The sequence below is a fragment of the Magnolia sinica genome, chromosome 1 (genome assembly GCF_029962835.1).
Source record: "Magnolia sinica isolate HGM2019 chromosome 1, MsV1, whole genome shotgun sequence".
Classification (NCBI taxonomy): Eukaryota; Viridiplantae; Streptophyta; class Magnoliopsida; order Magnoliales; family Magnoliaceae; genus Magnolia; species Magnolia sinica.
In genome coordinates this window covers 39,109,669-39,181,757 of record NC_080573.1, presented here as the reverse complement: position 1 = coordinate 39,181,757, position 72,089 = coordinate 39,109,669, and the positions used below count along the sequence as shown (strand labels likewise).

At 40.3% G+C, this 72,089-nt stretch overlaps 2 protein-coding genes and 1 long non-coding RNA gene across 4 annotated transcripts; all 3 read left to right on the top strand.

Annotated features, from left to right (window-relative positions):
- The first annotated feature begins 28,100 nt into the window (after positions 1-28,100).
- On the top strand, positions 28,101-30,925 carry LOC131246373 (ATP-dependent DNA helicase Q-like 2). 2 transcript variants are annotated; one of them, XR_009171333.1, is made up of 4 exons: positions 28,101-28,288; positions 28,772-28,869; positions 29,013-29,779; positions 29,939-30,286. XR_009171333.1 is itself a non-coding variant. In XM_058246448.1 (2 exons), the coding sequence occupies exons 1-2, from the start codon at positions 28,845-28,847 to the stop codon at positions 30,852-30,854; spliced, it is 366 nt and encodes a 121-aa protein (XP_058102431.1). In that variant the 5' UTR covers positions 28,330-28,844; the 3' UTR covers positions 30,855-30,925. The 2 variants fall into 2 exon arrangements, 1 of the variants encoding a protein (XP_058102431.1); XM_058246448.1 differs by lacking the exons at positions 28,101-28,288; positions 29,013-29,779; positions 29,939-30,286 and adding an exon at positions 30,514-30,925 and having other exon boundaries at positions 28,330-28,869.
- A 7,342-nt stretch (positions 30,926-38,267) lies between these two features.
- LOC131246370 (uncharacterized) lies at positions 38,268-48,375 on the top strand. The gene is made up of 3 exons (XR_009171332.1): positions 38,268-38,421; positions 47,742-48,134; positions 48,273-48,375. It is a non-coding gene; the product is annotated as an uncharacterized LOC131246370 (long non-coding RNA).
- Positions 43,706-45,152, top strand: LOC131246365 (uncharacterized). The gene is made up of 5 exons (XM_058246424.1): positions 43,706-43,788; positions 43,864-44,432; positions 44,542-44,646; positions 44,740-44,811; positions 44,895-45,152. Exons 1-5 carry the CDS (start codon positions 43,716-43,718, stop codon positions 44,895-44,897), a joined length of 822 nt encoding a protein of 273 aa, XP_058102407.1. The 5' UTR covers positions 43,706-43,715; the 3' UTR covers positions 44,898-45,152.
- Positions 48,376-72,089: the final 23,714 nt, after the last annotated feature.

The window sequence follows — 72,089 nt, the reverse complement described above, 5'->3', positions numbered from 1 at the left end:
TTAAATTGTATCTGCATGGCTCTAAACTTGTAGATTAGTTAGCGCTATGTTACTCTGAAATCTGGGATCCATCGCTAAATCCAGTTGTTCTGGGGAATTTTTAGAAGATCTGGATCGGACCTGGACCTCGCGTCGAAAGTCCGATGGCGATGATCTTAGGCTGTTGCGGTCACCGAGTTAGGCTTGACCATCACCTCGAAAATCAAGTCCATGTGATGTTCTGGGTCGATTTGCTTAAGTTCGGAGTGAAGAGTGTGAGAACGGTTGGAAATTTAATAAGCTTTTATGAAATCTAAGTCGTGTCGCTTGTGCGATGATTTTAAGCTATCTGACCGTTGGATTCTGACCCAATTTCACCCTCTGATCAGGATAGGTGGCCCAGGCATATCCTTGTGCTTGTGAACCTGATCGAGATTCCATGACCATTGAATTGAGTGTGGTCCGCCACGGCTGATCTGAAGAGCCGGTCGGTACGAAAACTCAGCCTGACCTAGATCCATAGTCAGTGAGCTTAAGTCCGACCTTTCGTGGTTATAAGCCCACCAGAAGTGCTTCGTTGGATCGAGAGAGGCTTACTTTGGTTATAACCTAAGTATACCTTATCCCTGGGGTTATTTTCATCAATATAGGCCTATTTATAGTCCTTAAACCCTAGCTCTCTTTTCCATACGAATTTTCTCTAACCCTAGCTTGGAAAGAGAGTGGAAAAGAGAGAGATAGTGAGAGAGAAGTTGGTGAATCATCTTGGATTCTTTCCTATTCTTCTGCATCCTTGAACCTTCACTTTGAATCGTTATTCTGACGATTCTGAGTTCATCTTGGGGTAAGTTAACCTAACCCTAATCTGTGTTAGAGCTTAGATTAGTCTTGGAGTTGTTGTATCTCATTTCTATTCTTGCTTTAGGGTATTCCATCGCCGTTGACGAAGACAACTCGTCTAAATCAGTTCGGTGTTTCTTTCCTTGCTTAAGGTGCGGACTTTAAGTGTATAGGTTATGGTTTTCAAGGCTTTCAATGCCAGTTAATGATTTATTCTTGTTATGAATGAGATTTCACATGTCAAATGTTGTGTTTACGTTGCTTTCCTGATATGCATGTGTTATATTGAGATTTGTGTATTCTATGTGTATGTATAAAGTACCGTATACGTATAAAATATGCACCTGTGTTTGCCATGATTATTTGTCCTGTATGTATGCTCGATATGTGTATGACAACTCCTTGGTAAAAGGAATTGTCCAAATACATGTATTTCAACATGCGTCATGTATGTTGTACCATGTATTCTAAGTGTTTGTAGAAATGCATGAATGATCTAAAGTGTAATTTATTACACTAATTGCGGGCGTTGAGAAGTGATTCTCAACACTCCTATTGATGTGCATGATTTCCTTTATGCAAGTTACATTCCATATTATTTAATTTCAAGCATTACTATGCTTATATTTATGTTAAGTTGATATTCTTCAGATGCTTGAGTACCACATGATTTGAGTTGTTGTCCCATTACTGTTTTACATTTAATATGAATATCTGTCATAGTGTAATGTGTTTGGGACTATGCATTAGTCCAGGAAATCAGTAATCTGCTTCATGATCATGGCTGAGGTTGCTTTCGCCACGTAGGACGTATCAGACGAACCTGAGTCGTATTAGAGTTGTCGGCAGTGGTTTGGCCACGCGGAGTGTTTGCGCACTCTATGTCGCTCAACTCAACGTGTGCTCGTGCTAGTCGAGTTCGTCAAGTAACCCGATTGTCCGATGTATGTTCACCATGTATGGACGCTACTGCTTGAATCTAGGGTACCGAACTTACCAGTGAAATCCTATTAACCATGGTACCTCGATCCGCTAAGACTCATGAGCCGGACATGGTGGTATGGGACACCGTGATCGAGCTGTCGGCCTACGCTGGGGTGACGAGCCTCCCCGTAGTGACCAGTGAGCAACTAAACTCGTGAGCCGATTATGGTGGTATGGGACACTATATTCGTGCTGTCGGCCTACATTGATTGGTGACGAGCCCTTTGTAGTGACCTCGAGCATACCTGGATACCGCAATGAGGTGACGAGCCGAACTGTGAAAATAAAGGTATGAAAAGCGTGCATTGATTGGTGACGAGCCCTTTGCTACGACCTTAAATATATGGTCGTATGAGACGACTAGGATTGACGACCCTAGAATGGATCACTGTTTGGATGGTGACATGAGGAAGGTATCTTAGCTTCCCAATCCTGCTGTGTGAAATGGACTAATAACAACTTGGTAATCATATCCATGCACCGCATTTGCATGTGCTTTGTAGATGTGGCGCACTTTGAGGTGGTGTCATGCGTAACGTAAGATGAAGACGCTGAGGGTGTACGCGTGAGGGCACGCATTATTTTGCATACATCCCTACATTAACAAGAGTACTTAGGATTTATTTAATTATTCTGCTTTATCATTACTGTTTTATTGAACTGATAACATGTTAACCAGTGCTTTATTGTTCCACTGAGTTGATCACTCACTCCCACGTTCTGCGGCGGTGTTAAACACCCACCAGACTCTGTCTTAGGTTCTGATGTTGCAGATGTGGATGCGACTTCTGAGGCAGAGCGGGAGATGGATGATGATGAGGCTGCTTTCTCGTATATGCAGTTTTTAGACGGGTTCTAGCGAGCCTTGGTCTGATGCGCGGGATTATGGGATTATTTTTGAGAATTTAAATGATGTAACTTGATACTTATAATTTTGTTAAGTAACACTTTAATACGACCTAGTTTGTATATGTACTTCAGGGATTTACACTTGTACACATATTTTTCTATAAGTTTTCCGCTTGCTTTATTCACTTATCCCTGAATCATATCTGTGTTTTGGCTTAATCTATTCCATGTTTTATGCACTAATACAGTCAACATACATCCATCATTAAATATGTTGCATAAGTGATGTTTTGGAACTCGGGAGCTGAGTTATGCTCGACCCCCGAATTTCAGGGCGTTACAATTTCTCACCATGGTTGATGTTCCTTACCCAAAATAATCTGCTGGTCCATTAATCAAGTGGGCCACCATGTGTGAAGCAATGGACAATGACAACGAACAGTCCACATTTGATGTACAGACACATGCACCCTGAGGAGCGTCGTACAGACAAGTGGTCCATAAGATCATGTTTCTCATTATCCTCACTACAAGAAATGCTGGAATTACCGGCGCTTTTTTAGGCTGACACCCGTAAATGACCCACGGTCACAAATATGTTGTAAAAGTTCCGGAACCCTAAATCATCTCACCTCTGCCTCTCTCTCTCGTCTCCTCCCTAAAAAGCCCACCGACTAACCCTTTCTCCCTAAAATTTTTAAAAAAAAAAAAAAACACCCAATCTCTCATCTTCTCCACAAAATACCCTTATCTCTCCATCAACTTCTCCTCAATGTGCCTCATACATGGGTCTCGTATATATATATATATATATATACATAGATATATATATATATATATATATATATATATATATATATATATATCTTTCGTTGAAGATGGTCGGTTTGCCGTCCACGCTGACATCGACGCTGATAGAGGTGAGTTTGGGGATGATCAGATCTCTGAGTTCAATGAGGCATTTGCCATGTTTAATAAGGACGGAGACAGTCAGATTCCTTTGATCTTCACTTTTTCCCCCTTTTCTGTTGGAAATCTATTGATTTTTTATGGTTGAGGAATTTTTTTCCTTTTTTTAATTCAATTTGATGTTGATTTCATCAGATTCGATGGTTCACTTCCGAAATTCTCTGTTGCCGAGTTCTATTCAAAATGACAGATGTGCAGGACATCTGATCTGTTGATCAAAAGGTGGAGACCATCACGAAAGATCAACTGAGGTAAAACTCAGGCTGACTTATCACTCCCTGAACTCGGAAACTAGGCTCACAAAATTTTCGATCGCCGAATCCGGCGTCGACAACCTCCATAGAACCCCATTCTCGGCTCCTGGCACCCATTTACCAGGTTCCGATCCTGGGATCCTATAAGGAGGATTTCTAATATCGATGTAATTCATAATTAGTATAACCCACGAACAATAACCACAAGACCACCATCACAAAATCCACTATGATTAAAAAAACTTCTAAGTACAATGCGTATAAAAGGAAAATATAAGATGATGATAATAACAGAAACTCCAAAAGCTCGACTACACGCTCCAACTCTGACAAGGCTACGGCTGCGTCCTAGCGTCACTTGCACGCATCAATCGTGCATAAGCTTATAAAAAGTTTAGAGGGTGGTGTAAGTGTGTGCGTAATATAAGCCTGCTCAGAATGCAAGGTCAGAGTAATGCAGAATCATAGTGATGAGTACATGAATGCAATTAGCCGTACCAAGGTTATGCGGTGCAAGATATAAATGCTATCGGCCATAACACGGCCATGCGATGAGAGATGCAACTCAAACATGTCAATCCTCATCATAAATCAGTACAGTTCTCATTCTGGATAATCACCAAGGTTTAGTACACTCCAAGTGGTACTGCAACTCTCCTAGCCGCACAGTCCAAGTGAGGGTAAGAAACCTCACTATCCACCTGACCAATAGTCTGCTAATACCTATCCGGCATGTCGATAGTGGACCCATTCACGAGCTGGTCAAACTCAGCCTAGTATTGCCCCCTACCCTCGGGCGAGTAAGGCCACACCCCTTTCTAACAGACCACGACATAGTGGGAGACGTGGCCTCCTGGTATTCAGCCCTCGTGCGCTCTATATCCATTCGGTCTCGACGTTGGAGTCATCCTCTAGTACCATCGGGTTTAGAGATTTTCACCCAAGGACATCTATGGCACCCTGATACTTAGTAATAATATTTCCGGTATCCAATCCAGTCACCCACGATATGTCTGTGGAGGCTAGGGCCTTGATGTTGATAGGGCATATAATAATCACAATCACACAAATGCGAGTACATGAATCACCCTACCAGACATGCAACAATCTTGTGCATACCGCGCTCATGTGGGGCAACTCCGTCTATCAGGGAGCCCATAAACAATCCGCCTGAAGGCATATACTATGATCAGTCACTCCTCATATCAGGCATACATATGATGCGTATGGTCATGAATCACGGATCTATACTAAACATGTTATATGATGATGAACTCTGCTCATAAATGAAGACAGGCCTAGACGGCCTACACACTACAAGTATGGGCCTATCAATGGGCCTTAGGGAGACTGACAATGCGGACATTTAACCGACATCATCCATACAATGTGGGCATCTAACCAACATTGCTCCCAAGGCACTCCCGCTATAAGGGTCAACACATAAATCATGGTGGAATCACGTTATAATGGGCCTCCTGTACATCCCATTGGGCCTCGACCCATGGGCCTCCAATACATCAAATGGGCCTCATGTACATGGGTCTTGTATATATCAAGATGGGCCATAACTACATTAAGATGGGCTTAATCATATGGGCCTCATATATGGGCCATATGTACATTGCAATGGGCCATAACCCATGGGCCTTGCATACATCACAATGGGCCTTATACAATTTTAAGGTGGGCCTCAATGAACGGCCCACAAATACACCAAGATGGGCCTTATCGCACGACCTTAAAAATAATTTCCAAAATGATTGGACGGTTGGATGAAACACATGCATCATGGTGGGGCCCACACTAATGGAGGGTGTGGATTACAATACATACATAAGTGGGTCCCATGTGGGGCCTACCATAATGTTTATTTTCCATCCAACCCATTGATAAGGTCACTCAGACCTAGGGCCCACAGTAATGTTTATTTTCCACCCAACCAGGGGCCTACTGTAATATTTATTTTCCATCCAACCCTTTGATAAGGTCACACATGACCTGGGCCCACCGTGATATTTATCTGACATCCAACCTATTTAAAAGGTCACGTGGACCTAGGAAAAATTGGGGCCTACTAGAATGTTTATCTGCCACCTAAACTGTTCATAGGGTCACAGTCAGGGGCCCACCGTAATGTGGTTCGCAAATCCAGCCCACCCATTATGTGTGTCCCACTTAGCTGAGGGTTCAGACCAAGTTTCATCCGCATCCAAATTTCAGGTAGGCCCCACCAAGTGATTTTATATGTTTTAGGCATGTCTTCACATGATTTTAGATGGTGTGGCCCACTTGAGTTCCGTATACGGCTGATTTTTGGGATATCCCATAATTTAAAGGGGACTCCTTAAATGCACGATGTTAATGTTTGAAACGCATCACGGTGGAGCCCACAGCTGGGGCCGTCAGGGCCAGCCCGTCCGTCCACCCGCCAGCGCAGGACGCTGCTGCGTCCTTAGCAGCTGCTTCTTTTAAAAAAAAGAAAAAAACGTTTTCTCACACTTTTTCCATGGTAAGACCCACATCAGATTGATCCGACCTAGCCATTAGATTTTACGACCCATGATCGACGAAATGAGACCAATATGCAATGTATTTTTGGCAAATAGAAGGATCAAAGTGGGTTTCAATGGTAATACCACTATTTCCTATGGTATGGCCCACCAGAAAATGGGATCAACTTCATTTTTCGACTCAACGCCTAAAATAGGCTGAGCAATGAAATGGACGGCGTGGATTATATACATACATCAAGGTGGGGCCTACATGAGCAGCCCACCTCAAAAGTAAAATTTTTTTTGTTAGTACAAACCCACGTCAGTGCATGCACTCCATGTTAGCCAACCCATGTCCAGCGTCCAGGGACGTTGGACGGTGCAAACACAGGCGCCATGGTGGGGCTCCACATGCACGTGGCCCACCTACACGTATACATATATAATATATATCTTATATTATATACATACAATATATATTATATTATATATATCATATATATAATATAAAATATAATATATAGAAAGAAGGGTGTATTGGGTCCATCTAAACAGTGGATGGTGTGGATCATCACTTGCAATAGGGTGGGCCACACCGTCTGATGTTGATGGACGGGGTAGATATAACACATATTGGTGGGATCCACACCATCACAATGAAAGGAGAGAGAGAGAGAGAGAGAGAGAGAGAGAGAGAGAGAGAAATAGAGAGAGATTGGTGGAGTGGAGAGACCCCGCCACTATGGGCCCCTCTTTAATCACAAACACATACATCAAGTGGGTCCCATCATAAGTGTCCCCTTAAAGAGAGAATTAACGGTGGATCACCCACCTATCAGTCTTCTTCTTGGTCCCTTAGCCTCCTTAGCTCCTTGCCTTTACTTTTAATGGTGGTTGATGTTGAATGGATGATTAAGATGGGAGATGAGATGGTGGGAAAAGTAGGCCATACTTGGAGTTGGGAGAGAATGTTTGGACGTTGAAATTTTGGGTTGCTTTGGGAGATTTGAGAAATGAGAGAGAGAGGGAGTGAGGTGATGGGAATGATATGGATGGGGTGATGTAAGGTAGGGTATGGGTTGGGTTGAAAATTTGTAAAAGAGGTATGGTTGTGGTTGAAATTTTGTAAAGGGGAATGGTGAGGTGGAGAGAGAGTGGACTTTTGAAAAGGTAGGGATGGGTTGGTTGTACTTGAGGTATGGTTGTACTTGACATTGATTGATTGATCGATTGATGGGACATATCATAGAGATTCCCTCGAAATTCGTAACGCGCGGCGTTTCTTCGGAACGAACGCAGGCCCACATCTTCTAGCCTAGGTATCAGTTCGGTGCGCGAGTCGTGGCGTTGGAACAGCAGTGACGGCGCGGTCACTAGGGTACAAGTTTCGGATCGATCCGACTTTGGTATATGAGACCCAGCTTAGAATCGCGCGCAAATGTCAAATACGGGTCGAGGGTTGCTGGAATTCGACCGGAAGGGCTGCGGAAGGCTACAGAACGGTACAGAGTAGGATACAGGTCTTACATGACTAATTTATTAGGTGGGCCAATCTAGTAAAATGATACAAATCATAGGTCTTCCATTGATTTCAAACATAGGGCCTACCTGAAGAATGAATGGCCTGGATTTTTCTCTTGGTGATCTCCACCGTAGGTCCACATTTTGTATTGCTCAGATGTATACGCTAGGGGCTAAAAGGCATACCATGCTAAAGTAAGTATGAACGGTTGTATGGGAGCATTCCTTGTTAAAACAATTAAATACCGAATTTCTCTCCATCCCTCTCTCGCTCTCTCGTATATATGAGGTAGTCGTTCATATTAATCTCTCCAAGAAGCAATCTCTTTAGTCCAGACAAAGGAGTTTCTGGGTTTTCTTCCCATCATTTGGTTTCTTCAAGGTAAAGGTAAAAAGAAATAATCCTTAAAAAAAAAATGGGATTGATTTGGAAGAGAGGTGTAATTCATAAGCTTCTGTTTTTGGGTTTTATTCCTTTGTGGGGTTTCTTTCATCTATGTGGATGAAGATGCCTTCTTTTCATTGAGAGAAACCTTCCCTTCCCCTGTTTGTCTAAGATTATGGATGACTGTTGATTGAGTTGAATGGTGGAATGGGATTCATGTAGCCGACCCTATAGTTCTTGTTAGTTTAGTTTGTCTATTCTAATATCTTCTTTCACCCTTGATTGAGCTGTTCATTCTATTTCAACATTGACTAGATCTTTTGGATCTTTTGGGTTCCGATTGTCCATGAACAAGGGGCAAAAATTTCCCATTGTTGAACTGGAATATTATATTATTGATATTTAACTGGACGACATGCATGTTATACTCACCTCTTCAATTTATAAAGGTGGGAACCATGATTCTCTTGTCCAGGCTATTAGTTTATTTGAGCTGGTTTCTAGCAAAATTCTTATAAAAATGGGTTGTAGGTGATCAGTTCTCTTTCATTGACTACTGCAGCATTTTCCTTTGCAGGAACTCACACTACAACAAGACGGGGGATTGCCGACGCTCTTTAAACGTATTTTTACTGGCGTCTAGAACATAGCGCTAGTAAACGTCTATACTATATATATATATATATATATATATATATATATATATATATATATATATATATATATATATATATATAAAATTAATCCCTAACCACGACTCTTTTCCATTCGTGGCTTGTTTTTGCATGAGAGTAGGACATGAAAATGAAAGAGAGGCTCATTATGGAGAAGGAAACAGTCATTCAAGAGCATGCTCCTCTAGAATATGACCAGGCCCAATCTGAGCTCAATTTGAGTCATTTGTAAATGCAATAGATAACCTTATAAGGTTCTTAAACTTACTATCTAACCCTTTTTTGCTCAACACAAAATGCACGTGTCTTTATTGCATTTTCTATTGCACGTTAGTTTCATATGGGATATGATCATGGCCAATCTAAGCTAAGTTTGAGTCATTCAGAGATGAAAGAATGTGACATTGAGATCAGTGTTGTTGTCAAGGAGCAACATAAAATTAGTGATGCAAATGTTAAGAGGAAAAAATTGGAAAATGAGGTACTTATGGTGGTTGTTTTGTCCCTATTTTAACTTTCTTGATCTACGAAATTGTGGATGTGTTCTTGATAGAAATTTAATCCCTCCCATTTCACACAAATTAAATGGATGGAGATGGAATAGAAAGATTGCACCCTAAAGGTAGATAAACTACCTGAAAGGCATAGTTAGATTGCAGCCGAGAAATAATGATATAGAAAAAGTGGGAAGATTATGAATTCTCATCTCATGATCCTCATAAATCAAGGGAGAAGCTTGAGAAACTTCAAGCTGAAAAATCTAGATGTATGATGCATGATATGATTTAAGAGTTACAAAACATTGATAAAACAATGAAGAATGGCTATTGAGGACAGTCCCAACCATCAAGTAGATTATTGAGATAAGTTAGTTGCTTGTGTTCCCTAATTTAACAATGAAACCCAAGTCACAGTTTAGATGGCATCATATCCTATATTGTTAGAAAATTAGCCTATTAAGTAAAAAGCTTGATTTTACATGCCTAATTGCCTAATTGAAAAGGGGAGCAAGGTTGGTTTTAGATTTCTTACAAAACAACCAGTGCCAAGAATCCATTTTGTGTATACATGTGTTGGAAAATGTTCTTACTGTGATATTCTTCAAATTGAAAAAAAAAAAAAAAACCCAAAAAGGAAGAGGAGCAGAAAGTTTTCTTTATGGTGATATGTTGATGATTACTTCTGCTATCATGGACTGTTCTTGTGATTTCATTTATTAATTAATAGAGGTTTGCTACCCCATGCACGCTCTCCACACCTTAAGCTGCAAAATGGATGAGGAAAGCAGGTTGTCACAGACATGGAGGCTAATGCAGGGAAGCACTAACCATCGGAGATAAGATCAAGCACTTGAGCTAAGGCCAACTACAAGTTGTACCCTCAATCTGAAAATATCCCATACATTAACTAAATCTTATCAGATATTTGCTGCTTCTTGTTCAATAACAGAAGATTAGTTGGGTCCATGGGTTCTCTAATGGCTGGATGGGATTCTAAATGGAATTTTAAAAATCTTTACAAGATTCTATTTTATTTTTTTTTGAATTCTTTATATATTGAGTATTAGTTGTTGATAAGCTCTGTTTTTATTCAAATCAGTAAGTTCTTTCATTTGATTTTCCTTTTTATTTGCTCTTTTAAATTCATTGCAGACTATTTATTTCATTTCTTTTTTGTAATCTCTGGGGTATATCATGCTTTTGATTGATCTCTCTTGATTTATGTCTATCTTCTTACAAACTGGTGTTTCTATTTTCAGGCAAACATACATACATATCTCGTATCAATGGCCAAATAGCACATTATGTTGCTTCTCTTTGTATTTGTATTTCTATTCTAGACAGTACTGTTTTTTAAAACATCTACAATCACCGATCCTTTGCATGGTAATTTGAATATGTTTATTGCTTCTCCTTTTATTGTTTGTATTTTTTTATTTTCTTTTGGGTGAAGTTTTGATAGATCATTTGGGATAATATACTAACTTGGAAGGGTGAAAGACTTTAACACCTTCACTTAGATGAATATGTGGGCTGTTTTTGTATTTGTTCTCGACAGTCTATTTTTAGGCCATAAATGAAGGTCAGGAACTTAGGATTGTTCCATTTAGGAGATTGAGGAAAGTGATGTGAGACCCGACCCGAGTTCGCATGTGTGCATGTGTGTGTAAGTATGCATTCCGTCCACCTTGGTCCCGCAGTCCTACCGGTCGATTCTCGGCAACCCGTGACCCTTGGATAGTATTTACGGTCCGTAAGTCCAGTCATGAAGACCCGAATCGGATCGAGTTGAGACCTATGACATTGCGACCGCTTCATTGTTGCAGTTTCGATGCCATGTCTCATGCGTCCATCCGGCTTGTAGATCATAAGTTGTGTGCATTTCATTTTCTTAGCCCTTGATCATGATCATGTGACCCACCTAGGGGTGGTGTGCATGAATTTCTAGGTAGGTCCCATCTCTTGGCACTATCTCCAACACACACTACACACACACTACCTAGGCCCTATCCCTACACCACCCATCCTCAAAACACCACCCACTAACCTAAAAAGCCTACTAACCCTACAACATTGTTTCTAACTCCCTATTGTTATGATTGCTCTTCTCTATCCAAGGCAAGAGAGAGATGATTGTTGCCTTGAAATCCCCTTTTTCTCTTTTTACCTCTCATTTTCTCTCTCTTCCTCCCTCTCTCTTCTCTTCTTCTCTAGCAATTTTTCACACATTTTTCAGCCCTTCATCCTCCCTTCTACCCCATAATCCAGCCCTTAGTCTAGCATCTTTACCATTAAACCTCTTTCCTTGGAGGTTAAAGACCATCTTGGAGGTGTTTGCTTGAAGACTTTGTAGATGGGTGTGCATGTAATTGCAAATTCAGATTTCTTCCATTTTTTTTTACTTGTTCGCCCCTTCTCTTTCATGTTGAAGCTTGTGGGGCCCATCAAATGATGGTTGTGGCCCCCAAGATTTCATGGATGGGGCTCATAGCCCATCTTACTTACATGCATGTTCCATGCAAGGGGCCATTCTTCATGGACCCCTACACGGCCTTTTTTCTCTTTGATCAGGGATCTTTGGGTCATCTAGACCCTTGATCCTTGGTGGAGATTGCATCTCCACCATAGATCTCAAGTAGAAATCCTATGATCATGTAGATCTTGTATATCTTGTGATAGTGGAATGTGTGTGCATGAGTAATGAGGGGAGGGCCTTAATGTGGCAGAGACCCTTTCCTTGTGGCTGAATCCTTATTTTCCTTTATTGATAAACTTCTTATGATGAGTGTGTGGCCCACCTTGTGGACCACAAATATCTAGACCATCCATGGAGGGTGGACGTCCATGACAATCCACCCTTGGACGTTAGAGCCCCCTAATCCACTTATATGAGGCACATGCAAGGGGTATTGTGTAATGGGAAAGGTCTGGATGTTTGTCAGGCCCATTAGGGTGGTCCATACCATGATTTTCTTGGATTAAATTCCCTTTTAAATAGTGTTTATATTTATTATTTTCAGTTATATGTTGCTGTCCAAAACTGTCTGGACAGATTTTTGGGTCATCTTGAGGCCAGATTTTTAGACATTTTCAGTGGTGTTTGGTCCCATGTAATATATGTTTCTTGAAGTTGTGGACCCCACCTATAAGCAACAAAAGATTTCAAGTTGTTGTATAATGTTGAAATGGATAGAATAGAAAAGGAACTGCCAATTCGTTCTTTTTTTTTCACATGGTTTTATTGTTAGACAACAACTTGAAATCTGATGTCGTTGTAATCACTGCAGCCCATCAAAATTGTTTTCACCATGATTTTTATTTTGCTTAATGATCAAAGAGAAACCAATTTTGCATGTAGAAAAGCTAAAGTCCGCATCAGTCCAAAACATTCAATCAGTTCGAAAGGTAAATCTCCACTTGCAATAGGTCCAACGAAGTTAGTGCTATATCTAGAGAACACAAGATGATACATGACTTTCTTCTCCAAATTGGTTTTTTAAAAATGGTTATAAAAGGTTTTCTATTTCAATATTACATATTGTGTTTCAAAGCATACATCAGTACCACATTCATCCCTCAAGAACCCAATTTCCCAATTTCCGATTTATAACCACTCAACAATGCTCTGAATCCCAAAGAATACCCAAGTCAGTTACAGCAGACAGCTCATCCTTTCATCTTTCATTCGTCTAGTAAAAAACTATTTTCCCGGGTGGAGAAAAGAAACAAGAAAACAAAACTAAATTTTTTAGCCCAATTGGGCTGAAACTTTCTAGATAGGCCCATTGAACTCTTGGGCCATTTTGACCATACTATTGTGTTGGGCTAGTGGGCTAGATTACACATGTAGATGGGCCATTGGTTGCCCACCAAATCAACTTTATACTTAGGCCAGGTTGTAGGCCCAATATTACTTGACTAAGAGCACGAGATTTGCCTATGTGGTTTGAGCAATGGGCTGCCCACTAGGCCACCACAATATAAGGGATTAGTGGCCTTTATGTTGGGCCCTAACCTTTCTCCTATGAGCCGATAGTGGTATATATGGGTTGAGTTATGTGTATTTTCCTTGGACCCATGTTTTGGGTAGGCCTTGGGCCACCTTTCTAAAGCCCAACATAAGTGTATGTGATATGATTATGGCTGCTTATTTCTTATTTATAATATTGTGTAAGCCTTGGGCCTTGATCCGTGATCAATTAGAGATGAGCTACCTCTTGAGGACCAATTGTGGTTGGATGTCCATATTGGTGGCCCTAAGGTAGGTCTACGGGCTTCTATGAGTGGTTAAAGGCCCACCATAGACCCTTGCTAGGCCCGTTTCATCTATTCAGGCCCATACCATTGTTTTCCTTAGTCTCATGGGCTACCCCAGGTAAATGGGTCCCCACTAGAGGTTGTATTCCTTATGAGAAATTGGTTAAGTACTTGGACCTTTCATAGTTAGGTAGAGAGTTCATCTTCACCTCATTGGCACCCCTAATCATCTTCATGGCCCACTCTCATATGCATCATATACATGCTTGGTTGAGGTATGATTGGCCATGGTTGTGTCATTATGTAGGACATGTTGGTATCTCCCCGAGGGATGGAGTTTTTCCCTCTGGAGCACGATGGATGCTTGGGATTAATGCATGGGTGATTGTGTGATTCATGCATCTACATTTGTATAGCATGTGGATATTCGCCCTTGCTTCATCAGGGCCTTACCTCCATAGGGATATTCGTGGATAGTCGTATGTGTGGACACCAAAAATATTAGTTGAGCATATCGGGTGCATAGGATGCCCATGGGTGAAATTCTTAAAAATTTTATGGTACCAAGGATCTACTCCAACGCCGTGACCGGGTGGAATACATGAGCGCACGAGGGCCTTATACCGTTAGGCCGCGACTCCTACTGTCGTGTAGTCGGTTGGATAGGGGTGTGGCCTTACCTGCCTAGAATGAGGAGGCATTGCTAGGCTGAGTCTGACCAGCTCGTAAATAGGTCCGCTACCATTAGGCCTTGCTAGTGATTAGTTGTCCACAGGCGGGTAGTAAGGTCTCTTACGCTCATTTGACTGTGCGGGGTCTGTAGAGTGGTAGTCATTCAGCAGTGTAATGGACTCCGGTGATTTTCTTATGATTGGAAATGTACTTGACTCGTGGTTTGGATATGAGCATTGGCATTACTTGCATCGCATTAGCATTGGGTGTATAAGCCCCTTCATGCATTGCCTTGGTATGACGTCCAGTACTTATTGCATCATATTCATGGTAAGCTTGGGTAAGGTTAGTGATATTCTCATTGATCATGCTTCTCTCCTTATATCTCCTACTACTCTTCTATATACCATTATCACACACCTACACCACCCTCTAAGCTTCTATAAGCTTATGCACGATTGATGCATGCAGGAGATTCTAGACAGGTGTCGTAGCAGTAAAGCATGGAGTAGAGCTGAGCATTTGAGGATTGCAGTGTTGCCGACCTTTCGCTCTTTTCCTTTTATCTCATGTTTGTCCTTTTGGACCTTATCGATGATTGTAAAAGTTCAAATTTATAGTGGATTTTTTGATGTGTGCCTTTGTTATTCTCAGATGTACTTGCTGAAATCTTGGGCATACTCGCATCAGAAATGATTATACTGTTATGAAAATCCTCCTTGCAAGATCTCAGGATCAGAACCTACCTCAAGAGCTGAGAATGGGGTACTATGGAGGCTGTTGCAGTCAGAACCGGCCATTGGGTTCCTTGTGAGTCCGACTACCGAGTCCGGGGCATGACAAGAGTTGGTATCAGTCGTGGTGCCTGTGGACGAGGCGACCGAGATACCTATCCTACTCCTATTGTTGAGGATCTGATTCCTGAGGTCCTGATCTGACATGTTCCTCTAGTTGAGCACATAGCGCCCGTACCTCCAATTGCTCTGGTTCCCTCACCTATTCCCCCTCCTCAGCCTGCTGTTCCAGTTACTGAGGCTCGTACCCCGCCGGCTGCACCCATGCCTCTGCCCGAGGTGAGTACCGCCCCTACCTTTTTTACAGTACCTGTAGGAGCTAAGCATTTTCAGCAGTTGATGCAGCTTGTTGCCACCGCATTGCAAACCCGTCAGCCAGTTACCGCTGAGGTTTTCGGGTAGTCTGACTTACCGCGTGCTAGTGTCATAGCCCGAGAGTTCCGACAGCATGATCTCCCGACGTTTAGTGGTGACCCTGACCCTTCTGCTGTCGAGGCTTGGCGCACTGAGGTTGTGAGGATTTTCGACACTATACAGTGTCTTGTAGGCCAGAGAGTATCCCTTACGACCTATCTCCTTCAGGGTGAGGCCCGTCATTGGTGGTCATCCGTATCCAGGATGGTCGGGCCTCAGTTCGTTTGGACATGGGAGGAGTTCGTGACCCGCTTCGACCAGAAGTTCTTCCCTGAGCATGTTCATGACCCGCGATCGAGTTTGAGACCCTAGTGCAGGGTGATTTGTCTGTATCTCAGTATGAGGCCCGTTTCTTGGCCTTGTCTAGATTTGCTCCCCATCTCACTAGTGATGAGAAGATGAGGGTCCATCGTTTTGTGACTAGTTTGCGTCCTGCCCTTCGTAGTTGTATGGTAGGGCACTGTTTAGAGACATTTGACCAGGTCGTCCATCGGGCACTGGTTTATGAGGAGGACTGGGCTATGACCCAGAGGTCGAGAGAGCAGAGTTCTGATGGAAACCGGAAGAGGAGAGCACCAGCCGACAGTTCCAGGCAGCACCGTCAGAAGAGACGGAGGGGCAGATCAGGATTTCAGTAGCCTGCGGTTCAGACAGTAGCTTCTTCCTCATCATCATCACTGCCATTCACTTCATCTTTCGGCCCCTTTTCTGGTGTATGCTTTGGCTGTGGACAGGTTGGGCATCGAAGGCGTGAGTGCCCTCTCCCCATTTAGCAGCAGAGGTCACCGCAGTTACCTCCTCCTCATCCTCCTCAACAGCAGTAGAGAGCACAGCTTCCACCCGCCGCTTTTAAGGCTCCTCCTCAGCAATAGAGCCAGCCAGGCAGACCTCCTCAGTAGAGACAACAGCAGCAGCGACAGCACCAGCAGAGGGGATATCCGTATGTTGTTCGATCCCTAGGTCCAGTATGTATAGCAACCCAGCAGGCTCAGACTCAGGACCCTCAGTCTTCCGGTTTGCTTCCCTTACCAGCTCAGGGCTGTTTTTATTCTATGCAGCAGGCACCAGGCCAGGACCCGCAGTCATTGACCGGTGGAGTCGTTGAGGGTATTCTTCTTATTTCTGCTTGCATTGCTCATGTTTTGTTTGATTCTGGTGCTTCCCATTCTTTTGTGGCCGAGCAGTTTTGCTGATCGACCGATATTCCGTCGGAGGCCGTGTTTGAGGCCTTGACCGTTTCGACTCCCATGGGGAAGTCTGTGATATTGACCCGTCGTTGTCCGTCTTGCCCGGTGTTAGTGGGCGAGATGTTCCTTCCTGCTGATCTATGATGCCAATGGCAGGATTTGATGTTATTTTAGGTATGGACTGGCTTGCGGAGTATCGTGTCATCTTAGACTGTGCTGCGAGGACAGTTACGTTTCACATTCTAGGCTTGCCGGTATTCTAGTTCGTCGTCGAGCCTAGCGGAGAGCCGTTATCTATTTTCCTAGCTTCGGTCGTTGAGGATTCTGTGGCAGAGAGTATTGAGCAGCTGCCTGTTGTTTGTGAGTACCCGGATGTGTTTCACGAGATCCCGGGTTTGCCGCCGTATCGGCAGGTGGAGTTCCAGATTGATCTGGTACCCGGAACCGCACCTATCTCGAAGGCCCCCTACAAGATGGCACCGATAGAGTTGAGGGAACTATAGGAGCAGTTAGATAAGCTCCGAGAGTTAGGTTTTATTCGTCCCAGTAATTCACCTTAAGGAGCCCCGGTATTGTTTGTAAAGAAGAAGGATGGTTCGTTGTTATTCTGTGTGGATTATCACGAGCTCAACAGAGTTACCATCAAGAACCGATACCCGCTTCCCCATATTGATGATTTGTTCGACCAGTTGCAAGGTGCACAGTATTTTTTCAAGATAGACTTGCGTTCTGATTACCATCAAATTCAGGTCTGAGAGGAAGACATTTCGAAGACGGCTTTCTGGACACGTTATGGTCACTTCGAGTTCCTAGTCATGTTGTTTAGACTGACCAATGCACCCGTTGTATTCATGCAGCTGATGAACGAGGTTTTTCGGCCATTCCTCGATCAGTTCGTGGTGGTATGCATTTACGATATTCTTGTATATTCAAAGACCCAAGAGGACTATGATAAGCACCTGCGGATTGTGCTTGAGACCCTCCATGCCCACCAGGTGTATGCGAAGCTGGAGAAATGTGAGTTTTGGCAAGAGGAGATGAAGTTCCTCGGTCATGTGGTAACAATGGAGGGTGTCGCTGTGGACACCTCGAAGGTTGATGCAGTGCGTCAGTGGAGCCAGCCCACGAACGCGTCCGAGATTCGCAGCTTCCTTGGTCTAGCGGGATATTACCGGTAGTTTATCGAGGGTTTCTCCTATATTGCATCACCGTTGACCCGGTTGATGCGGAAGGGCGTCGAGTTCGTCTAGAACGACGCTTGCAAGACGGCATTTACAGAGTTAAAGGACCGCCTCACGTCTGCTCCTGTCCTCACCCTTCCTGATGGGAGTAAGGGTTTTGATGTTTTTACAGATGCCTCTAGAGTTGGCTTGGGTGCTGTGCTGATGCAACACAGGAAGCCAGTGGTGCATGCCTTGCGCCAACTTAAGGTCTATGAGCTAAACTACCCCACTCATGATTTGGAGCTTGCAGCAGTTGTCTTCGCACTAAGGGTGTGGAGGCATTATCTAATGGGGTCAGGTTCGAGCTCTTCTCGGATCATAAGAGCTTGAAGTATCTATTTTTGCAGTCCAAGTTGAACTTGTGACAGAGGCGATGGATGGAGTTGCTGAAAGATTATGATTTTGACCTTCAGTATCACCCGGGCAAGGCAAATGTGGTGGCAGATGTGCTGAGCCATCAGCCACGAGGCCTGGTGGCATAGATGATGGTGCGACAGTGGCAGATGCTCGAGGATGTTTCAGAGTATGACTTTGAGTTCGGCCTGCAGTCTTCCATTATTCAGCTTTCGAGCTTATTGATTCAACCCTCTTTGGTGGCTAGGGTGATCGAAGCTCAGCAAATGAACGAGTCATTTCAGGAGTACCGAGCAAAGGCCACCTTCGTGGAGCAGTCAGACTGGCAGATTGGTTCCGATGGTGGATTATGCTTTAGAGGCCGATTGTGTGTCTCGGACATGCCAGAGTTGCGTCATGATCTGATGTTCGAGGCACATCGATCGAGACTTACTATCCACCCGGGCTCCACGAAGATGTATCGTGACATGAGGAGGCAATACTTCTGACAGGGGATGAAGTGCTAGATTGTGAGTTTTGTGGCTGAGTGTGACACATGCCAGCATGTCAAGGCCGATCATCAAAGACCCCCTGGTCCCTTGCAGCCGTTGAGCGTTCAGAGTGGAAGTGGGAGCACATATCGATGGACTTCATTGTAGGTTTGCCGAGGACTCAACGAGGTCACGATACCATCTGGGTTATCGTCGATCGTCTGACAAAGTCGGCTCATTTCATTCCAGTGCGTGCTTCCTAGTCGATGGATCGGCTTACAAAGGTGTTCATTGAGGAGATTGTGAGACTACACGGTGTCCCAGTTTCGATCGTTTCAAACCGGGACTCTAGGTTTACGTCTCAATTTTGGAGGAGTTTCCAGCAGGCGCTGGGGGTCAGTTTGCATCTTAGCACCGCTTATCATCCGACCGAAAGGGTCAACCAGATCCTTGAGGATATGCTCAGGGCTTGTGTGATCAACTTTGCGGGCAGTTGGGATGAGCATATGCGCCTTGCCAAGTTTGCATACAATAACAGTTATCAGGCAACTATCGGCATGACTCCTTTTAAGGCACTTTATGGCAGATCGTGCAGATCTCCTAGTTGTTGGACCGAGGTTGGAGAGCATCGTTTCTTAGGTCCCAAGCTTGTGCAACAGACATCAGAGGTTATTGATGTTATCAGGCAGAGGACGCGCACAGCTCAGAGCCGGCAGAAGAGTTTTGCTGATCGTCGGTATCAACCCCTTGAGTTCGCAATCAAGGACATGGTATATCTCAAGGTCTTACCTATGAAGGGCATGGTTCACTTTGGTGTGAAGGGCAAGCTCGCCCCGAGATTTATTGGACCTTTTGAGATTACCGAGCACGTGGGCGTTGTGGCCTATAGGCTTGCCTTAACCCTTAAGTTGTCTGCGATCCACGACATGTTCCATATTTCTATGTTACGGAAAAATGGGTCGGATACTATTCTCATGATTGATTGGCAGCCACTTGAGGTCCGTGAGGATGCTTCTTACATTGAGCAGTCGATTCATATTCTTGATCGGAAGGAGTAGGTCCTCAGGACCAAGGTCATTCCCTTAGTGAAGGTGCAATGGGGTCATCATTCGGAGGCTGAGGCGTCTTGGGAACATAAGGCCGAGATTAGAGAGCGTTATCCTTATTTGTTTGATGATTGATTGTCTATATTACCTTCCTTATATGATGATTGCTCTATGGTGGTGGTGTTTTATCTTTTATCTTGTCTTGGAATGGTCAATTTCGAGGACGAAAATTTTTTATTGGTAGGGAGGATTGTGAGACCTAACCCGAGTTCACATGTGTGCATGTGTGTGTAAGTATGCATTTCATCCACCTTGGTCCCGCGGTCCTACCGGTCAAGTCTCGGTGACTCGTGACCCTTGGATAGTATTTGCGGTTATCTATAAGTCCAGTCATGAAAACCCGACTCGGATCGAGTTGAGACCTATGTCATTGCGACTGCTTTGTCGTTGCAGTTAAGACGTCGTGTCTTGTACATCCATCCGGCGTGTAGATCATAAGTTGTATGCATTTCATTTTCTTAGCCCTTGATCATGATCATGTGGCCCACCTAGGGGTGGTGTGCACGAATTTCTAGGTAGGTCCCATTTCTTGGCACTATCTCCAACACACTACACACACACACTACCAAGGCCCTATCCCTACACCACCCATCCTCAAAACACCACCCACTAACCTAAAAAGCCTACTAACCCTACAACATTGTTTCTAACTCCCTATTGCTATGATTGCTCTTCTCTATCCAAGGTAAGAGAGAGATGATTACTTGCCTTGAAATCCCCTTTGTCTCTTTTTACCTCTCATTTTCTATCTATCTCTCTCTCTCTCTCTCTCTCTCTCTCTCTCTCTCTCTCTCTCCCCCTCTCTCTTCTCTTCTTCTTCAGTAATTTTTCACCCATTTTTCAGCCCTTCATCCTCCCTTCTACCCCATAATCCAGCCCTTAGTCTAGCATCTTGACCATTAAACCTCTTTCCTTGGAGCTTGAAGACCATCTTGGAAGTGTTTGCTTGAAGACTTTGTAGGTGGGTGTGCATGTAATTGCAAATTCAGATTTCTTCCATTTTTTTACTTGTTCTTCCCTTTTTCTTTCATGTTGAAGTTTGAGGGGCCCATCAAATGATAGTGGTGGCCCCCAAGATTTCATGGATGGGGCTCATAACCCATCTTACTTGCATGCATATTCCATGTAAGGAGTCATTCTTCATGGACCCCTACATAGCCTTTTTTCTCTTTGATCAGGGATCTTTGGGTCATCTAGACCCTTGATCCTTGGTGGAGATTGCATCTCCACCAAAGATCTCAAGTAGAAATCTTATGATCATGTAGATCTTATATATCTTGTGATAGTGGAATGTGTGTGCATGAATGATGAGGGGAAGGGCCTCAATGTAGTGGAGACCCTTTCCTTGTGGCCGAATCCTTATTTTTCCTTTGTTGATAAACTTCTTATCATGAGTGTGTGGCCCACCTTATGGACCACAAATATCCAGACCATCCATGGAGGGTGAACGTCTATGACAGTCCACCCTTGGACGTTAGAGCCCCCCAATCCACCTATATGAGTCACATGCAAAGGGTATTTTGTAATAGGAAGGGTCTGAATGTTTGTGGGGCCCACTAGGGTGGTCCATACCATGATTTTCTTGGATTAAATCCCCTTTTAAATAGTGTTTATATTTATTGTTTTCAGTTATATGTTGTTGTCCAGAACTGTCTGGACAGATTTTTAGGTCATATTGAGGCTAGAATTTTGGACATTTAGAGTAGTGTTTGGTCTCATGTAATATATGTTTCTTAAAGGTGTGGACCCCACCTATAAGCATGCTAAATTTTAGCCCCATCTGACTCCATTTGGTTATCCAAAAGGGTGGGCCAAGAGGGGTAGTCAGCCTGATTTTATGTTGTGCAGTCCAGCAATGTAGACTGTTGTAAACTGAAATTCATAAATTATTTTGATTATGGTGGGCCACTTTTCTAGACTCCATCTTGTTGTATACCTAATGAGGGACCTTGGGTCCAAATTTTAGGAATTTTGGAAGCCCAAAAGCCCACCCATTGGCTGGCCCAAATTCAGGCCAGTCACATTCCACCAATACTTCACACTAGATGGATTTTTTTATTTAAATTAATTAAAATATTTATAGATATCTAAAAATTATGAAATTTTGTGAAAGTGTGGCGCACTTATGGTAAGACCCATCTACCAAATTTCAGGTCCAATGGACCCCTGTGCTCATTGTGGAGAGGGTCGGACTGGCCCACCACGTTGGGACGTCCAGGTCTGTCCCATTTTTCTAGATAGACTGTTTTATTTAAATTAATTTAAATAATTAGGAAAATTTAAAAATCTTGAAATTTTTTGGGAGTGTGTCCTACACATGAAAGTATCACTCCACAAAATTTCAGACCCAACGGACATTTGAACTGGTCGTGGTGTGGCCGGGAGTGGCCCACTAGGCAGGGACTCCCAGGCTGGGGCATCCAGCCTTGGCTGGCCCTCTAGCCTGCCTTGTGGGCCCACCTAGATGTGTTGTATATCCCACCACATTGTGAGGATCTTAGAGGGAATAATTTACACCTTTAGTCCCTTAAATGTTGGGTTTAATAAATGCACTTTTGAGGCCCACCACAATTGGATTCAATTGGGTCCTTGAATGTAGCTAGTTGTTGAACTTTTTAGGCTCAATTGGGATGGAACTTTCTGGATAGGCCCATTGAACTCTTGAACCATTTTTACCATACTATTGTATTGGGTTAGTGGGCTGGATTACACATGTATATGGCCCCTTGGTTGCCCACCAAATCAACTTTATACTTGGGTCAGGTTGTAGGCCCAATATTACTTGACTAAGAGCATGACAATTGCCTATGTGGTTTGAGCAATGGGCTGCCCACTAGGCCACCACAATATAAGGGATTAGTGGCCTTTATGTTGGGCCCTAACCTTTCCCCTATGGGCCCATAGTGGTATATATGGGTTGGGTTATGTGTATTTCCCTTGGACCCATATTTTGGGTAGGCCTTAGGCCGCCTTTCTGAAGCCCAACATGAGTGTATGTGGTATGATTATGGCTATCCATTTCTTATTTCTAATGTTGCGTGGGCCTTGGGCCTTGATCCGTAATCAATTAGAGATGAGCTACCTCTTGAGGACCAATTGTGGTTGGATGTCCATATTGGTGGCCCTAAGGTAGGTCCATGGGCTTCTATGAGTGGTTAAAGGCTCACCATAGACCTTTGCTAGGCCCGTTTTATCTATTTACGCCCATACCATTGTTCTCCTTAGTCTCGTGGGCTACCCCAGGTAAATGGGCCCCCACTAGAGGTTGTATTCCTTATGAGGAATTGGTTAAGTACCTAGACCCTTCATAGTTAGGTAGAGAGTTCATCTTCACCTCATTGGCACCCCTAATCATCTTCATGGCCCACTCTCATACACATCATATGCATGCTTGATTGAGGTATGATTGGCCATGGTTGTGTCATTATGTAGGACATGTTGGTATCTCCCCGAGGGGTAGAGTTTTCCCCTTTGGAGCACGATGGATGCTTGGGATTAATGCATGGGTGATTGTGTGATTCATGCATCCAGCATTTGCATAGCATGTGGATATCCGCCCTTGCTTCATTAGGGCCTTGCCTCCACAGGGATATTCATGGATGGTCGTATGTGTGGATACCAGAAATATTAGTTGAGCATATCGGGTGCATAGGATGCCCATGGGTGAAATTCCTAAAACTTCCATGGTACCAATGATCTGCTCCAACGCCGTGACCGGGTGGAATACATGAGTGCACGAGCGCATTATACTGTTAGGCCGTGACTTCCCCCGGTTGAATAGGGGTGTGGCCTTACCTGCCTGGAGTGAGGAGGCATTGTTAGGCTATTATTGACTAGTTCATAAATGGGTCCGCTACCGTCAGGCCTTGCTAGTGATTGATTGTCCACAGGCGGGTAGTGAGGTCTCTTATGCTCGTTTGACTATGTGGGGTCTGTAGAGCGGTAGTCATTCAACAGTGTAATGGACCCCAGTGATTTCCTTATGATTTAGATATGAGCACTGGCATTACTTGCATCGCATTAGCATTGGCTGTACAAGCCCCTTCATGCATTACATTGGTATGACGTCTAGTACTCATTACATTATATTCATGGTAAGCCTGAGTAAGGCTAGTGATATTCTCATTGATCATGCTTCTCCTCTTGTATCTCCTACTACTCTTCTATGCACCATTATCACACACTTACACCACCATCTAAGCTTCTATAAGCTTATGCACGATTGATGCGTGCAGGAGATTCTAGGCCGGCGTCGTAGCAGCAGAGCATGGAGTAAGCTGAGCATTTGAGGACTTCAGTGTTACCAACCTTTCTCTCTTTTCCTTTTTATCTCATGTATGTTCTTTTGGACCTTATGGATGATTGTAAAAGTTCAAATTTATAGTGGATTTTGCGATGTGTGCCTTTGTTATTCTCAAATGTACTAACTAAAATCTTGGGTATGCTCACATCAGAAATGATTATACTGTTATGAAAATCCTCCTTGTAGGATACCAGGATCAAAACCTGCCTTAGGAGCCGAGAATGGGGTACTACGGAGGCTTTTACGGCCAGAACCGGCCATCGGGTTCCTTATAAGTCCGGTTACCGAGTCTGGGGCATGACAAGTGAACTCTCTGATGCAAGCTCAACAAATTTGAAAGAAGATGGATCTTCACCATCCCTAACTCTGATCAGAAAGCAGGTAGATGTGCTATACCAGCTCATAAATTCACTAGTTAAATGGTTAGTCTTGTAAAATATATGGAATGGTTTTTTGAAGATCCGTTTTCCCTTCCACTTCTTTATTTCTTTCATTGGTATGGCATTTTGGAGTTAATCTATGTGCATATGGAAAATCAGGGATGGTATTCAAATAAACTTTCATACGTAAAAAGGAAAAGTGCCTTCCTCGATAGGAATTCCAACATCTGTTGCCTGCCCTTTGGAGTTTTTGAGAAGGTTTTGTTAGATGATTCAAACGAGGTTTGTCTCATCTCAATAGAATGCTAATTCTAACATATTGACCTTTGAAACCTTTCCAAAATTATCAGAAATGACATAAGTGATTATCAAGCAAATGCTAGATGTGTATGCCTAGATGAGGGCTTCACCTGGTGAGGCATGCATTTCGTGACAAAGAGGCATGCATAACAAGTGATTTCTTGTTTAGAAGCCTGAAATATAACTTCATGTAAGCCATGCACTATCTGTTCATTCCCTCACATTTATGTAACATAGTTTGTTATTCCTTTAATTGATAATGTTTGCATTTGAGTAGTTTGTTATTCCTCTAACTGATAATGTCTACATTTGATTATCTTAATATTGGGTCATGTTGTTTGCTTGCAATTGATCATAATGCATCATTAACATGAGAGATGCATCGGAGTAGACTTCCTTTTTCTCTATCCAGGGTCCATGTACACTGGAGTAGAGACTTCTATAAGAAGTTGTGTGGAGTGTCCATTATTCAAAGGTGAGCTTTTATACAAGTATTGAATTTGGATTTTCGGCATAAAAAACTAAGCGAGTATTTTGAGATAAATATGAGATTTTCACTACCTATTCTAATAATAAATGCAGATCCTCTAGCACTAAAACTGTTGGAAAGACTTTTGGCATTTGTACAACAGCCCCTTCTACACAGGTATGTATTTGCTATTGTGTTTCCAACTGTCTATAAAGAATGGAAATGCTTCCTTAACTCTTGTTAATATGAAAATGGGGAAAGGGATAACCTCTCCAACCAGCAAAGAGACAAAACCCCGCTCCAAGACTGAAGGACAGCACACAATCCCATAGCTAGAGGCTGCCACCAAGCCAGCATTAAACAGGAGCAACACAACAAGCTCCCAGCAGGTAATGACTTGGATGCAGACCAAATTAAAAGAAAAGATCCACCTGCAGCTTGAATTCTGAAATCATTGAGCAAGCACCATACATACCTACCCGCACTCCATTACAACATTTTTCCTTTGTGGTTACTCCAAAAGTGTTTTCTCTTCGGCACTTGCCAATGTAGTTCTTTGGGTTGGGCTGCAGCCCTTGTAATTTTTTTGCTTCCTGTTTCTTTCTTCAATGCGTATGATGTAGGGGAACTAATAATAAATGTGAGTCACATTGTAGCTGAAATTCGATGTTTCTGTGTCTTTTGACTTGCATGGTACAAGTTTTAGCTGATTCTGGACATTCATGGAAGAAGTATGGGCCGATATACATCCTGGATGAACATTTGAGTGTGATGCAACCAGTTTCTTAATAGACTGTGAATGGACACTACGTATTCTATTGCAATCAGTTGAAGCTATAGGTAGAATTTGTATGTTAGAATCCATGGAAATAGGGGAATTGTTAGGGCAAAATTCAAGTATAACTTACCACCCAAATCAAGGGTACTTGTGTAATTTCTGTTTGCATATTTAATTCAATTTTTCACTTTTTCATTAGTTTGTCTGGAGATTCAGTTTTTGAACCTTGTTTCTTCATCTATGCAGAGAAATAAGGCGTGGGTTTTCATTTACCCCAACAATATCTGAGGTAATGCTTCGATCTTTTGGAATGGTTTTCTTTAATTTTTTTTTTTTAAATTAGAGTGTAATTAAATTGAGAGTTGTTGTAGATGCTAATAGATTCTCAACTTTCTAAATCTGTTCCTTTACTACTATTATTGTGATCATTATGTAGAAGATTCTTGCTTAGATTCTCAACACATCTTAGATACCATCCAGTTTCATCCATGTCACCTAAAGCAGATCAATGAAAGAATGTTAAATCAATCCGATGGGCTGAGGAATAAATGATATGTGGTCTCTTCTGCAACACAACTTGATACTCACCTGTACTCAAAACAACAGCCACCACTGAGAAGGTTGCCAATAAGAATTTTATTCACGGTAGTTGTCCAACCAAATGAAATCGCACTTGGTGGCACCTGAATATCCTTTAAAATTTTCTTCTAGTGGCAGTAACCTCTCCGCCTCCAATTAAAACAGCATAAAGGGTAGAGGTGGGCATCGAGCCGAGTCGAGTCGAGGTGGGCCAAGCTCGGCTCGACTTGCCCATGGTGTAATTGAGTTCGATCTCGAGCTCAGCCTCAAGCTCAACATTGAAGCTTGGCTTGTTTGTCAAAACTGTCGAGTCGAGTTCGAGTCAAGCTAGTGGTTTGAGTTGAGTCGAGTTTACCTCAAGTCGAGCTCGAGCTTGTTCATATCATCATATGTTAAGTTATTAAAATTTTGGAACCCGCATTCCACTTGTTAGTCCGCTAGGCGAGTTGTCCCCCTCCCCCATGTCCCCCATTGTTCCTTTAGGTGTGGCCCACCTGACCAATGGACCAAGTTGGAATTTGGGATCTAGACCTAACTAACATCAGGGTAAACATCTAATGAATAGTTGGATGGCCACTCCCTAATCGTGGTGGCCCCACAGCTCAAAAGTATGGTGATTGCCAAATGCCCGAACATATTGTGATCATATTCCCCAACAGATCATGTGTGCAAAAGGCGTAAATATTTTGGATAAGGCAATTGCAACATGCAACATGTTGCATTGTGGAGGGATTTCTAGCAAATGATTTTGGATGGTTACTTTACAGGCCATCTATCTAAAATCATGCATAGAAATATCACCGGATACTTTGAGGGGGGGAAAAAGAGCCGATCTATACAAAACTTCATATATGGAGATTGACCATAAATGAGTTTTGCAGCCATGGTGGGTAGTGAAAATACATTGCATCAGCTTTCGTACCTGCGAGATAGGTGGTTGTGGTTCGGTGGAGGGATGGTCGTGCGAGCAGCGTTAGGGCGATAGATCGTTGGTCGGGCACTAGGCAGCGGCTGGGTAGAGGGAAGAGAAGAAAGGGGAAAGAGAAGCTAGGGTTGGGGTAGGACGACGGGCAGCCTTAGGGCGTTTTGTTTTGTTTTTTTTTTTTTACTAATATATATCTATATATATATAATATTTATTAATATAATCATTAAACGAGCCGAGTCAAGCTCGAGTTCGAGCTTCGAGTCGACTCGAGTTGAAATGGCCCCTGGTCGAACTCGGCTTGAACTCAACTCGAGCTTCCAAAAATCAACTTGACTCGGCCCGAATCCACCATTCAAGCCGAGTCAATCCGAGCTGATTCGAGCCGAGTCGAGCGAGTTTTTCGAGCTGACTCGACTCATGAACGGCCCTAATAAAGGGTGTGGACTGAGAACGCCCCACAAATTGGAAGGCATGAAGTTTGGAAACTGCAATGGGTGGTTCCATTGTTTTCCTGCATTTTCTACAAAATTCAATATTATGCTAATTTCATTGCCGATCCCAAGCCTGGGTAAAGGAGGAGGGAGAAAGGCTTGAGTGTCGAAAACTCAATAGCAGAGGAAGCTGGTAATTACACTTGACTATCTTATTATAATTATTTTATTAGGTGTCGTTTGGCTTCATGGATTTGGATTCTAACTTACTAGATTTTTCAAACCTGAATTTTGGCAGGATATTGCTGAAGCTGTAATTTTGATTTCTTTTCTTTACTTTTCATTTGTTTGTTTGTTTTTGAATTAACTGTGAAAGATGGCTAAAAGGTCACAGACCTTGTAGATTTTGAGTATTCAATGATATTTAAGCCCAGTTTCTCAATATAAAACTCTACCTCCTACGAACCAAAAAACTCAACGGAGATAAAATGGAGAAATTTCAATGCCTATTTAGAGATATTTCGTTCTCATGTTTTGATTTTTGAAGCTTTTTTTCTTTTTATTGGTTGACTTGTGTAAAAGAGAGCTGATTGATGTGGTATGTTTTTGTTGTATTTTTTTAATGAGATTTTATGGATATATTTTTTTAATTGTTTCTTTGAGTGTGGCGTTTCAGGTGAAGAGAAGGATAGATTTGGTTTATGGGGGAGGGAGTGTGGGATTGATGGGTTTGATCTCCCAAGCTGTTTATGATGGAGGCTGCCATGTTCTTGGGTAAGAAATCAGGCCCTCAAAAACAGAATTTATTTATTATTATTTTTTTTAAAAAAAAGTTCTATTTATGAAAGCTTTTGGTATACCAGCTATGGATTTTTGGGATTAATGTCTTGTTAGTATCTTTCTTTTAATGTATGTAGGGTTATTCCAACAGCTCTTATGCCTCTTGAGGTATGTAAAACATTCATCTTGAGCTTTTTCCCTCTATTCATAGCTCCTCTACAGCATGTCTTCAATTACTATTTTTTCATTTCTTACTAGGACTTTCTTGGTTAGATAAGGAATTTGGTTGCTGGGTTTTGGTCTTCAGACTACTAAATCTCACAAACTTATAAGTTAGAATTGTATAGAATAAATTCTGTTGATTTTTGTAAATGGCACGTAACTTGCTTTTGACATCTGTTCTAATATTCTTTAAAAAGAGATTTGTCCCATGGGCATCTGTTCTACTAACCGACTTTCTAATGTGCATGTACATGGAACTCTTGTGGCATACTGCAACTATTTGAAATCATAGCAACTTGCTGAATCAACATTTGGTTTGTAGTCTGTTGACTGTCCCCTGCACTGAGCATGATTTATATCATTCCATTGTTTCTTTTAGAATTAACAACTCTTTGATTGATTATCTCTTAGAGATGCATTTACCAATCTCTTAGAGTTGCATTTACTAGCTTCGGTGATGTGGTTGAAGGTGAGTTGGATAATCTATATTAGTTCTTTTGAAGCATTTTGTGGATATGAAATAAATTAAGAGTGTATGATCCTCTCATCTTGATGATCAAGGTTTGCCTGTTGGTCAGTGATCCAAACCCTCGATATGTTAAGCCCCACTGCAAACATAGCCTTGTCCCAGCAATTTGGGTCAGACTGATGATTGCTTGGAAGAAATTTAGTGACTGGCAAGGTACCGTGGATATAGGTCATGACATTATTATTATTATTATTATTTTGTAAATTGACGATTTCATTAAACCTCAAAAAGCATCATGACAGAAAACTTTCACCCAATGGAATGCTCTGTTAAGCCCCATCTTTTATTTATTTGTTTGTTTTTTCTTTTTAGTTTTTTGAGAGATGGTTAAACCTGTAATCGTGTTGTGTGACATTTTCCTTCTATTCATCAAGTGAGCACTATGGTTTAGTACAACTCTAACATGATATGCAAAATGGTTGTTTTGAGCTACAATTATCTGTTAAAGTTTGGTGTCCTTGGATTTGAGTTGGATTATTCAATGGAAAATCCAAATTCATTGGTTGTGTGGGAAGCTTAGTTTGGAGATTTTTCAAATGGTGCTCAAGTGATGTTTGATCAGTTTTTGAGTAGTGGAGAGTCAAAGTGGCCATGCCAAACTGGGCTTCTTGTGTTACTTCCTTATGGTTATGATGGTCAGGGCCCTGAATATTCAAGTGCTAGGTTTCCTTCAGGTATTTTTTGCAATTACTTTTGTTAATTATTGCCTTGGATTATGTTATTTTTCATTAATCCAGGAATATGTTAGTACATACTCACTTAATGTGTTATTGCTTCATTAATAACTGTTCTGCTGTTGTTTCAATCTTCTAACAATACTTGAAGTTGCATATTTATGGGTGTGTCCATGTTCAACAGTTAATACATGTCTTGTTGTCATCTTATAGGGAAGAAGACAATTGAACTTGAAATATGCATTGGACAGAATGGTAACACTGGAAATATAAAAGCTACCAATCGTAGTATGTCATCAGGTTTAGAGATGAAGCTTGATGAGCTGCAGAAAGAGCTCTCTTCAAGTCATGAAGGAATATTGCCACATACCATTCTTTCCACCCAACAGATCAACACATTAAGCGCCGAAAAACCAACTTCCATGGAGCAACTAAGGACTAGCCTGGTTCTGACTATCATAGGAGTAGTTTTCAAAGGGCTAATGGTGGTGATCCACTCATCTCGGTGCATACAAGTGGGGCAATCCAGAGTTCAATTCACTTCAGCCTTTTAACGCCACTCGTGCTAGGAGTAGACCAAATAGTGGATTTGTTTTTATTTATTTATATTCAAGACCATTTATTGTAATAAATATTATATATATATATATATATATTATTGTGTAGTAATATAAATTTTGTTTAATATTCAGTTTTATTTGTATTGCATCATTTTTATGTTTCAAATATTTAAAAAATACAGGTTTTGATTGAATTATATATAATAAAAAAAATTACTGCCATGCTAGGGCCTCTCAAATCCATATAAAGGGTTTTACCGACACTTATGTAGAAATCTTACGGTGCTTTTTCGTGAGAAAAAAGTGTCCATAAACCACTTTTACCAGTGCTTATTCGCGTCAGAAAAACTACAATTGTCGGCGCTCAGAAAAGCACCACAAAAAGTTACCTAGCGCCGGTAATACTTTTTCCGACATACCCATTTAACAGCACTAGTCTAGTGCCGCTAATAGAATCGCCAGCGCTTTTAGGGGATTTTACCGGTGCTTGTGAGCGCCGGTAAAAGTCCCAGTTGTTGTAGTGCCTCTACTACATTTTTCACTCCACATGCAATGATTGACTATGTTCAAGAAGCCAATCAAGCCTTTAAATTGACAACTACTCTTAACACCACCATCCTGGTAATCGCACCAAAGACTAATGCTTTTGCATCATGATAAAGGTATGGTATAATCAGAGTCACATATGAAAACTATAAACGTATATTAAACACCTAATAATCCTATAAACATAAATACATACATATGAGAGATAATTTTGATGGCCTACACCCTCATAGAGTAGAGGTGACTCTAAAATAGAGCCTTATTTAAACAACCACAACCTTATTTAAGCAAACAGAAGATGATTGTGCTACACCTCATTTTCACATGGGAATGGGAATGGAATCATCAAGCACCGCGATGACTTTCTCTTTGGTCTCATGATTGGAATGAGTATATCCATCTCCACAGATGTACAGGTCTTCTATCACACGTGGGAGGTTGGCTCCTCGAAGAAGAAGTGGCAATGGGATAACTGTCGGTCTAAGGCATGCCTTGTTTATTTCTTCCACCCTGTCGCAGTCATTTCTCGAAGTTTAGTACATGCATCTTGCTCTGATACACAGTGCTCCTTCATGTAGCACTCGATGGTTGAAGCAACATGCTCCCTCTCTTGCTCAAACTTTAGGCATCAGCAAAAGGGGGGGGGGGGGGGGATAAGTACAATTATGAGACAGTCTAAAATATGACAACTCGATTCAACTCTAAGCTCGATTGTCCAGGTGGACTTGAAGACTCGACCCGACTCGACTCGACTCACTTTATAAAAATTATAAAGGTTAAAATTCAATAATTATTAGTAAATATTTAAAATAGTTACAATAGGGATTAGATATGTAAAATACAGAATTTATCAGTATCTCATTGAAAAGTGCATTAATTCAGTTTGTCATGATGAGTCGATTCGGTGAGCTAAGCCAAGTTTCAATTGAGTAATGCCCAGAACAGAGTTTTGCAACGACTCAGCTCGAAATCAGGTATGTGTGTGTGTGTGTGAGAGAGAGAGAGAGAGAGAGAGAGAGAGAGAGAGTGGCTATGGCCAACCTAGTAAGCCCTTTTGAAAACTTACCACTCAAAAAATGACATCATATCATTGTAGTTAACAGTAATATGTATCATACCATGTTTATATAAGTCATTGGTTATCAATATTTTTTTATCCTTACCAAAATCTCTAATATATAATTACTATTATATCAACTGAGATGAACTCTCTTTTTAAGTGCTAATCATGAGACGATCTTGATTGTACAATTAGTTGTTATGTAGTGGATTGCAAGAAAAGAAGAAAGCTTTTATAGTCCAAATACAACATATAACCGGGACACTCGGTGTGATAGGTCAGGATTGACTTACATGTATGTCTTCCGTAATGAGGTTATGCCTGCATATGGATGACCCACGTTTTAAAGTCCCTTGATATACATTGATACACCAGCCTCCGATGGCTCAATCTTTTAGAGTAAATGGTTATTTGAAATGGTATCAGAGTGGAAGGTTAAGTGTGTGAATTCTGAGACAAGTAAATATGCCTTTATAATCTATTATTCCATAGGGGACTAGGAAAATGAAGTCGGACATTTCCTTATGGTGGCTACATTATCTCACGAGAAGTTTTCATTTCCTATGCATCCAAATCACCAAGTAACTGCACTGTGAGGTTACGTTATGTAACAAACATCTTCCTCCACCTACTCATCAACTCAGACCAAAATGTTTGGTCATGACTCAACTGACTCATGGTGCCAAACTAACTAATATGAGTCACTAATCTATGATTGGTGGTGGTGGGGAATCCATGTGCACATTTTTTGGCAGGGAAAAATGTTCATAGGTTACTGCTCAATTCACTCAAAATTCATAGTAATGTATATATTCTTACGTGATGGCTTGTGATGTCATCCACGACTCGACATACAATAGATAAATCCATAACAAACTTAGGATGGGTATTTAGCCAATCGAAGACCTCCTTGCTTTCCAAATCTCCCATGCCAACATAAGCAACCCCAGTTAGTAATTGGTAGCCACAACTGAGTAGCGAGACATCAAGATGCTCTTGCAACGTAGGCACGTGCTTTCTGTTGACCCATTTGGCTTCATCCATGTAGGACTGAACAAACACCTTTATCTGATCATTCCATATCAAACCAAAAATCCTTTAGAAAATTTAAAAAATAAAAAATAAAACATAAAATAAAGAAGACAATATACGAGGAACATGTAGTTGTACACAAGTTCTGGCAATTCCAATAATCCAGATGGGAGGGCTCAGGTAGATGGAATATACATTAAGAATGTAAGAAATATTATGAAGTAGAGTTGGATGTCATACTTCTCTTGTTATGTAGTTTGTACGGTCGAATTTTTCATCCGGCATCATCTGGCTTTCCACCGTGTTCACGAGTGTGAGATAGCAAGCCTTCGTGTAATCTGGGAGCCCTTCTACGACTTCAAGTTCCCACCTGAATTGATTTAGCTTGGGCTGAGCCCATCATCTGGATGTGAATAGAGGAGAAGAAAGAAAGGGAAAGAAAGAGAGAGAAAGATGAAATAAGAGGAATAAAAGAAGAGAAGGAGATGTGAGTTGACTCATTGAGTCGACTCAACTAAGTTAACTTAGAGAGTTCTAGCAATTTTGGGTCAAGTCTGGTCTTCTATTAGGCCATTCTAGGTCTAGCAGATATATGGTGTTTTGACAAAGAAACAAGTATTGCGACTGGAATATCCACATTCAATAATAACAAAGGAAAAAAATAGAAGAATAACAATCATTGCTAATTTCATTAATTCTGAGTTCTAATTAAATCCTCGTGTTTCCCTTGATTCTAAACGAAGTGTATTTAGTAAATGCAGTGAAAGAAAGGAGAATAATTCAAATAGCGATTTCGGCAACCTTCCGGGCATTTTGGCTTGTGGAATATCCGTTGAAACGATAAAGGGGTTGTGTAGGTTCGAAAAGACCCCTTGTTCTCCACCAATATGCTTAAGATGCAATCATAGAAGACCAACTTGTGGGAGATTACAGGAAGAATATTACTGAATTTCTGAAATGCATGCACATAAAGTGTATGTGTTGCACGGTCGTGGAATGGGTGCCTTCTACCTGTTGCGAAACCACGGCACAGGCCTTTGCTCCAATCTCGAAGTCTTCTACTCATTTGATTCTCCTTCCGTATCTCGTCGTGGAATACCTGAAGAAGTTTTTAAACAAATCTCGTAATCTCTCTACCTTCTCTGAAGCTCTCTACTTGTGAATGAATGAAATGAAATGGCACTACCAAAAAACTGGGCAAAGCCGATGGACTGGGGGTGTTTTTGGCCATGGTTAAAATTCGTTGGCATCATCGACGGCTAAAATCCGTCGGCGAAACCCAATTATCCGTCACCCTTCCACATGTTTAGAATGGTCGACGTCCAACCGTTTGATTTTTTTTCTTAGTTTGTGGTCTATCCGAGAGTTAATTAGGAATGAGTTTTGGGGATCGATCCCAAAATAATGTGTAGAAATGGATGGACGGAGTGGATGAAACATATCCATCATGGTGGGCCCATAGAGCCCTCCCCTTTCCAAAGCTTTGTTTACTGTTTTATTGTTTTGTAAAAAATCTGTGAGTTTTGTATAGAATGTAAAATAGTGGTGACTCGTTCATGAAAATAGTGGCAATGATATAAAGTTATCCAGAACATTGAAATAATCCGTCTAGTTGTAGATGTTTAATATTTATAATTTTCTTATATAATGCAATCTTAACCATCCAGAAAATGGTCCCTCTTGCATGTACGATTGTTAACAGAGTTTTTGTTATAAATAGTAGTAAACGCACACTATTTCGTATTTCAAAATTTTATATTATTCAGAAAAGGATTTGTAAAATAATGAGCGCCTTTCCTCTCTTTTCACATTTTCAACTTCTTCCTTCGAGCGGCATGGCGTCTTCTTCCTTCGAGTGGCACTTAGAGACGGCCATTGCACTGACCCCCACCACCAGGATCCCGGTCCCCTGCATCTTGATTGCCATGATGCAGAAGAGAGCGTCAGTGAAGAATCCAATCCTGGCTATCATGATTGCTGTGAAATGGTAGAGATGGGTCTTTGCATTGTCGAGTGCCGAGAAGATGGTGAGCGTCCTTTGTCCTTAAGACATTGCTAATCAATCTCAGCTGTCCGATTGTCTTACCGAGCTGGGCCAAATGGGTGTTGAGGATTGTGTGTTGGAGATGGAATGGTGGTGTTGGAGGGGTGTTTTGCATAGCAGAAATTGCAGTTAGAGGTGATAAGGTGCGTTTGGGTGTTGGTTTCCATTTTATCTGGATTGCATTTAGGAGAGGTGGATAATTCCACACACGTGTTGGAGACATAGGTGCATCTGTCTAACTGTTACACATTTGTGAGATCTTAGCTTTCAATCAGGTGATCTACACTATTTAGATGTTCTCAGTGATTATTTATTTATTTATTTATCATTTTCTCAATGTTTGTCTCAATCAATGAAATTATTTTGAGTATTGGTGATAATATCGGCCATGTTAATATATGTTCTTATATCCCCTTATCATTGATGCATATACAATGACCAACCATTGACTGAGATTCAAATCTCACCAATTGTACATGTGGGTCCTTGTTATAGACTGTACTTATGGTGGGCCCCATTGTGATATGGGATTCTAACCATTTGCTTTGGCCTCTCTTAAAAGTGGAACATGACTATAGTTGGGTAGTTCAGATCATCCTATTTAAACCATCCGGTCTATCCTCTTAAAAGTGGAACATGACTATAATTGGGTAGTTTAGATCATCGTCTATGTGAATTTATAGGGCATGGACCATCCCATGATAAACCTCATGAAAATATTGTGTCAGAGACACTGTTCTCTGTATCTGACTTTAAAATCATACAGAATGAGCTCTTCCTCATTACCTTGACGGCTCATCTGATCTGGTCCCGATAGTGGATGATTCATGGCCCAAAAATCACATTAATGACTATTCACGTATGTGGGGAAGCGGATTGCATCCCGTCCCCGCCTGGACAGACTTGGTCAGGTAGGGGCCTGGGGCAGATCCCTGACTGTGGAGCCCACCTTAATGTATGTACCTTACAACCAAGCATTCCATCCAATTTCACAGCTCATTTTAGGACATGATCCCAAAAATGAAGTAGATCCAAATCTTAGGTCAACCACACCACGGGAAACAGTGGTGATTGAATACCCACCATGAAAAACTTCTTGGGGCCACTGAAATTTTTATTTACCATCCAACTCATTGATAAGGTCACGAAGCTTTGGATGAAGGGACCACACAAATATCAGCTTGATCCAAAACTTTTGTGGCCCATAAGAAGTTTTTAATGGTTAATCATAACCGTTTCCTGTGATGTGGTCCAATAGATATTTGAATACACTTCCTTTTTGGAATCATGCCTTAAAATAATCTGTCAAAATGGATGAAGGTGTGGATGTAAGGCACATAAATCATAGTGAGCCCCACAGGATATTGTGTCTTGTTTTGGGAATCATTCCCATTTCAGTTAAAATTCCAAAAGCATTTTTGTTTGGAACTATAAAACCATATTTTGTTAAAATCTTGCTGAAGAGAATGTCAATGCAATTTGAGTGACTACCTCTCATTGTGAATACTAGAAGTATCATTATAGTTTCTGATCTTCTCACAGTTAAACCATATTTTGTTTGAATCATGAGTAATAAGGGCTCAGCCCACTCGGATTGGCCTGTCTTGTCTTGTCTAGAGTTTTGAGTTGTGCAGGACTTGTCCCAAGTCTCAAAACCATGGTTTAAATGATTGCTGAAGAGAATGCAATGACCATTTGTGGATAGTCATCATCATGAATGCTTAGGAATCGTCTTCATTTGTCGCCATTTGCATTTTAATCATATACCTCATTTTATTTTATATATTTTTTTTACACATGTACACACCCCCACACACTCAGCTGTAGTGGGATTGTACCACCTGTGGGCCCTCGAACCCTTGACCGGGTGTTGAAACTCCTGATGTTATTCTGAATGCGTAGAACATAAGCATGAGATCAAAAAACCATTCATTTCATGCTCCCAATGGTAACTGAACTATGGTAAAAATAAAAAATATATATAAGTTTTTTTTTTAAAAAGTAGCATTTAGATTGTTCTCACTAGTTACCCGGTGAACAACTGATAAAAACTAGCTTTGCTAAGTGAGAGAAGGCTCAAAATTTTCTACAAACACTTATGTATGCCATTTAAGTTGTATGTCTAGCTATTTGGCATGTGGGGATCACCATGGTATTTGTATGACATCTTGCCTATATGCTAAGGTTCTCCCACTATGAAAATGGGATGCCCAAAAAATCAGGTGGATCCAACTATCAAGTGGGGTACACAATAGAAAACAGCAAACAACCACCCTAAAAGCACTACATTCATACAGGGGACATTTAATGGTTGAATTGAGTTGATTTTTGAGCTTCATGGTGGGATAACCTACTGCAGTTGTGCCTTAGAAAACTAATAGTATTAGACCTAAATTAATAAGCAATATGCATTTACCTTTTGAATTAATCTTTTTGCAACATGTTTATAAGTGTTTAAGAGTATAACTCTGATGCTCTTGGTTTTCTCTTTAAAGATGAATGGAGGAATGTTCTATAGGAGTTATTTTTAACCACTTGTATTATTATTATTATTATTTTTAAATGATTCTCTAAATGATTTCTGGATTCTTAATGCAAGTAGTAAAAGCTTTCACAATTCGTCTGCAAGTTCATTGTTAGAGGCTTAGAGATGCCCTTTATGTGACTAGATATTGGTTTTTCTTTTTACAATTTATCATTTTTAACTATTTTTTGGCTTATCAACCTGTTCAAGGTTTTAGAGTATTACATCCTATTTTTGTTTGAAGCCTTTTGTTTTAAGGTGTCTAAGATGTAGTGGTTTTCTTTCTTTTCCAGGGGTTGTCGGCTTGATTGCTTAGGCAAGCTACATACACAACAATACGACTTGGGTCATTTAGGTGAAGCTCTTGCACATGAAGTAGAAATATGTTAGACTGTGTATGATGTTTTTGAGATAAATATGTTTTCTGTACTTATTTATAGTTATGCTTCAAAAACTGTTGAAATAATTGATTGTGTTTCACTATAACCCTTTTCTTCTTAGATGTTCTGTCATGATACAATTACAATCAGTATTTATGCCACTTAGTGGTTTACAATGTATGCCCCCCCAATTTATATTGAACAAGTATATTCATTTGACTGAAAATGCTTGTTCTTTATGGATTCCTAAATTGTCCCATTTTGGACCGTTCGGTACCATACCATGTACTTAGGTTGTCATCATTTTTAGTTTACATATAGTTGAAAATTTGTTAGTGTCTCCCTATATATGTGGTTCTTTACTAATCGGTTTCCTCTATCCATGTGTAATGGATTACATGTGGCAACTAGTTAGTATTGAATTTTACATATATCTGGAGAATATGAGGAGATGCTGTCGAAATTTTGACTTGCATGTAAGCTATATGAGGACAGTACATGATATGTTACCGAATGGGATAGAGACAATTAACACCTGTAGATAGAGACAATTAGCTCGTCTAGGTAGAGACAAGTATGATCAGTAATTTATTGATATGCACAAAAAGATACGGAGAGTACAAACTTCTTTTCTAACTTGAGAAGATAACAGAAATATGTATTCTTTTACTCAATGCCCTTATGACTAGTATTTATTCCATGATTGTATTTCCTTTAGCTCACAAAAAGAAATCATCCCTAATTCTTTTCTTTTTAGCAAAGTGGTCAACTTATTTCAAATATTAACGATGCGTTCTGACAACACAATGGATTATGTGGTGCATTAAATGCTTTCATAGAATGCTAAATGCCTCTTTACTCAAATCAACCATATATCTGTGATGTTTTGATATAGCTTGAATTGAAAGATGGTGCTTGTTTTGTTTCAGGAATATAATCCTATTTGTTAGAAGTCCACTTCTCTTGCTGCAGATAAGAACTTGCTTCATTAGATATAATTTGTATTAATTCAACTTGTAACTCCTTAGAACCCACTCTGCAGTAAGATATTACGGTGCATGACGGTTCCCAGTAGGTTAAGTTGCAAGTTATTACATAAAGTTGTTCGGATATCTTTTATTTTTATAAACGTTGTCAATAGTTAGTTGGATGATGAATTAGGTGAATAAACGTGTGCCTCCCTATAGTCTTTCTTAATTTATATTTATATTTCTTCATTTATATTCTTTTACATAAATCCAACTTGTAACTCTTCAGAACCCGCTTTACCGTAAGATATTATGGTGCATGACGGTTCCCAGTAGGTTAAGTTGCAAGTTGTTACATAAAGTTAGTTAGATATCTTTTATTTTTATAAATGTTGTCAATAGTTAGTTGGATGATGAATTATGTGTATAAACGTGTGCCTACCTATAGGTGGTATCCAATACACTCTAGGGAGTGGATTACTCTACATTACCCAGACCCATAATTTATAAATGGTATGATGAGCTTTATGAAGTTCGTAAAAGAACATCTTCCTGGTAGAGAAACCATTCATTGTCCATGTACCAGATGCAGATGTCTATGTTTACCTTGCACAATCAATGATGTGGTGATAGATCTAATTAAATATGAATTTATTCCATCATATAGGGTGTGGAATATGCACGGTGAGCATGCATCACCCAAGTGTACTGAACGCACTTCCACCAGTACCATAGTGTGGCAGACATAAATAACATTGTCAATGCAGTTGTTGAACACCTAGGTTGTAATAACCTAGACCAAGTTATTCAAGATGAACCCAATGTAGCCTCCAAAGCTAAAGACATTATTGGAGATGCTTCAACCAATGAGTTTGAAGTAAATGTACGAGATGCGATGACTGAGCTCTATCATGGTTGTCATAAATTCACCGTGCTGACTTTCATTGTACAACTTTTTAAATTAAAAGAGAACCATGGATGGAGTGAACAAAGCTTTACGACTCTTCTTCAACTACTCCATAATGTCTTGTCGTCCTGTAATAAGACCCCTATTAATACCTACCAACTAAAGAAGATCATTACAAAGTTAGGTCTTGATTACTAGAAGATTCATGCATGTCCAAATGACTGCATGTTATACTGGAGAGAGCATGAGACGAATATTACGAGTTGTCCAAACTGTGGTACTTCTAAGTACAAAACAAATCTTGATTCGAAGTTGAAATGAGCTCAAGTACCTGCGAAGGTGTTAAGGTATTTTCCATTAACACCAAGGCTACAAAGAATGTACAGTGTGCTATGGGTGGCAAAGGAGATGACCTCGCACTCAACTGGAAAAATGCAGAGTGGAAAGATGGGGCTTCCGGTGGACTCCAACACATGGAAGTTTCTTGACAACAAGTATAGGGATTTTTCAGTAGAGTCTCGCAATGTTTGATTAGGTCTAGTTACAGATGGGTTTAACCCCTTTGGCACTTTCAGCACGTCGTACAGTTCTTGGCCTGTTATGTGTGTGACGTATAACCTTCCACCAAAGTTATGTATGAAACTGCAATGTACTATGCTCACTTTGCTCATTGAGGGACCACGATAGCCTGGGAAGGATATTAATGTTTATTTGGAGCCAGTGATTGCTAAGTTACAAGACTTGTGTTGGAAAGGGATCATGACATTCAACGCATACTATGGAAGCATGTTCAACATGCGTGCCATCTTGCTGAGGACAATTCATGACTTTCCCGGATATGGTAATGTTTCTGGTCGTAGGACTAAGGGTAAGTATGGTTGTCCTGCATGTGGTCCCTACACAGATTCCTTGCGATTACACCATGGAACCATGGAAAGAAACATGTTTATATGGGTCACAGACGGTGGTTGCCTCTAAACGACAAGGCCAGAAAGGATATAAGTGCAGGCACCTTCAATAAGAAGGTGGAGTTGCGACGACAACCGATTCGTCTGACTGGGATTGAGGTCGAAAGCATTGTTTCAAAACTAAATATACAGTGGGGTGAGATCGAAAAGAGGAAACAAAGTGGTACAAAAGGGGGACGGGAACAAAATGATGATGCAGAATCAACATGCTTCTCGAAGCGATCCATATTATACGATTTGGAGCACTATAAGGATATTCCTGTACGCCATAACCTTGATGTTATGCACATCGAGAAGAACGTATGTGAAATCCTTATTGCATTGATGTTGAAGACAACGGGCAAAACCAAGGACGACGTTAACGCACATAGAGACTTGAAGCGGCTAGGAATTAAGAAGCGTTTATGGATAGAAAATACTGATGGCAAGATGATCCAAAAACGAGGTCCTTTCTTCCTTCGAAAAGAAGAAAAATAAACTTTTCATCCAGACTTTACGTGAGCTTCATGTTCTGGTTGGTTTTAGTGGGAATTGGAAGAACATCGTAAAGGAAGTTAATGTCGATTTAAAGGGTATGAAGTCTCATGATTACCACGTGTTAATGCAACATCTGCTTCCAATTTTGATCCAACATGCATTCAGGGATAGTAAGCCTATGCGCACTATAATTAGAAGCTTTAGTACATTTTTCAATGCCCTATGCCTGCGAACCATAGATATTGAAATGTTAATGGCTCTCAAGAAGGGCATGGCTAGGACGTTATGTGAGCTTGAGATTATATGCCCTCCTTCAATTCTTGTTGTGATGATAAATCTGCCTATCCACTTGGCTTACGAGGTTCGTGTATGTGGTCATGTCTACTATCGATGGATATGTATCCATTCAAAAGGTATGATATGATTTTAATCTGAATAAATCGACCCAACATCTGCAATTACATTTTCTAATATATTGTTAACTCTTTTAGGTTCATGAAGATGTTTAAGGAGTAAGTCCGTAATAAGACACGACCCGAAGGTTGTATAACAGAATGATACATTCAAGAGGAGACACTTATATACTGCAACTGGTATAGAGGGAAAATAATACAAGCCTCTTAGAGAAACTGGAAAAGCGGTTTGACGGATCAATTTTACTCACGCTGAAGTTGCAAGATATTGTTGACGACTTCGATGTTGACGTGGTTGGCCCAGTTGGCCTTGGTCAAAGTGTCGTTTTAGAAGGTATTGAGTACGAACAGGCTCGAACCTTAGTACTGAAGAGTCATCCCAACTATGAGACATGGCAAGGGTACGAACTGGACTTAGCTTATATGTATGTCTTCTTCATTTTTTTTTTTCAAATTTGATTCAACAACATTGTAACAACATTTATGAAAAAAATTGTCAATTTTGTAACAACCTTCTTAACTTACAAGAAATATGCTAATTTCTTATAGCAACGCAATGTAGTTGCCGGGACTAGTGGTTTCCTCTTTGTCACCAAGGAATACGAAGAGAATAAAATGAACCAGAGTAGTGGGGTTAGCACAGATAGTATGACCACCTTCCGATCTAGTGATAAGGATAAGAATCCAGTGGATGAATCTGTACCTTATTACGGAGTCCTCCGCAAAATCATCCAACTGGAGTATCGAGAAGGGTACAAGCCAGTCCTACTAAAGTGTGATTGGGTGAAGGTAACGCACCAAGGTGTTTCTTTCAATACGGAAGGGAATTTGAGATTGGTGAATTTATCTAATCTTCTTAGTTCAAACCAAGTGGGTGATGAGCCATTTATTCTTGCGGAGTATGCTGTGCAAGTTTTCTATTCTAGAGATCCAAAAAATCCTAATTGGTATGTGGTCTTTGAGGTTCCAAGAAAGATTTTCGTTGAAGATGAGACAAGCCTTTTATCAGAAACACGGGTTGTAACTGAGATTGAAGTAGGAACTGATCTCACCGAAGTAGACATGGGTGGCGAGTTGTTATTCAATGACATTGAAGATATTTGTGTGGTTGTTGAAAAGAAAAAGAAAAGAAAGAGAGCAGGGAAAAAAACTTGATTTGTTGGTTATATTATGCATGTAACGAAACGATTTTGATTTATGTCCTTTTTTATTCTTCCATTATCATATTAATGTGATAGAAAAAATTTACGAATTAGTTTACTCGTCTCTTTATTATACTTGGTACTTTGCTATTTGGATAGAAATTTTTATAGTAATTACATTACAAATTAGATCTTGAAGATGGATCTAGAGGCAAAGTCGCTCGGGGATGCATCCCATAAAGATGCCAAGGGTAATAACATAGCTCTCATTAGCTGTTTAGATTTAAAATTTCTTTTATATTGGCGATGATGAAACATGTGTGTAGTTATTTTTTTATGCCAGGGGTAATAACATAGCTCTTGTTAGCTGTTTAGATTTAAAATTTCTTTTAAAATGATCTTTCATTCAGAGGCAGAGTCATTCGATGCAGAGCTGTTAGGGGATGCAGCTCCTGAAGATGCTAGAGGTAATAAGATAGCCTTCTTTGATTGTCTAGATTTAAAATATCTTTTATATTGGCGATGATGAAACATGTGTGTAGCTATTTTTCTTTTTATGCAAGCAGGTCGTCATCTTCATCGTCTAAGAAGAGGTTCCATGCAAGGTTCAGAATTACATGAGAAGACTTCATTGAAAAGGGTCATTAGGATTATTGAATTTGGGCAACCAAATGCAGGGGATGCAAATCAGATCGCATTCAATTCAAGCATTGGTGTTCCCACCCGTACACACATTCCGATCACCTACACAGACTTTCGGCAGGTGCCTCCACAGTACATTCAGAGGGTCAGTGATATCCTGGCATGTAGTTATGAATTTCAGGATAACCAAAAAGCATGGCCACAATACGTTCGTGATCGCTGTATTGCCGCTTGGAAAAATTTCAAGAACAATTTGCATAAAAAGCATTTTAAGGACAAGGATCCTGCAGTTGTGAAATCGTATCCCGCCCCTATTGGTGTCTCTATTGAGGATTGGATGATCTTCATGGATTATTGCAATACTGATAAATTCAAGGAATCAAGTGTAAGAAATGCATCCAATCGGGCCAAACAAGTTGGCCCTTCTACACTTGGTCGGCGTAGCATGGCTGCCACACGTCATGAGATGGTACATGTCCTAAAATAACATAGCTCCACTTTATTTATGATGATTATTTCAATTTATTAGTCATTAATTCCATTATTTATGTGTTTTGGCATGGATGTTATGGGGAAAGGCAATTAAGAGGAATCTTACTACTGATGCCGAGGTTGGTAGGACTGAGGTGTACATCCGAGCCCATACAACAAAGGATAACAAGGTGCAATTTCCAGAAACCTTTGTAAGTGCAACCCTCGTATATCCTTTCATTATCCATGTGAATTTTAAATGCTTCTTTCCCACACTATAATTTTTCTTTTGGATGTTGTCATAGGAAAAAATAAAATTGATTCAAAGTAGTAATCCTGCATCTCGGATGACCAGTGTAGATGATGCCCTTACACAGGTATATATGCTTGTCCTTCAAATACTTGAGTTTATTTAGACTTATGCACTCTCTGATAAATCTAATTGCAATTCTATTTACAGTAAATTGGGAGTGATAGTAGAGGGCGCATGCGGGGGATAGGTGGAAATGTAGGCAAGATTGCATTGAAGAAGACAATGCCTATTGTACAGAAGCTTGGTGCGGTGTCACGAGAACGAGATAATTTGATAGATGAATTAAGTGAAGTGAAGAAAAGCTTGGGAGATCTCCACTAGAAGGTTAATTGCTTTGTAGATAAGTAAGGGGAACAAAGGGATGTGGCTTCACTGACAATTCCTCCATTTAAATCTAGTCATGCATTGTCGATATGTATGCGTTTCTCTAATAATAATTTAAGCTTATGATTATATGCACCTCCATTTAAAAATACTAATGACATGTTATATATGTACATGTAGCCTGATTTGGTAAATCTTGGCAAGAGATGCGATCTCTGCGATTGGAAGAAACGAGTAATTGCTTGTGGTGAGGTGCATGCAGTTGATCCAAATACCCGTGTTTATGGAGCAGAAATGGGCGATGGAAATTTTAGTGTTGTCCTGATAGAGATTATAGCTCCGTAGTCAGAGCTATAGAAGGAAGATGGTTATCATGATACGCTTGGAGAGGTCGGTGTAAGAGGATTTGACATCTGGCCCAAGCTATTTCTAACCATCTATCCATGATGTTTATGAATATTAGACATTACAATAACTAACACAAATAACTTTTGTTTTTAAACTATACAGTAACATAGACAGATGCATGCATATTATGGAATCGAATGAATTTAACACTCACTTTAGATTACACCCACATATATTGAATGGAATGGACTTAACACCCACATTTATACATTGATATATTTGGTTGGCATTTCAATTTTCAACCTCCCTTTGAGGAATTGAAAGATTTGTAATAATTTTCACTTCTTTAAGTGTGATTTGCACTGGGGAGAGAGAGAGAGAGAGAGAGAGAGAGAGAGAGAGAGAGAGAGAGAGAGAGAGAGAGAGAACTGTAGGGAATTTTCATCATCCATGGTAGCTACTGCAGGGAATGTGATCAGCTCGGACGATAAGTTTTTACGTGGTTCAGTTGTAATTTCTTCCACGGTTGTTGTTGGTTCTGCAGGTGTATAGAAATTACACCTCAAACAGAGTACCATCTGCTGTAAGTTACTTCAAGGGTAACTGGTGTTACTCTGGCTATCTTAAAATCATGTAAATAGCAAGATGCTGATGCTAGAGGTACTCTTATTTGCAGGATCTGGTTTTGGGTGTTGCAGATCTTCATACTCCAGAAGCTGTGGCAGCTACTGAAGTTACACTGGCTGGTTCTCACCCCAAAGGTACTCTTACATTTTTTTGATGCCTTGATTGCTAAGTACACATTTGGGATTGATCTGGTTTCTGTTGTTGCATGTTGGTGTAGGTGTCACTTCAGGGGGAGTTAACCAGATAAGTTTATATTTTTCTTTTTGGTTGCATTTGAGTGTCTAATTACCTGCTTGCCTTCTTTTCTTTTCTTTTTTCTTTCTTTCTTTTAATTGTAATTCTCTTTGACTATTTCAGATCAATAAGGGACGTCCCCATATTCAAGGAACGATTTCAACATGACAATGACGGTAAGCTTAACTCTAAATATCGCCTTTATAATCAGAATTTGTGCTCTTTGTTGTCTGCTTTTGAACTATAATTTTTTATATAATTGACACCTTTTATCTCGGAATATGATCTATGAAGTAGTATATGAATGCAATCCCCATCAAAATCCACACCTAGGGGAGCGCAAATAAGAGGATTGATCTTAACAATATGGTCATCATGCACATAGACAGAAATGTTTGCAATGAATGTTTATGAGTACTAGGTGGCCTATTAATGAAAATAATGTCTCCGTCCATAATACGCCTGTTTATGATTTGACCAACTTTCAAATATGTATGTCCTTTTGAACCTTCCCTAATTGCATAAGTGGCTGAACCATCTCTGTATGTTACACATAATTTGTCATCCACTAGTTTCTGTAAATGATCCATGTTGTATGCCTTGACCTTCTCTTCAAATGTGATCTTTTGATCAATTTCTAATGGTAAACTGATTTCATGAATCCCTTTATATGCATCCCCAGTAATCACACTATGAGAGGAGAACCCTGACCCTTCCTAATAAACAGTGTGCACATCTTTTCAAGCCATGCCTTTGAAGAAGAATCATCAACCTCTTTAACAGCCCCATACTTCCTAGTAATGTCATGAGGTGCCTTGTAGGATGATAAATGAAAATAAGATCAGGAACATCCAACTGATGAAAAATCACACAGCCCACCTCCCCATTAATTGATGTTGTTGCTTCTATCCCTCTCTTCTCATCTCGGGCCGTCAATATGACCGTAACACCTTGGCGAGCTAGCTGGCGAACGGTCTCGAACCCGATTCCTTTGTTGGCCCCAGTGACTACTGCAATCCTACAACCACAAAAAAGGCCATTATCAGAACTTGTAGGCTTACTATGAAAATGGAAACAGAATGGATTGTTTGGTGTTGCTCATTGCTTGAAATTATATATATCAGGCTTTCAGCTACTGAGTTGAGATGATGTGAGCAGTTCCTATTTCAATATATCAGTAATATTTTCTTGCTTGAAACATCATCTTATATCAAATTCAACATAACCTTCTAATCAGTGAATTATTTCTTTTGAGAGACCTGACTGAAACTTTTCTAATAGTGCCCTTCAAAAAGTCAACTGAATTTGAAATCAACGACACAAGGCTCCCCTGAAGTATTCATACACAGAAATTAAGAAGCCTTAAAAAGTGAATATGTAAGCTCTAATAGGTATGAGAGTTTTTTAAAACTCTGGCTTATGGAATTTATTTATTTATTTATTTTTGTATCTGTAATGCAGCATATCTCCAACCTCGTCGGTAACAAAACCTTGGTGTTGGCAGTTCCAGCTTTCAATGTCATCAATGGAGGTTCTCATGCAGGAAACAAACTTGCAATGCAGGTCTCTCTGTCAATTCCATCCATTTTCTTGAAACGGCTTTCATCTCAATTGCATTCTAATCAATTTGTTGTTTATAGGAGTTCATGATCCTTCTCGTAGGAGCTTTCTCTTTTATTCCACTATCCTATTTTCATTTATAAATAAGTTGAAATATTTTTCGTTTGTCTTTAAGAGAGACACAAAAGCCATAAAAACTTGCATCTTTTTTCCTTACAGGTTATTGGAATGGATGTTACTGCTTCTGAATTTTAAGGCACTGATAAAACCTAAGATCTGAACTTCAAAAAAGAGGTATGTTTTTTTTTTTCTGCAACTTTGATGGCCAGAAGTTAGTGTGATGATACGTAATTGAATTCATGTTGTATCGGTTTCAGTCTGTGACTTCCAACTGAAAATTTTCATTATTATTATTTTTCTCATTCATTGCAGAAAAATGATGGGTTGCAGAAGATATCAGGAAATGCTTTAAAAGATCTCTACAAATCATTTGTGGCTGAGTATCCAATTGTATCAATAGAAAACCCATTTGATCAAGATGGCTGGGAGTATTACTCCAAGATTGGAAACAAAGTACAGATAGTGGGCGATGACCTCTTGGTCACCAACCCAAAGGTTAGCTCCGGTAATTCTTTGTTTTTTGTTTTTGAATTTTTTTTCCCTTTCTTTTCATTTTGGTAGAAATCATGAATGGTACTTGTCCAGTGTTTTTACAGTAATAAAGAAGCACGTGGAAAATCTTTTGGCTAATGGTTATAGGTTGTCTCATGGTGCCTTTTAGTGGCTAGTTAGTCTTTTAGTGAATAATGTGTTGGAAAGTTAAAACCAAATCAAGAGCCGCTATGAAAGGACATGTAATTATGGGTGTGTAATTGAGACTATTTTCATAAAATTGAATGCACTTGATTTTTGGCTTTTGTTTTTCATTTTCTGAGTTCAGGTTGGTATATGACATATCATGAAAGAAAAAGCTTCTCCCAATGGTCCAAACGTGCTCTTAAAATATGAAGTAAAATTATTTAAATACAGCACAATCAGACACTCATTTGCTCAGTTGACCATTCTTAGTGAGCTAACATGTATGGTAAGGAGTTTCTAAGATCACATTGCCAATATTAAGCTTCTCCCAATGGTTGAAAGGACTGTTTTTGAAGTTGAATGCTTGTTATTTTTGGTATTTTCTGCAGTTTTTAAGATCATATTGCCAATATTAAGGTCCCCATCTTTGATTTTCTTACGAATTAAATTTTCCGTATGCAAATCAGAGTGGACTCTTGCATATTCAGTTAATGGGATTGTTTTTGAAGTTCAAAGCATACAACTTAAGATGTTTCGTGCTGTTTCTAAGATCAAGTTGCTAATGTATGCTATTTTTATAGGCATTGCAGTTTTAAACAAAAATTTGAGCAAAATTGTTGTTTTCGGGTAATTGAGACTGTTTTGAAGTTGAATGCAGGTGGTTTTATGGTTGTGTGCTAGATTTTAGTTTTTATTTCTTTTATTAGTGGGTATTGCACATGCAACACATATATAATAATGTTATATATGCTTCCTCATCATCTTTTGTGCCCTTGTATTTACTTGTTGAACTAATACCCTTCTAACATCATTCAGCTTGCAAAGAAGTACCATCTAGATGCGAATAAGAATAATACTGCAATGAAGAGGAAGTTTCAAGAGATAAGAGATGCGTATGAGGTTTGTGCACGAGATGACTAGTTATGTAGTGCTTATTTGTCCTACCTATTTTTCATTGTTTCTGTTCTCTCATAATATTGAATATTATGGAATAGTGTTGTTAAAGCTTTGTATTTGTGCTTTTCTATTAGTTCAATGATTTAATTGCATCTCCTCTGAAAGGTAATTGCAGACATTACGAGATCCCAAAAAGAGAGCACAATATGATGCAGAGGGGTTTAGGGAGGCTTATTAAGACGATTTCTCTGATTCATTCCATAGAATTTTCTCTCAGGTACTTACTACATATCATTTTTTTCTCTCTTTTGGATACTTTTTTTTGCCGCTTTGTTCTTATGCAATCTGTAACATAGAAATGTTGAATGCTTTCACAGATCTTTGAACATGAGAATGTAACCTCTGCAACTGATATACAGGTTAACTTGTTGTCCCTAAATTGACAAAAGTTGCCTTGGGTAGTTTCTTAGATGTGCCATGTCTTGGTCCCCACATCGAGATTTTTTTTACCTTCCTGGTAATTTTCTAGGTGGAACTATCACTCTCTTTTTCTAAAGCTGCAAAAGGATGCACAAAACATCTCTCTTCTAATGCACATGTTCCCTACGAAACTAAATGTGAGTAAAACTGAACTCCTTTAACTTAAGACCTGTTTGTTAACGCTGAATTTTTGCACTTAACGTGGAATTGGGAAAATGTTCCATGTTTAGTGGTTTTTGTTAATGCGTGGTTAACACGGAAGAAGGAAAGTGCTAACTGCTAAGTGGTTTTTCACTGAAATCTTTCCATGATAGGAGTCTGGCTTAATGGTGAATGTGGAATGTGCTCAGTGAATTTTTCATTAAACAAAAATTTTTGCTTCCAAACGTACCCCTTTCAAGTTATTACGACAATTTTTTTTTCTTTAAATTGTTTTGCAATACAAAATCAGGTGGACCATACCACAGTAAACATGATGTGAAACTTCTTCATGCCCCACCATGATGTATGTGTTTCATCCATTCCATTCATCTATTTTTAAAGATCATTTTAGGGCTTGATACCAAAAATGAGAGGAATATAAATATCAGGTGGACCATACCACAGTAAACAAAAATGATTGGATATCTGCCATGAAAATTCTCCTAAGGCCCAATGTACTGTTTATTTGACATCCAATCTGTTGATTAGGTCATATAGACCTAGATGAATGGAAAAAACAAAGATCATCTTGATCCAAAACTTTTATGGCCCCCAAAAAGTTTTTAATGGTTGACATTCATTCAACACTGTTTTCCTATAATGTGGTCCACTTGAGATTGGGATATACCTCATTTTTGGTCTCATACCATAAAATGATCTAAAAACATATACAGACCACATGGATGAAACACATACATCATGGTGGGGCCCACATAGCACCGACCATCAGCCATTGGTTGGTGGCAGGGGAGTAGCCAATCTGTTTCTGCGGGTGTGGATTGGATACTGACAGGTTGAGTAGCTAGACTCGCTACTAAAGTTACGTCACCAAGTTATGTGGGTCCCATCATGATATATGTTTTGTAACCACGCCATCCATCCATTTGGAAATATAATTTTAGGTAAAGATCCAAGGAATGGGTCAAATCCAAAGCTCCAGTGGACCTCACCACAGAAAATAGTGGGGAGGGTGACGCCCACCATTAAAGACTTAAATAGGCCACAAAAGTTTTTTATCAAGCTAATATTTGTTTTTTCCCTTCTTTCATGTCTGTGTTAACTTGTGAACAGGTTAGATTTCAAATAAAAATCACGGCGAGCCTAAGGAAGGTTTCAACGGTAGGCATCAATTTCGCCACTGCTTTTTTTGATGGGGTCAACTACATATTTGGATTTGCCTCACTCTTTAACTCATGCTCTAAAATTAAATATCCAAATAAATGGACAGTGTAAATAAAACACATACATCATAGTGGGCCCATGGAACTTGATGACGTCACTTCGGTAACGAATCTCGCTACCTGTCAGTAGCTAATCCGCATCCAAGTAGGATGCGGATTGGTTGGTGTACCTCACACTAGCCATATAGCTTCTATATTGACATCAGCAAGTTCTGTGGGTCCCGTCATGAGGTGTGTGTTATATCCAAGCCATCCATTCATTTGGCCTGCTCGTATTAAAGCCAAATAACTACTCCGGTTTGCTCCAACTTGATAAATAACCATAATCTTTATCCGTTGATAAATAACAAAACATAATTAATTATTCATTTACAGGGATATAAGCTACAATAAATTCAATGGTTCACTCCCACCTGAGATAGGGACTTTGCCAAGTCTGGAGCACTTGTAAGTTCTATTATTTATTTATTTATTCTTCTTTGGAAGTGCCATGGATATGTTTGGAATTTTTAATCATCCAACCAACTTCATAGTTATAAATAAGCATAATTTTTTATTTTCTTCTTCTTTCTTTTTTTTTTGAGAAGGTTTAAGTCCTACCAGTTAGACAATAAGCTATTGTCTACCCAATGAATTATTTCCATCTCATCATGTCCTAATAACATCCAACCTTACTAAGAGGTTGGCTGGAGGATAGCCATGTACGAAAATCATTCCCATTGATTGATTAGGTGTGCTAGACCAAAAATAATTTTTAGTATTGGTAATAACAAAATATTATTAGTTATTTATTTTCAAAAATATTAAAGCTACAATGTTAAGAGGTTACCAACAACAGTTAGTTTTGGCCTTTTTTTTTGGTTTTTTTTTTTTTATTTGGTTATTTCTATTTAATTAATTTTCTGTAGCAATGCCATATGATGTTTTTGGAATTTTGAATTTGCCAACCAACTTAGTAGTGGTTATTATACAGTAATTTATGTTTTTTTCCTTTTCTTTTCAACTAGGTTTCAAGTTCACCTAGTTGGACCATAAGTTACTATCATGTCCCAATGACATCCAATCCTCCTAATAGGTGAGGATTGCCTTGCATGAAAATCATTATCATCCACTCACTAGGTGGGCAAGACTGTAACAATAAATTTTAGCAATTGATAAATAACAAAATATAATTAATTGATTTTTTTATTGTAAAATGATTTTTGACTTAGTCTTGGTGATCTAGCAGCTCTAGAATTTATAACATAGTTCGTGGGTATCCAAAGGGAATATTTCTACAAGCACAGTATGTTTATTTGATTGTCTTAATTTCAGGTCCTACTTCCATCAATATAATTCACTTGCTCTACTGGAAATTATGCATCGGTGTTTATTCACCATTCTTTGAAATGCATAGCTAGATGAACTAAGAGTGCCAATTTCTACATAGTTAAGATCATATTCATGCTTGTGACAAATTTGAAAGCTAAATGTCTTATATCATGAGAGAATTACAGACTACAGCAAGAACTGTGATAACTATTTGATTCCATTTGAACATTTATGTGATAGGTTGGTTCGGTATGCCATGCATGTGCTTTTCTATTGTGTGGACTTACCTTCTCAAATAGGTTGGTTTGTTCAGGGCTTTTGAGAAATGGGTATATCTAGAAATGAATGTGCATTGATCAACACACACATCCATTTCTAGATATACCTATTTCTCCAAAGCCCTAAGCGAACTATCCTATTTGAGAAGGTAAATCTACACAAAAGAAAAGTAAGAAATATATCATCCAAATTCAATAGAAGATATATATTTCATTTTTATTTTAATTAATGAGAATCGCCGACGGCTAAAAACCATCGACAACGCCGACGGTTTTGGCCATCGAATGCGCTGACGCTAAGGGCAACAGCGAAGAACGTCGGCATTAGCCGTCGAAAACGCCGACGGTTTTAATCCGTCGGCGAGCAACGCCAACTCACCCTTCGCCGACGGACCTCGCGACGGCTAAAATCCGTCAGGGAAGGTCATTGCTGACAGTTTTTAAACGTCGGCGTTGCCCTGTTTTCTGGTAATGTGGGGAGGGGTATTTATAAGCCTCAGCACATGTGAAGCACTATAGCTGCACAACTTAACATTATTGCATGGGAGCACAATGCCCCTTTGTTTGGATGGTGCACAACAACCATTCAGCATAAGAATGGTCTACTTCAAAACTGGCTTTGTCCTAATCACTTGTATCCATTGCGCGGTTGCACAAGTACTCTTTGTTACACATTGTGCAACAGAGTCTATTCTTATTCTCATTGTATCATCAAACAATTGATATAGAGCGGGTCGCAGACAGTTTCATGGCCAAGATGGATCAGAAAAGGCCCAGTCGCGACAGAAGTGATCTGGGCCGTCGGACCTTAGATCGGGCGTATCTCTCAATCCGGAATGAGTTATCTAACATAAAATATATGATTTTGGTGTAGAACGAGCTACTTTGGCCAACCAACCCAGCTATGCAGGGTTACGCAACCCGAAATTGCGAAAAACCCCTAGATCGATGGTCGTTTCCCTGTTTTAATTTCGTTTTTACTATAAATAATAAGTTTTAGTTTGATTATAACTCTTCATCCGTGAGGCTTTAGGAGTTGCGCCCAACGTGAAAAGATCTTAGAATAATTAGGAGAACAGTTTGGTGAAGCCAAATAGGACACTTACTATTTTTGGCCGAAAATCTTGCACACTAGTAGACATCACGACCGTCTATAAATAGTAAGTCACGAATTCTAGGAGTTTTAGTTGTAGTTTGATTCTGATTTCTTTCCCATTACTTGGTACCCCTATTTAAAGGGTTGTGAACTTATTTTTATTCAGTCATTAATCAAATTCGAATTTATTAGAATTTATCTCTATTTCCTGCTTTCTTTCCTCATGGATTCGAGAAGTCTCTGTGAGGAGTCCAGAGAAGTTCCGTGGATTCGAAATAGTTATCCTCTTGAGGAAGACGGTGCTCAACCTCACGTCCTCCCCTACGTCAACAATCATGTAGGCTGAGATACTTTTTTGTGCTCCAACAGATGCCTCCTTCATCCTTCTTTGAATTACACACAGAATCAAATGGAGGATCAATCTTGGTTCATGCATAAAATGTCTTCCCAAGTTGTTTATGCGATCTTGTAATACCTATTGCACTATTGGGTTCCACGCAACCTCAATTGGGTCTGCCAACCTCAACGGGGTCCGCCCACCTATAAACTAGTTCTCTTCTCATTTAAACCAGTTTGCATCCGGCTGTTCCTAGACTCTGCTCCTCTTTTGCACTATCGTGTAACTTATCTGCTTGGCTTGGTCAAGGGCACCAGTCAACTCTTGCTCTAAGGAACTAGTTGTCGCCTTAACTTTTGAAAGTTCTGACTTTTTAAGCTCATTTATGGTGGCATTCTCCACAATATCAGATCTTGCTCACCTTCAACTCCTCTACCTGCTTCTGAGCTTCAAAATTGGTTATCTGCTCAGAAGTCTTCAGTTGATCCTAAAGAGAATTGTGCTCCTTGTCGTAGCCATAGATAATCGTAGAAGTTTTGGAAATCTTGTCTTTAAGGAGCAGTAAGTCCTTTTGACAATGAAAAACTTCTGGTGTGATGACCATATTGTGAGCTATAAACTTCAATTATCGCAAAGAAGCACGAAAATGAATCAAGGAATCATGCAGTGATGAAATATTGATCTTGGCCAACCTTGCGGAATTATCAAAAACTGTCAAAGCATCACTGAAGAAAGGCCACTGTTCTTGATCCTGAAATATGTATGCCATAACTAACAGGGCATTGTTAATCAGGATGACCTTGTATGGAAGGATCTTCTCTAAAGAAAGCATATCCAATACTATGGCCATTGTATTAAAGCTGGCCGAACCACTTGAAGATGGGACGGCTGTGAGAAAATAAAGAGGATAAGAATGTAAAAGAGACAAAATAAGAAAGCATTATCTATAAAGAAATGTCATAAGCATTTAAAATGAATGTCCTTGCAACAGGAGTCAAAGATAGGGGAATTAATGTCACTAGGGCCCTCATCTCATAAGGGGTAGAAGAAGGGACAGACATGTCCGTGGCAATATCAGTAATGTTAAAAGACAGTTCTTTGACTCCAGTGATTGAGTCAAGTGTTGTAGGAGTCTTCATCTAAGTAGGCCCTATTGGAAAATGGATTTCACAAGCCACAATAGTCGAGGAAACAAGTGACACGACTACAGTTTCTCCGGCCGTGGGATGCTCCGTATTGACCTCTTTAGTGACTGGCGGATAGACTTCCATATCCTGGTCCACCTCTACCTTTGAGTGGAAATCAACACCTATGCCATCGTCTGCATTGTGGGTGCTGAGTGTCCTTCCTCTATTGAAGAGGATATTTCAATAATATGATGGAGAATATGAGGATCGGGTGGAGGAATAATGATTGGAGGGATAGGGAGCATGTCGCGGGGGAGAAGAGAGTAATTGGCATTAAATGACATATAAATATTTGCCACAGGTGAATAACTAAACTCTCTATAATCAAGAGCTTCTTCTTCTTCTTTAGGAGGAGTTGGTTGATTACCCAAAGTAGGTATGATTTACACCATTTCCTCAATGGCTATAGTGGCTTCATCTTCAATCTGATTCTCTCCGTCAATGTCCACATCTCCTTTCTCCTCTTCCAAACCCCCACCTTTAGAAGAGTTTTCCTCACTAGTAGATCCACTGCTGGTAGATGATTCTTTGTCATCGCTTTCCTTAGACAACTCTTCCTCAGCAGATTCCTCAGTCATTAGTTGCTTACCTTTGCGAATAGTGCAATCTTTGTTTGCTTTTACTATTGTCTCCACTACAATAGTAGGACTGTCTCGACGAGTTTGCAACATCTGAGGAGACCGAGATTGCATTTGTGAACGAATTACAGGGGATGAGAAACTCTGACATGACGATTACATTGAATGAGATACTGCCGAAGGATTGGGCTTGTCCTCGATATCTGTCATGACTTCTGTAGTCAGAGTATAGAGGGTTGTTGTTGGTGGTTGGGTTAATGGAACATCATCCCTTCCTAGTGGGCTTAGAGTTGTGGCCATATCAGGGTCTTCTCTAAACGTTTATAATCCCTCCAAGGGAGTGCCATATGAAATGCATCCCTCTATAGTGTTGGCAGTTTTATACCACAAATAGGCTCTTCCAAAGAGATCTTCATACAAACTTGGCCTGGAGAGGGGGCATGGTCCTTTTCTACAATATAACTAATTCCTTGATCAAGCCTCTAGTTTCTTAATCGTTGTGGAGGAATCTATATAGGATAGTTCACTGAATGGTAGTTACATACCAGAAAGAATTGGTGGGCCCACCAACGAATCCAACAATACGAAACCGGAACTGAATGATTGTAGCCCGGTATTGTGAAGTGGGATCTCATGTGCACAATCAATAGTTGTTTCCATATCAATTCCCACTTATACGACCCAATACAATAGCTCCTCATGATTCTTGTAATAGTACCACAGTCTTCTGGTACCGTTTGATTAAAACCTAATTGGCGAGTAAACCTAATAAGATAATAAGGTTTGATCCAAAATTCGCTACCTACCCTTAGTGGGAGACTACTGGATCTGATGCAAATAAGGAATGCATGCTCATTAGGAGAAATAGAATCGTCATCAATGGCTTCTATATCTTTCAGGAGGTTGGAAACGGGGAACTGAAAGAAATCGATAGAGTCTGTGCTTTCAATTTTATCCACAATACATTCATCAAGTTTCTTTATCATTTTGCTCCTTTGGTAGTGCTAGAGAAGCATGTGATCCAAGTTCATGTAAGCCTGCTTTGCTTCATTGAATGTCCATGGAAAATAAACACCAAGCCAACCCACGAAATAACACAAAGGAGTGTATGCAAAGTAAGCTCCAATTGTTGGGCTTTTGTAGTGAGTAGCAATCTCCGAATGTGCGATATAACAAACAAAGCACTGGAGGGGCTAACAAATATTTTCTGCCCTCCACCATCACTCCTACAACCATGAAAAGAGTTGGTCTGATGGCATCTACCCATTTTGAACTTGGGAGCACTATTACGCTCAACCAATAAGTCAGGAAGGCAGCTAGATCACTGGAAGCATTGTATTCAGTGGGACCCTTGATTTTGCATCTAAGAACATCAAGCTCTTGAGAGTTACTACCCAAAAAAATTGCAAAGATAAAAAAAGGACCTATGATAATTAAGGGATTGGTAAAAAAAAATATAGTGAAAGAAAAGAAGAGGTAAAAAGAGTACACCGCGAGTCATGGGTAAAGTGAGCCAACCAAATAAGGTGTGGGACTTTATGTATGTCTGGAAACTTGGCCATTTCTCTAAAGAGTTTGACAGTAGTTTTTAAAACCTTGGGTTGAGGATTTGTAGGGAAAAATTGTGTGAATTCCTCATTTGTAGGCACATATTCATCGAAAAAATGGCTTATTACGGGAAGGCCTGCCATTCTGTAAAGGTCCCACCTAGTGATACTAACTTCACCCACTGGAAGATGAAAAGAATTAGTTGTCATACACCAATATTTAAGAAAACCTTTGAAAATGGTTATATCCTTATAGAAGTGATCTGACATGACTTCAATTGCATTAGGAGATCAAACTTAATCAAGATGTCTAAATGCTTCTTGATACTAGCTCGAGCCCATGCACTATAAGATATGTGTGTAGCAAGAAAGCCTTGGGTTCTGAATTCTTCTATTCCCGACAAAGATTCTCTAGCAAGGAAACGTTCTTGTACGGTCTTGAAGTAATGAGTGGGGTAGAGGTGATGAGGATTGTAACATAAAAAAAGAAATATCATTGAAGAAATTCTGCCTATTCGACGAGTACCTTTCGCCATCAAATGACCTTCCAAAATATGAGATTCCTTCATCATCCAATGGCTTGTGAAGGGAATTTGATTATGTCATCTAGTCGGTGGGTTCACTATGGAGAATTGATAGATGGCGGCAGAGGTTCATGGGGATAATGACTATTTCATCTTTGAACGGGTTGTTGAATTTGATCATGTCCTAATAGACTTTTACACAGTCCCAAGTTTTCTAAAGTCTTTTCTTATTAAATTCTTTAATTTTTTCCTGAAGTTGTCAGCGCTTACTTTTCGACTGCTTTTTCTTTGAGAATGATGGGGGCGGGGTTGTTTCTCTGTCAGAAGGAAGAGAGTTGTCTGTTCGAATGTTGGAGGTGGCCTTTTGCCGGTCCTCCCAGTTTACTTCTCGACCATTTCGGGGTGGTCTCTCGATGTCTCCCATGATAATGGCTTTGTGAATTAGGCTACCCAGAAGGGCTATGTAGTTGATGAAGTTATGGTCGGAAGGTTATGCTCTTTGAAAAAACAGGATTTCGGGTTGTGATTCTCAGTCTTTTGGTAGTGCGATCGTTGCCTTAGGAAGATTGGGGATTTGAATGAGCAAACTAGCAAGGAAGAGTTCGATGCTCTTAAGAAGAGATGGATGCTCTATCGCTCTTAGCCATTTGCCTACAAGAGTAGAAAAATGAAGATCGAAGGGAAATCTAGTAGAATTTCATTATTCAGAAGACTCTTTTCTGCCAAGGCAGATTATTACATGGCATACAATGGATGTTTGTTGCGTGATCATGCAAAATAGGTTTGTTGCGTGATGGCGCAATGAAGAAGTAGAGTTTGGGAGAGAGGTAATGCGAAGTGATTCATCAGAAGCAAAATGTGACTTTTATAGCCATCAAGATCCAATTAGCTATTGCGCGAACCCGATAGCACAACAAAGCTTGCTCGAGCATAGAAAAAAGACTAGATGATGATTATTTGAAAAAAGGATCGATCCTCCATTTTGATTCCTTACGTAAATTTAAAAAAATGATCGATGGGGTATCTATTGGAGCATAAAATATTCAAGTTTACATGAGATAGCTTTGTTGCGTGATCGTGCAACAGAAATTTGTTGTGAGGTCACAAAACACAAAGGAGACTATTAGGAAGACTGCCAAGGAGCTGTAACTGGGAGGGGCTATAGAGGCCTGTTGCACGACTACACAATAAGAGTATGTTGCATGCCACATAATTAAGCAATATTACCCAATTTTATAGCTCACACGTGTGGAAGCCTATAAATATCCCGCTCACCTTCTCATTTGATTCATTCACAACTGAAGAGACCCAGAGGAGCTCAAGTAAAATTTGAAATTCTTCGAGAGCTTTTGCAGGTAGCTCGCAGTGCGATATAAGAAGGAGAAGGCAGAGAAATTTCTAAAGTTGAGCATAGACCTGTTGTGAGGTGGCATAAAAAGGACCCATTGCATGACCACGCAACAATCACATTTATGCGAATATTGGAGATTTAACAAAGTTTCTCTACGAGACCCAAAATTGCCCGCAAGTTGATTTTTTAAAAAGATGAGATATTGATGTAGTAGAGGACGGGTGAATAGGATAATACCAAATATTTCATTATAATACAGAATAAATAAAAAATTACTCTCAATTGCTTGGAGTATTGAAACCTTGATTCCAAATGGTTCGTAAGACAACCTTCACCTAAAAGATTTAGGCAAGACAACCTTATTTCACGACGTCTTTGAAATCAATCTTTCAAACTAGCAAGAGATAATCAAAATAAATAAAGCATTCATAAGAAGAGATAATCAATCACATCCAATGCTCAAGGAGTTAATTGGTTCGATGCTTGGACCCTCGTAATTTTGGATTTCACTATTTCAAGGGTTTCACAAGATCACCTTAAGAACCTGATACAGTTCTTGTGACTTTCACGGGCTATCACAACAAAACCCACTTTGTGATTTTTACAGGCTCACCATAAAACAACTCGCCGAGATTTCTGAGCAATCTCAAAAAAATTCAAATGAAACAAAAGTAATTATAGGGTACTTATCTTCAAATGTCGATTTGAAGATGTAACTGAAGATTGATTGCAATGATCTTCTTTATTTGGAATTGATGTAGCAGTATATGTTCAACCCAAAAGAATAAAGGGATCTAAAGTATTTTCAATAAAACAAAATCCTAATGCTGCAAAGTCAATTATCCAAATCTCAAGTAGAGTATGAATAACTCTCTTAAATATTATTTAAAAACTAACTTGAGAAAGAGAATAGTTATGTTAAACAAATATTAGAGTTATCACACAACTAAATTGAAGAGGACCTAAATTTATCTCTGACTTTGAGAAGGTTATTCACCAATTTTCATTGTTGAAATGAATGAGAAGTCTCTATTTATAACCAAAGGATTTAGAAATTTGGTTAACTCGATTTTTTGTTTGGCTGGCCAGATTTCAAATATTGTGATCCAATGGCAAGCAAAGAAATGTGGTATTCTGCTATGGAAAAATTGTGTTTGTCTTTATACTTCGTAGCCACCAAGCTAAGGCATTTCTTGTTTGCCAAAAGAGTTAATGTAATCTTAGTTACTGATTTAATCAAATACATGTTAAATCAGCCTATTTTTAGTGGCCAAATTGGTAAATGGGTATTGGCATTGTCCGAGTTTGACTTTCATTATATGCCATAGAAAGTGGAAAAGGGTAGAGCCATAACAGATTTCTTGGCTAGCCACCCATTTGATTTAGTGGAACACATCCCGTCGGGTATTGTGGATTCATATTTTGTGCAAATTATGCCTTGGAAATTAATTTTTGATGGGTCGAAGACCCGTGAGACGTCCGGGGCCTATATAATATTGATTGCTTCCAATGGAAATCAATAAGAGTATGCATTTTAATTAGAATTCGAGTGCATTAACAATTAGGCCGAATATGAGGCTATGATAATCGGCTTGGAAATATTGTTGGAATTACGTGTGAGGGACGTAATGATCATCGGGGACTCACAAGTGGTGATAAATCATATGGCTGGTTTCTTTAAGTGCACCAGCCCATCTTTGTTATCATACTATGCGGTGGCTATCCAATTACTCGGGCAATTCAATGATGTTCAACTAATGCATGTCACTCGAAACTACAATGTTGATGACAATGAAATCGTGCAAATGGTAGTAGGATTGGAAATATGGAAGGGATCGATCGGTCCGTTGATTAAAGTTCAAAAAAGATTATTGTCTTCTGTATTCCGAAGATGGACCATAGTGGAAGTTTGTTTGATCAATGCAAAAAAAGATGATTGGAGAGCCCCTCTTATGGGTTATTTGCAAAGTCCTTAGACTAAGGCCGATAGAAGTATGAGGAGATCAGATGTGAATTATGTCATGTTCAACAACGAACTGTACCAAAAGGGGCTGATGGAGTTCTACTTCGTTTCTTTTCAAAAAATGAAGCGATGACAGCCATGGAGGGGGTCCATGAGGACATTTGTGGGGCTCATCAAGCAGGAAGGAAGATGAGGCTTATGCTTAGGTGCTACGAATATTTTTGGCTGGAGATGATGGCTGATTGTGTTTGGTATGCAAAAGGGTGTGAGGCTTGCCAAAGAAATGGGCCATTCCAACATGTACATGCGGCCGAGTTGCACCTATCATAAAGCCTTGGCTATTTCGAGGGTGGGCGATCAATCTGATCATACTAATTCACCCACCTTCAACCAAACTAGACACGTTCATTATTGTGGCGACTGATTACTTTACCAAATGGGTAGAGCAAAACTTATGTGGAAGGTTGGTCATGATGACATTATTAGTTTTATAGAATCCAATATCATTCATTGTTTTGGTGTGCCAGAATCCATTATTATGGACCGTGGTGTTGTATTCACAGCCAAAGAGACATGCGCTATGGTCGACCGATATGGTATAAAGATCCTTCACTCGACCACGATTATGCTTAGGCTAATGGCTAGGACGAGGCTAGCAATAAGGTAATTAAGAATATTTTGAGAAAAATGATACAAGGAAATCCACGAGAATGACATTTTAAGCTATCTAAGGCTTTGAGGGCCTATAAGATATCACCTCGTACTAGTACAGGAGTTAACCCATTTATGTGACTTACGGGCATGAAGCGAATTTACCTTTGGAAATCATGGTCCTGTCATCACAAGTTGCCCATCAATCTCAATTAAGCCCACCTAAATTTACATAAGCAATGTTAGCCGAGCTTGAGGACTGGATGAGACTAGTATCAAGGCATTGAATTCCATCATGGCTAAGAAAGCCACTATAACCCGAGCGTATAAAGGGAAAGCCTTTAGGAAAGGAGATACAGTTTAGAAGCTCGTCCTCCCCATCGGTCAGAAGGACCGAGCACTAGAAACATGGTCTCATACATGGGACAGACCATATACCATTGAGCAGGTTTTAAGGGCAGGAGATTAGCTCCTTAAAGATTTAAATGACAATGTCGCCCCAACACTTATAAATGGCCTATTTCTAAAACAAACTTCCCTCCATTATGGGAGGTCATTAGAAATCGGGTTGAGCCAGTTCAATAGGGAAGATGAAATTTGCAGTTAAATAAAAGCCCTAAAAATGAGGCCTAATAAATGTGCTTAAAATAAACGGCCTAGAGGCCTTAAGTTTTTATCCACACTAGGTTAGATATAATAAAAAAAAGAAAGAAAAAAATAGAGGGGTCAAACGATGGGGGTTACCCCTTAGCCCATTTTGCGTGATCGAAAGCCCGAGCAGCATCAAGCTTTACGTCCCTTGCCATGTTCCTCCTCTCACTCTAGGATGTTTCCCGATTCACGAGCATCTCTGCAGCACGTTTGATATAATCCAAACTATGGTCGATGTCGACCAGTTCTGAATCGGCTGAGTGCTTTTCACCCTCACTGACTTCAGTGCGCCCTCAATAGAGAGCTATCTAGGCCTCCATGAATGGAACTAGCTTGGTACTTTTCAACCGATCACGGTGGGGGTAAAGCCTATGGATGTCGGTCAGTCGTCGAGGAGTCAGTCGAGTGAGCACTTCAGACTTTGCACCATCCATTGATTGAATTCGTTTTCGCGAGTCCAATGCAAAAAGTTCTTCCAGGCTTCCTGATAATGGGCTAGTATAGCCCTGCACTCAATGCTGAGAACTGACAACCTGTCCAGAGTAGTTGTACAGTGTTCGATCTCCACATCTGTTGTTGTGTATTCATCTCCGAGTCATTGGAGTTTAGAGAAGATATTTAAGACCTCCTGGGGAGGCCGTTCCTTCTTAAGAATGTTGTTAATATTCCAAAGAAAGGAAAAATGTTCATCTATTAAGGAGGAGCTAGCACGAGAAGGCTTCTATACCTTCGTCAACAATCTCTTCCAGAAGTTTAGAGGATGAAGTGAAGTGATCCATTGGAGGTGTAATTTCTCTTACAATGATGGTGATTAAGGTTAGTTCGTTTAACCCTTAAGTCTTGCTTCTATAGATTAAGGTTTAAAAGCAGCATTAAATGCACATGATTAGCTAAGTGATGTTTGGTTATTTGGTATTAAAGGAGCTATTCCCGGGATCATGGGAATGTAGTGGGATAAGCAGGCCTTATTTGAGAATGATGGTGCGAGTTCTAAAATAGTTAAGTGTTATGCCCACAATCTGAAGTTCCAAACACTCACAACATAAATTCGATGGAGATACACAGTCAATACAAATGGGTTTTTATTTATTTATTTATCTTGAAGTCATAGCTTCTTTAGAGGATGAGTAGCCAATCTGGGCAAACAGAGCTACCCACATCTGATTAGGCCAGATATATCCATCATGACAATAATCAATTTTTCTATTAAATGGGCCAAGTTATGAGAGAATCGGTTATGAATATTTTATCCATATAATTATAAGGAAAATATACATAAAGTCTTCGATCAGTCATGATAATTTTATTTCACTTTGCTAGTTTTAAACTGCATAATTACATAAGATTGGAAAACTTCTCTGTTGGTAAGGATGGTATCCAAGACAAGGCCGATTCATTACAAATGCAATATTAAGGAAGAAGAGGATGGAGGTGATAGGCCACTGATGAAGATCATCAAGATCACGATCTCATGTTCTCTCTCGACCAAATGCTTCTACCTTCTCATGACGTTTTCCTGCAAGTAGTTTTATCCGGGACCCTAATACTACATTCAGCTGAGTCATCTCTCGATAGATTGTAGAATCTCATTCGCCTAACCAAAAATAGCCGTTCAGCCAAGCCATGATTAGTCTCACTAGAGGTTGAATGGCCTTCCAAAGAGTTGTAGGGAATCTGTTTAATGAGGCCAACCCTTTGATGTCTAGCTGGACTCGGTGTCACGCCCCAAACTCAGAAACCGGGCTCACAAAATTCCCGATCGCCGAATCCAGCGCCGACAGCCTCCGTAGAACCCCATTCTCGGCTCCCAGCGCCCATTCGCCAGGTTCCGATCATGGGATGCTACAAGGAGGATTTTCAATATCAGTTTGATTAGTAATAAGCATAACCAAAGGCATAACCCACAAACAACAATCCAAAAACTCCATCACATTTCCACTATGATCAAAAACTTTACAAGTACAATGAGCATAAAGGGAAATACAATGATGATGAACAAAAACTCCAAAATGATCAGCCACGCGTCCAAGCCTCAGCGCTGCTGTGATCCAACGTCACCTGCACGCAATGGTCGTGCATAAGTTTATAGAAAGCTTAGAGGGTGGTGAAAGTGTATGCTCAAGGTGGTAATGTAGTTATGCAGTATCAGAGTAATGCAGAACATGCTGATGAATGCCGAGAATCCCATTAACCGTACCAAGGCCATGTGGTGCAAAGAATGATGTCGGCCATACCAAGGCCATGCAATACGAAATGCAACTCAAGCATACAAATCCTTATCTAAGTCCACATCAATACAGCTCAAAATCTGGAATATCATCGGGGTCTAGTACACTCCAAGCCAGATTGCCGCCCCATCGCGCGCAATAAGGTGAGTGAAAAAGACCTTGCCAATAACGGGCTCGGCTCGTCAATAGCGGACCCATTCCTCGAGATGGTCAAACTCAGCCTTCCCTACTCTCGGGCGGTTAAGGCCGCACCCCCTTCCAACTCACCACACCGTGGAAAGCGCAACCGTCTGTTAATCGGCACTCGGCGCATCCACTCGGTCTAGACGTGGAGCAACCTCTTGGTACCATAAGGGTTTAGGGACTTTCACGTGGATATCTATCGCACCCCATGTAGAAAAAAGATTTTCAGTATCCAATCCAGCCAGATACATCGTGAGGCTACGGCCCTTATGTCGCTAGGGCGTACGAACATATCACACAATGCGAATGCATGAATCACACTATCCAAGAGATGCATCAATCATGCGCGTATCGTGCGCTCATGCGGGCAACTTCCCTTACCAAGTAAACAATCTGCCCGAAGGCATATACTATGATCAGTCATTTCTCATATCAAGCATACGTATGATGCATATGATTATGAATCATGGAACTGAACATGTTATATAGGATGGATGATGTGCATAACGAAGATGGGCCTAGATGGCCTACACATTTCACATATGGGCCCTAGGGGAAGTCATAATGCGGACATTTAACCAACACTATTCTTGCAATGGGGACGTCAAACCGCCATTGCTCTCAAGGTACAGCCCGTCATAAACGTCATTACATAAATTATGTTGGGATTACACATTGCAATGGACCTTAGGTATATCCCATTGGGCCTTCAATATATCAAATGGGCCGTGTCATATGGGCCTCGTATTCATTAAGTGGGCCACATCAATGGGCCGCACCAATGGGCCTTATGTGCATTGCAATGGGCCATAACCCGTGGGCCCTAAAATGCATCAAATGGGCCTAATCTTATGGGCCTTATGAGTATCAAATGGGCCACACCAATTGGGCCCCATATGTACATCAAATGGGCCTCAACCCATTGGCCCCAATACATTTTTAATGGCCTTAACCCATGGGCCCCTAATACATTAAATGGGCCTCGACCCATGGGCCTTACATATATATCAAAGTGGGCCTCAACTATGGGCCACAAGTAAACTGAGGTGGGCCTTACATATATATCATGTAAGTGACCCAAAAGGTTGGCTATTTGGTAAAATAAAATAGATTACATTGTACACTTAAATACAATGAATGATTTAACAAAAAAAAAATTTCTTACTATAGTACTGAAGTGGGCCTCAATCACGGGCCACAAGCAAACTGAGGTGGGCCTTACCTATATGTATTAGATCTAAATAAATTAATAATAAAATTGTTACCTTTATATTGTAGAAATCCTAAAACGAAGAAAAAAATTCAACAAATTCTTCCAAGGAGGTGGTTAACAAACTATATCACGGTGTCCACTCGGGCGATATGGTAATGAAACCATACGCCTTGTGGTCATGTGAGGCCTACCATAAGTGTACCATTCAACTCGTTGTAAGGCACGGGGCCAATAAGTGAAACAAATTTACCCCATCAAAACCTACGTGGGCCCAAAAGGGTTTAAAGGAGAGGTTCAATTCCATTGTTTCAATAAAGTGGCCACCGAGTGTTGGATCTAAATGAATTAGTGGGCCCACACGAGAGCCCACACATGAACGGATTAGATGGAGATAAACTCAAGTGAAAGGCTATAATAGCTATAATGTCTAAAGATTACTCAACTGTAAAACCACCTGAGGAGAATCGATAAATAAAACAGTAAAAATGAAGACATTTATTAATGTATTAAATCTTTAATATGTTTTAAGGATTTGATGGTTCCATTTCTACTATTTTACCCGTAATGGCCTTCCTGGCTACACGGCAAAACAATCCAATATGGTCAATTTTGACGTATAGGAAATCGGGACGTTGAATGTTAAAACCACCATTTGGATGTATGGCCCTCAAAGGTCCGATTGGTCCCTCTTTGCTCAACGCCTAATGGGCTTGGAAAGGAATGGAGTGTGGATTAAATACATCAAGATGGAGCCACACACTGGACCACCCAAACCAAGTAAATTTGCATTTCCCAAACGTCCGGGAGTCCTGAACGGCTGACTCTTGTGAATACACTAGAGGTGGGCCTTGCTTATGTGGGCCACCTCATGGAGGATGGTGTGGATACTACACACAAAGTGGGCCCACTTGTAGATGGCTTGGATAGGATGCATGTTTCAGGGTGGGATCCATCCAAGTGGGCCATACAACCCTGTTATGATCACACATATAAAAAAAGAAATAGAGAGGGAGAGAGAGAGATAAAGAGTGAGACCCGCGTGATAGAGGGACCCCGGCACTATGGGCCCTCCCTTGCACTAAATCATACATCAAGTGGGTCCCATTACATGTGGGTCCATGAAATCGAAATCCAACGGTAGAGATCCCTTCTCCACTAAAATAGACGGTCTAGATGACCCTAAGCATGCAAGGAAATAAACATCATGATGGGGTCCATGGAGAATGGCCCCATCATGGAATGATCATGATGATCCAAGTAGGCCATCGGCCACATCTTAGGGTCCAAAGTGAGATCCAAACCATTGATCGGTTGGCCTCACTTGGCCCATCTTAAAAACATAAAAAACTACCCTATCAAGGCACCCACCACTTGATCTTCTTGCTCCCTTGGTTTCCTTAGCTCCTTGTGCTTCTCTTTGATGGAGGAAGATGAGAAATGGATGGTTGAGATGAGAGATGAAGGGGTAGGAAAAGTGGGCCTCACAAATGCATTTTTCTCTCCATGGAAAATGCTTGGACGTGAGGAGCTCTTGCTTAGATTGGATTTTGAAAAAAAAAGAAGGAGAGAGAGAGTTGTAAAGGGAGTGATGGGTGATGGAGTGATGGATGGGAGAGAGAGGGATGGGTGTAAGAGCTCTTTTTGACTTTTTTGGCAAAAGATGTAAGAAAGGTATGGCTTGTGAGATTTTTTTTTTAACTTTTGGGGCTTGCTTGGGAATGGGTGAAAGGTGATGTGTACTTGACATGATGGGATTGATGGGATTGATTGATTGATGTGACACCTTGTAGAGATTCCCTCAAAATTCGCACGCGCGGCGTTTTCCTCACACCGAACGCTAGCCCACATCTCCCAACCAGGGCATCGCATCAGCGCGTGAGTCGCGGCATCGGAACCGCGGCGATGGCACGGTCGTTATGGTACGAGTCCTGGGTTGAGTTGACTCGGGTTGACGGCACGAGAATCCAGGTCGCGCGCAAATACCGGTTGAGGGTCGAAGGTTGCCGAAATTCGACCGGGAAGACCGCGGAAGCCTATGGAACAGTACGGTCTAGGATACGAGGCTTACACTCGGCCTGGGTAAAGCAGATGGATCTGAGCCGGGCCATCTGTCGATGTTCAGGGAAAGGCCCATCAATTGTAGTGTCTCATTAATAGGGTCGTATGCGTGAGTTCCACACATTACGTTTTGTCAAGTCGTCTCTTGGCTAAGTTCCATATCCAAGGACAAGAAAGAAAAGATGAAGCAGTAGATTCCTGCCATTGCATCATCATCTCAAGTTGTCAGAGTGTTGGGGAAGCCTCTATGACCATCCGAGCATATTGATTCTCTATGGAACGATCGGTGGCACTTGAGATGAAGAAGGGAACAGTAGGTGTGAAGGTATTTAAGAAGGATTCTAAGCCTAATGGTGATCTCTCCTCCGTGGTTTGGGATCTTAGGGGAGGAAATCCATCGCATGTATGGCTAAGATTATCGGGGTTGTGAGAGAATTGGAGCCTAAGGACTTCCTTTTATAGATGAAATGAAGCAAAGGTACAATCAATGTACATAAAGGAGTGGTGTCAAATGGGTTTTCGAAGACATAAATACATCTATTTTTAAGGCGTTGGAATACTGCAGGATTAATTCCTCTTGACGTGGCATATCACTATGAGGGAAGATACAGCAGGTACAACAAGGGGTGGCTAAGTATTAAAAATTCGTATTGCTATACCGAGGCCAAATGAGCCGTGCGAATAGTCATTGATCCTGTGCATGCATGGCTAGAATGTGAAAATTGTGATGTTTGAATATTGATTGAGAGCTTAAAAAAAGCTTATTCATTATTTTGTTGGTCATCGACCGCATAGCTACAAGATAAAGGAAAGTAGAAACATTAAGACAAACAGGCAAGTCAAATCCTTAAGTTATCAAATTTTGTTGAAAGGGTTTGCATCGCTACTTCATCTTTCTCTTTAACAAGTCCCCAAATGGTTGCCTTCTTCGATGAGATGTGGTAGGAAGTGAAGTAGTTGATCAACACGAATAGAAGTAAAGTGTGCTTCACTCTTGGCCACTTTCTTATCAGTACGGCTTATCATCAACCAAGCCCGGTATAAATGAATTTGCTCATCTATGAACTCCAGGTCTATTGGGTCAGCCATTTATTTTGCGTAAAAAGCACTACCTCACTCTTGTAGTTCATCCATCATGCTAGAACGGTATGACTGCAACATTCTAAGCATCGACCGACTAAATTGATGTGCCCGAATACAACGTACCTTGTTGTACTAGTCTCTTTCATGTTTGCCACTCATGTCCACCAAATCCTACACGGTCGCTTCTTATTGCCCTAGGTAACATGCATGTACCTCGTGGAGATAGCATGACTTTTCATATTGTTCTCCTATATCAGTTAATTGCTTTAGTTTCACGAGCAAACCTTCAAGCCTATTGTTTAACTCAGCCGAATGATGACAGCCGAGTGAGCACAAAACATCAGTGATGAATTTCCTCATGTCAGATGGCAAAAAGGAAAAGGAGAAATCTTTCAGCCCTATGTTAGAAATCTCTTTAAAGGAAGGAATCGGCTCCAGCAATGAGAGAAGATAACTCAATAGCCAAAAGGTCATTTAGGTGTAATGATGAAATTTGAAGCCCGATACTAGTTAAATAATCGGTTTGGAAAGCCCACTACCCGTAACAGGCATGGTTATGTGAAGCTGCATGTTCCAGTTTGTTTGTGGTATGAGCGGTTAAGGTAGAATATGCGGAAATAGCCCATGTTTAGCTAAATTATAGGGAACATTCTAGGACGTCTAACTACAGACACCAAGAAAAAATTATTTATTGTATAAAAGCGGAAGTCCCAAAAGTGGCTCGAGGGCCATTCATTCATATGAGAGTGTTACAAATCAAAAGATAAAAATTCTTGAAGGAATGTCTCAGCCATCATCATCTGTTTTCGGACTACTAGTATGTAACAACCGTAGTTTTAATAGTAGTTACATCTACCAAATATGCCTCACAGGGAAATTGGTGAATGTTTAGAAACACTGGAAAAAAAAAAGAAGAAATATTTCCGTTCACAGTAAAAGTAGAGCCGTTCAATTTCAAGGACGAAATTCTCTTTAAGGAGGGTAGATTGTAACACCCCGTACTTTTAGTACTCGGGTGGTACCGTGTAACCTAATGTAGTATAAGTACCGACCTAGTTTATGTTAACATTCACCTCTAATCTAGCCTAAGTGTGACCATTGTGAGTAATCTCCATTTGCATATCAAGTTTCTACCCAACCATTAATTTTAATAAATTAATAACTGAATATTAAGACCCATGTATCGTGGCCCACTTAGAAAAATGAAATAGTCTAATCCTTCTAATTAAAGCCCTATAGGGGCCGAGTGAATGAATAAATGACATTAATAGGAGTGTGACCCACGACAATAATCTAGAGAAAAATAATAACAATAATATATATATATATATATATATATATATATATATATATATATATAAGTAATTTAGTTTCGAAAAACTTGTAAAACATCCTCGAAGGAGAGAACCATCAGATTAAATATAAATAACTAATGATTAAAAATATAATAACAAATTTAATAATAATAAGGATATTAAAAACAATGAAAAAAATTATATTAAATATTATGAATATGTATTAGACCATCTAATCTATATTCTACCCGTTGAATTCTAGATAGGTGGTCCCTTGGACCATTTTTACCATTGATGTTCAATTATGAAATGATAAAACCATTGAACCAATAGAAATCTATAATTAGAACAAAACCAATTAGAAATATGGCTCACCTAGGTTTGGAAATGCCTGACCGTTGGTCAGAGAACCGGATTTGGGGCCTCCAAAGAGAATGGCCAATGTAGATCTCTTAGATACATCCATGTGGACCCCACACCTAGCGGTGCGTGTACATAAGTTGTGCACAATTGCAGTGCATCGTACTGGGAATCCTGGTTAAATGAGGTTGACCCGCATTCTCTCGAAAAAGAGAGATTTTCTCTCCTACTTTCGTATTCCTACAAGCGAACGGACAAGGTCCGTTGATTTGAATTTTGGCCCACCTCATGTGATCATGTGACAGATCCAAGCCGTCCATCGTGTTGCGCGGGTGGAGCTAACCAAAACCTTATCAAGATATCGCGTGATGGCTCGACCACGTGCACATAAACATGAGCAAAATTCAAACGGATGCCGTTCATAGGTGTGATCTGTGACCCACCATCTGAGATCATATCAATGATCTAAACCGTTCATCTTGTAGGAAACCCATAATAGAATAGAACCACAGTCGATTCACCTTAAAACTTGCACTTGTGTACGCACAATCTCAACCACAAATTATGTTGTACGCATGACTATTCCCAAAAATGGCAAAAAATGTGTTTTGCTTACTTTCCATGCTGGCAATCCACGTGCGTTGACTCTACAGCATCCCATCCCTTCACTTGGAGCCATAGAGCCCTCCAAACTAGGGCTTTCTCAATAACCAACCGAGCTTTCATCGCCGCCGCAAGTGGAAACCTATTCCCATTCAAAAACCCTAACGACCGTCCATCTGATGGGTCCCACAGTAT

Excerpts from the sequence above, each read along its gene's own strand:
- LOC131246365 (XM_058246424.1), top strand. The coding sequence starts at position 43,716 with ATGATCTTTCATTCAGAGGCAGAGTCATTCGATGCAGAGCTGTTAGGG. Across the intron at positions 43,789-43,863 it reads AGCTCCTGAAGATGCTAGAG|CTATTTTTCTTTTTATGCAA; the intron begins GTAATAAGATAG and ends ACATGTGTGTAG. Across the intron at positions 44,433-44,541 it reads CTGCCACACGTCATGAGATG|GCAATTAAGAGGAATCTTAC; the intron begins GTACATGTCCTA and ends TTATGGGGAAAG.
- LOC131246373 (XM_058246448.1), top strand. The coding sequence starts at position 28,845 with ATGATGGAGGCTGCCATGTTCTTGG. Across the intron at positions 28,870-30,513 it reads GGAGGCTGCCATGTTCTTGG|GGAAGAAGACAATTGAACTT; the intron begins GTAAGAAATCAG and ends GTCATCTTATAG.